Source organism: Pinus tabuliformis, chromosome 4_2 (assembly GCF_031772625.1).
Source record: "Pinus tabuliformis cultivar Carrire ecotype Pingquan chromosome 4_2, CPIR1, whole genome shotgun sequence".
Taxonomy (NCBI): Eukaryota; Viridiplantae; Streptophyta; class Pinopsida; order Pinales; family Pinaceae; genus Pinus; species Pinus tabuliformis.
Window position 1 is genome coordinate 951,444,966 of NC_142304.1, and position 72,089 is coordinate 951,517,054.

Genomic DNA, 72,089 nt, shown 5'->3' on the forward strand with positions numbered 1-72,089 from the left:
AACACCCTCGGATGCGGGCATACAGGAATGTTGTTCTAGATATCCTGAAAGTATTTTCAGATTATACATTGACATGTGTGCCTCATATTCAAAATCACATTGCAGATGCACTTGCTAAGGCAGCCAGTAATTTGAAGATTCCTATGAACTCAAGCAATAAGTTTGAAATCCATGTAAAGCACTGTCCAACTGTCTCGGACGATCAGAGACATTGGCAGGTTTTCCAAGATGATGAGGAGATTAATGATTTTCTGCAAAACAAAGGTAAGTTCAAGGATACTTCAATGGATGTAGAACATGATGATGGTAAAGATGATGTGCAGATAAATCAAATGGAAGTGTTGCAGCTCAAGGATAATGTGATTCCTAAAGGCTTGATACCTTTAGAGGAGCTCTTTGATCATGATGACGTAGCCCGCAAACCAACATTGCAGCCAACAGAAAAGGGAGTTGAAGACGTGAACCTTGGAACAGCTGAGCATCCGAAGATGGTAAAGCTCTCCAAAGCATTGCCACCGAAGGTAAAGGCCAAATATATCAGTTTGTTGTCATCTTTTGCCAATGTGTTTGCTTGGGACTATTCTGATTTGAAGACATATGATACAAATATAATTCAGCATACCATTCCTATTAAGCCTAATCAAAAACCTTTCAGACAAAAGTTAAGAAGGCTTACTCCCAAATTGTTGCCATCAATTGAGAAGGAGATAAATAGGTTGTGCAAATCAAGAATCATTGTTCCCATCTGTTTTTCTGATTAGATATCTAATGTGTTGCCTGTGCGAAAGAAGACCGGTGAGATTCGTTTGTGCATTGATTTCTGGAATCTCAACAAAGTTTCATTGAAGGATAATTATCCGCTGCCCAAAATGGATCACATACTACAGCGAGTAGTTGGAGCATCACGCATGTCACTACTTGATGGTTATTCTGGATATAACCAAATTTTAGTCCATGAAGATGACCGAGACAAAACAACGTTCACCACTCCATGGGGAACCTTTCATTATGCAAAAATGCCTTTCGGTTTGAAGAATGCGGGTGCTACTTTTCAGCGGGCAATGGACTTGGCTTTCGCAAATGAGAAGGATGTCTTCTTGGTGGTGTACCTTGATGATTTGACCGTGTTTTCCAAATTAGATGATGAACACTTGCTTCATTTGAAAATTGTCTTTGAAAAGTGCAGAAAATATGGTGTGTCGCTGAATCCTAAGAAGAGTTTGTTTTCCATGGATGAAGGCAAACTACTTGGGCACATTATCTCAAAATATGGCATCTGTATCGATCCAGCACGTGTGGAAGCAATTAAAAAAATTGACTTGCCCCAGAATAAGAAGGAGATTCAATCGTTCAATGGTAAGATGAATTTTTTGCGCCGTTTTGTTCCTAATCTTGTTGAGCATCTTAGGGAGATTACAAACATGCTTAAGAAGGACAGCCAAGTGTCATGGATGGAAGAAGCTGTAAAATCTTTCAATTTAGTTAAATTGGTTCTTTCTTCAGCTCCGGTTCTAATCAGCCCGGATTATACTCAGGATTTTATATTGTTTTCTTTTTCTTCGGAGCATACTATGGCAGCTATGTTAATGCAGAAAAAAGATGAGCATGAGAGACCCATTGCTTTCTTCAGCCGGAATATAAGAGATGCTGCTTTGAAATACAACATTATCGAGAAACAAGCCCTTGCACTTGTAAAAGCACTGAAATATTTCCGTGTGTACATTCTACATTCCCATATTTTAGCTTATGTTCCTAATGCTGTTGTCAAAGATGTTTTGGTTCAGACCGACCCGGAGGGGAGACGTGGCAAATGGATAACAGCTTTTCTGGAGTATGATGTGGAGATAAGACCCACAAAGCTTATTAAAGGTTAGGGATTGGCGAAATTGATGGCTGAATCAAATCTGCATGTCTTAGACATAAATCTGATCACTGCCTTGTCCGATGAAAATGAGGAAAGCTCTTCGCTTCGGGTATCAGAAATGTTTGTTCTTTCTCCATGGTATTCGGATATCATATATGTACTTCAAAATTTGTCTACACCGCCTGGTATGGCTAGAAACAAAGCGAGAACTCTTAAGATGAAGGCTGCTAAGTTTTGTGTTTTAAATTCTGCACTTTATTGGAAAGATCCCAGTGGCACTCTGTTAAAGTGTTTGGTGGAAGAAGAAGCGAAGCAGGTCATAGAAGATTTCCATAAAGGGGACTGTGGTGGTCACCTTTTTTGGAAAACAACGGTAAATAAAATTTTGAGGGCTGGATACTATTGGCCGACATTGTTTGCTGATGTGTTTAAGGCTGTCAAGAGCTATCATAACTGCTAGATTTTTGAAGGGAAACAAAAATTACAGCCCTTGCCGCTTAAGCCCATTAAGGTGAGTGCCCCTTTTCAGCAGTGGAGGTTGGATTTTATTGGTGAAATTCATCCTTCTTCTTCAGGTCAGCATAGATGGATCCTCATGGGAAAGGATTACTTCACAAAATGGATCGAAGCAATTCCCACCAGGCAAGCTACGAATGCGGTAATAATTTCATTCCTTGAGAATAATATTTTGTCTCGTTTTGGTTGCCCGAATAAGTTAATCACTGATAATGCAGCAGCTTTCAAGTCAAAAAGGATGGTTGAGTTTTGTAGTAAATATCATATTACTTTTGGGCACTCAACTGCCTATCATCCGAAAGGCAATGGATTGGCGGCGTCTTCCAATAAGTCTTTGGTTAATATCATTAAGAAAATGCTGGAAATGAACAAGAAAAGTTGGCATAAGACGCTGGTCCATGCACTCTGGGCAGATCGAGTGAGTCAAAAGAAATCCATTGGCATGTCCCCCTTTGAGCTAGTTTATGGAGTTGATACAATGTTCCCTACCTCTCTTTTAGCTCCGGTAGTCAAACTTCTTCAAGAGGCTGGTAGTGAAGAGGATCCAATGCAGAAAAGGCTAAATCAAATGATCCACTTGTAGCAGACACAGGAAGATGTTTTTCAGAACACATTTAAATTGCAGGAGCGAATTAAAAGGATTTTTGACAGAAAAGAAAAGGCGGATACATTTCAGTTGGATGATGTGGTATTAAAGTGGGATGCAAGAAATGAAGAAAAGGGCAAACACGACAAGTTTGAAAATCTCTGGAAAGGTCCTTTTAAGATTGCAGCATTTCGGGGTCAGAACGCTTTTCTTCTTAAGGAGATGAACGGGGAAGATTGTCCAAGAGGGCCGGTCAATGGTCGGCTGCTCAAGAGGTACATTTTCTGAGTTTTTCTGTTGTTCTATTATCATTGTAAATACCATTTCATTTTAGTTTCGCTGCAAGTGTGTGCTGTGATCTTTTCTCCAATCTAGGGCCTGAAGTGAAGGCTATAATTCTGAAGAAAGATTTCAGTTTTGAGTTCAGTTTGTCGAGTCAGTTTGTTAGTCATATTATCGAGTCGTTTTCAAGTTAATTTTTAGTCAAATAAATTGAGTCAACATCTTGAATTGTTTGTCGAAATAATGATTCCATAGCCCAATGGATGAAGGCACTGTCTCTCTCTTACAGAGATCTGTTGTTCTTGGCACCTCCGAGGAGCTACCATCCACATTGGAGCCAATGTTAGAGTCAGTCTGGTTATCCCTCCGTCAGAGATCAAAACTCTTTTTTGCATTTCATGTTTAGGTGTCCCATCATTTTCGATCAGTTGCATTTCATTAGGAGCATGCCATAAATCTGATGGAAGGGCTTGTGTCACTCATTCCCCTCATGCTTGGCATTGTTGGCTCAAGTCTGTTCATAAAAATCAAGTCTTGAAAAGTCATTTGCAGTCCTGTTTCAATTTCTAGGTCATAACAGTTTTTTCGGTCATTAGGTCTAGGGTTAGTCAATTTGGTCTTTGACAAAGTCTAATAAATCCAACAGGCCAAAGGGAGGTCCTTGATATGTTGTTATCTCAAAGATTTTTATCGTCATATGGATAGATTATGACTTCTCTTCAAAACTTTGTTTTGAAGATAAGTCGACATTTCGTTTTTGTAGTAATTTTTCAAAAATTTCAGTTCTTGAATTGTCCAGGCACAGCCCTGGTCTCCTTTTCCAGATCATATCTCCGCTATCCCTGAAAAAAAATTTCAAATAAAATCATTATTTCAACCGAATTTAAGGAGGAAACAAAAAGGTCAAAATTCCATTAATCTTGAAAAAGTGTCAATTGCAAAACATAACAAATTGGGTTATTGAAGAGGCAAAAATCAAATTGGTGTCTATATAAAGGTTTTTCAATGAATTTTCAAGTCATTGTACATGCCAAGGGTGGAGAAAGTCACTTCAAGTTGAATTTGTGCATTTTGGAGGAGATCGGCTCACATTTCACCTGCGCGGTGCATATAACAGTCTGTGTGGCGCATATAGTGTGCGCGGCGCACACAGGACTTCCAGCCAGTGCAAAATTGAACCAGCACAGCGCATATAGTGTGTGAGACGCACTGGGTAATGAGCACGGCGCTTATAGATTTGAGCCCGCAATTTGTTTGCAAACTCATCAAATCACCCAAACTTCACATCAATTCGCCAGGTAGGCTCTCATCCACTGCAATGGCTTTGTATTAGATGGTGAATGTGAATGGTTCATGGATAATGGCCATTGAAACAAGACTTTGAAAACCTCCCTTTGGAAATAAAGAAACTTTCTATAGGTTTTGAAAACTACTTTGTCACCAAGTTTTTTTTTTCTTTCCCCATTTCCCTTTGTTCCTCATTTCCAAATCCCCTCATCAATCCTACACTACAATCCCTAAACTCCTAATCCCTTAGCCCTATAAAAACTCCTTAACCCTACTCAATATCCCAAACCCTAAAACCCTATTCCCATATATACATTTCCCCTCCTTTCCCCAATTACATTTTATTTCAAAATTCCCTAATTCCCTGATATTTTCCCCTTCCTAATATTCCCTTGTACATTTGTTTTCCCCTTGGTCACAGCATTGTTTAGATCAAAAGAGCAGTCCACATTCAGTTGTATACAGCAGTTTCACATATCAACATTCATTCAAGGCAGTTTGCATATCAGCAGTGATGTCATCTGGTCACTCATCTGAATATGAGGCAGAAACCCAAAGTGATTCTCCCTTGGGTGAACAGGAACCCCGGAGGCCTCGTAAAAGTGGCAAACATGTCAGGGAAGAACCAATCAACCTCATAGAATTGCATGCTTGTCCTCTTGCTATGCAGTGTTTTGAGCATCAGTCATGCTATGAGTTTTGTCAAAAGGTGGCTGAGGTCCAATTTCATTATGAGTTGGCTCATCTTTTTGTCTTGCACTTGCACGGAGATCAAGCTATCTTGGCTGGTGTCACCTTTACACTTACACCAGAAACTGTTTCATTAGCAACAGGTATACCGAATATTGGTGAACTATGGCACAAGAAACAACAGATTGACCGACAGCATTATGAGCCATACATCAAAACCAATTTCTTGAGGCAGCTCAAAAGAGTGTTCCCGTTCCGATACCTGAAAGATGAATATGCTCCACTCATGAGATTGATCATGAAATATTTCAGCTGTGAGGGACGATTCTCTCGTCTTTATGCTTATCACATCAGGTTACTCATGCATTTCACCAGGGTGCGGATGATGAACATTCCGTATTTCATCTGCCGGAATATAGAGAGGATGACCACCTTTATACAGCATAGAACCCCTCAGCAGCAACTTAACAGTGTCTATCATTTTGCTCTTATAAAGATTTTGGTGGTTCATCAGCTTGGATTGCAGGGCATCACTTGGGATGACTTCATCTCTCGTGATTTCTTCAGAGCTTCACGAAGAGTATCAGAGGTGAAACATGAGGGTGAACCTTCTTAGCAGTATGAGCGTCATGAGACCAGGCCTATTTTCATTACATATCAGAGAGGCTATCCAAAAGGCACCAGACCTTTGTTTGCAGCAGCAAAGTGAGTGTTATCTCCACCTGGCGTGGAAGGGGCCTCGCTTCCAACATCAGCACCACAGGCACAGGTACAGGACAAGGGCAAGAAGCCCAAGCATGAGAAGAGGCCTTCAGGTGAGCCATCAAGTTTCGTTCTCGTTCATGAGGATGAGACAGATTCAGATTCAGAGAATGCCAAACATAGAAGGACTATCGAGGAGCAAGACACAGACATTCAAGCCTTGGAAATCCAGTTGGATATGGCCAAATGGAACATCAGGTATCTAGAGCAGAGGAACAAACAGCTGGAAGACCAACATGCGATCATGGAGCTGCAGCACATCCGTGAGAATCGCCAAGCTGCCCGACATAGGAGGATTGACTTCACTTTCCTAGAGCGACAGATCAATGAGGATCGAGAGTCTAATCTCGAGAAAGCCAACATTCACTTGGAGAAGCTACTGAACAAGGCCAATAGGGATAATGCATTGTTGAGACACATGGCTGTCCACTACAGGGCACGAAACCAAGTTTGCAAGGCTCGGATAAGGAATCTAAAGGCGAATTTGAAGAAGGCAATCAAGAAGCAAAAGAAGCAAAGGGAGCTCGATCGTCTTCAGATTTTGGCCGAGGCCTCTTTAGCCCAATATCATACTTGATAAGGCAGCTCCAGCCCAAATTTCATGAGATTTGGTGCATTTTTGGTCATTTTGGAATTTTTTGTGTAAAAAACAGGCTTCTTCCCTATATGCACTGCACACCTTGCGCGTCGCATAGGATTGGGAGCTCCAAATTACAAATGGCTTGCAGTTTTGGATTTTCCATGAGAAATCATGAATTTTGGTACTTGGACAAGAAATTTGGGTGAGTTATGGGTCCCCAAAAGGTCAAAAAACATGCAAAAAATGACCTCACTGCCCCTATTTTGACACATAGGAAGCAGTCTTGAGAGAATGCACTTTTGGAGGGGCAAATGGACACCAAATTGGAAAATTCCACTTAGGTTGGAAAGTAGACAGACAGGGCTTTCCAACAAGCCAACCTGAGCTCAATTTGGACTTCAGAAAGTACCTCAAAATCAGAAGCAAAGTAGCGTAGTGCATATAACAGGCAGCGCTGCGCATATAGATTTTTTGCCCAATTTTTCATCTTCCAGCTCAGGAATTTGGCCAGTTTGACTAGTTTTGCTTTGTGATGTAATTTTTGACTTCTCTTGATGTAATTGATTGAAAATGATGTAATTTTGACACTTAGTTACCTGTTCTAGAAGATTCATTCACCAAAGAGTGAAAATTTAATGAATGAATCAGTTTCCTACCTTATAGAGGCAAGTTGTTTTGACTGCCTAGATTTTAGTGCTTTTTTTAGAATTGGTTGAAACAGCTCCTAGAATGATGAGCTCGACCCCTAGAGGCAAGGGAAGAGGTTGGCTTGCCTATATTATGTAATTTCTAAGTCATTTTCAAGGTTGGACTCTTGGGAAAAGCTTGACACTCTATTGTACATTCACTTCTGCATTTTTGGCAAAGGAAAGACCAGGGTTTTGCAACACTGTTTGGGATCCATGTGGTTTTATGTGTTGATGGTGTGCTTCTCTCAGTAATTATAAGTTGTTATGTGTATCATTTTCCTTCTCTCATCTTCTGCAATTGAACAAATGAAATGTTAAGGTAGAATCCATAGATTGCTATGCTCTGCCTTTGAATTTGTTTGATTTTCCATGTTTTCATCTATTTAAGGAGAATCCTTGAAAGCTTCTTGCTCTCCTTAGCTTCTCACCAGTCAGATCTACCCATTCATTCTCTTTGAGAGCATCAAGATGATCGCCTACCTTGCCCCAAATAGACCTCTGCAAAAAACTGTGTCTCATCCCCGCACCCAAAATTGCCTTTCCCTTTGATTCAACAAAAAACCTCAAAAATCAACCTCAAACTCCTTGTACTTCATACCTAGCCTAAGATTAATTGCCAATTCAGTCATCTCGAGCCTCATCGATTACCTTTTGCCGAGATTGACCCGAAGAGAGCCCTCTCCTATCCTCGCAGGGCTAGCTATGAGGCTGAGCGTGGTTGATGTGGACCTAGAACCTTATCTCTTCAGCCTGAGACAAATCTAGGCTCTAACAGGAAGCTCATGGGAATAAAATGTGTGATAAAGGAAAGGAAGAGATTAATATGCAACGAAGAACGAAGGAATTCAACATTTGAAGTCCAAGAAGATTTGACTAGAAGATCTTCCCAAAATATGTGAAGACTTTGATGGAATTCATAAAAACATAAAGACCCTTGACAATGGATATCTGTGGGAGATGTGTCAATCTGCATGCAGGATGTTCATACTTACAAGAAGATGTCATTGTGAAATATCATCACAAATGTAATTTTGAGTTGAAGTGTTCATTAACTAACATCTGGTTGAGCTTATGTAGGACTGTCAAAGGGAATATCTATAAATGACTTCCAAGAAGATCATATAGAAGGATTTAATGTCCTTCCAAAATATGACATGAAAGAAAAATGACATAAAGAAAAACTAGATGGAAAATCTGATAGGTCACTTTCTGATGAGTTGAGGACATGACTGAATCATGGATAAAAAGTGATGGATGATGTGTACCCTATGTAGAGGTTCCTCGAAAATGAAGACTCCTTGACAAAGAAGAAATTCATGGTAATGAAATAAGGAACTCTTTAAGCAACTAGTAGTTACAATACCTCCACATGAAGAAGTTGCGATAAGTCCCTGGTTAAGAGATAGCCTGAGAAAAAGTTTCTTACTTCGAAGAAACTTGGAAATTCCTAAGCAAGAATCTTAGGTACATTCCTCTTTGATGGGAATGAGTACATTCCTTTAATGGAATAAAACCTCTTGGTTTAAAAGGAGTGACAGACATGTTGTTTGATCTTCACCTGGGAAGATATAATGGAGGATTGTGTAATCATCTGACATTCGATACTCTTTGGGGATGAGATAGGGCATCCCATGGAAGAGTAGTCATGGAGAACCAACATTTTTTGAGGACTGGGGATTCCAAGATAAGAATAGCTCTCATGTAGCATATCCTAAGATAACCCGAGTGGGATATGTTCCTAGAGAGACAATGATGAGTGTAGTTTCAAGATTTATGTGGTGTAATTTTTGAGATTGAGAGATTGGAAATTCCATAGTCTGGAATTTGTGAGCTCTTAATCTCAATGATGAGTGTGTATATAAATCATTAGTCTCGCCATCATTAGGCTCAATATCTTGTGGAGAGTGGAGATGTTAGTCAAGGCCTTGCTATATAACAATGTCAGTTGATATGATTCTATACAAATGTGTTACAAATTCGAATTCTTCTTATGAGAGATTCTTCAAATTGAGAAATTCCAAGTACCATTATGAATACCTCCCTAGTTAATAGGGAGTGTTGAAAAGTGTAACTAGGTTTGGTCTTCATAATGACATGTAAATATAATTTTATGTAATGAGATGTAAATAAGAAAAATAAAATTATTTTATTGACTTGCTTCATGGGTTTCATGAGCAAGGATTTTTTTTGTAGTCAAGATTCCCATTGAGAGTCTTTAGGATTTATTTTTCATCCAATCATAAAATGTAAGAGTCATTGTCATGTAATGGATTCATGTTACCCTTTGTAAAATGTAATCATGTCTATGTAAAAGTGTTGACTTAGTGGGGCCTAACCCAGGTTTGGAAGTGATTTAGCCAAGCAAATCCTGATACTGCTGGCCCTTTCAGCAATAGTACGCGGAGCGTAAACTGAGGTCTCACCCAAAGTAGTATGGGAGGGTGCTAGAACTAGGTTTCCACAACTTGGGGATGTCTAACATGTGGTAATTGGTACGCAATTCAACCTTCACGCTTACTGAGCTACACGTACCAGTGAGCCCTGTGCGTCCTTCGCATAGCTCTAGCCGCACCGCGACCAGTGTTAATTACCCAAATCTTCCTTACTTAGGTTTTGTTCGCTAATTAATTAGAGGATTTTCATACATAAGCATTCATATCAATGTTTACCAAGTGTGCGCATATAAATAAATAGATACAATTAACACATAACATCAAAATATAGATCCACGAAATAGATGCACAATATGCCGAATCAAACTTATCTTTATTAATAATCCTTTTCAAGTTCAGTTCAATACAAACCCGACTCCACCCTGCACACTCAGCTGCAGGGGTCTACGCACTCAGCTGCAGACTCTACTAGGCCTCTGCGCACTCAACTGCAGAGCCTCTTCCTACTACTACGACCCAATACACTTCAGATCCACTTCTATCCTCTAACCATGCCTTCGCATCTATCTATTACTTGCTTGCCAAAAACTATTTTTACACTTAGAGCCTCACTCTATTTATACAATCCCATGGTTCGCGGACCATGGGTAGGCTAACACAACTTTACATTATTTTACAATTCTTAGGGCGGACAACCCTATGACTCATCCTAGACTTTCGCGCTCCATGTCCATACTTCGCGGAGTCTTTACATTACATTGACCAAAACTCAGGCTTTAAGCCCCAAAAACATTCTATGGGGGGGATCCACTACCCAACAGGCCCCCAACACAGTCATAGTGACTCGTCCTAAGTCACTCTGTTGGTGTGTTTATCTTTGCGCGATGCCCATCCAGCAGGTCTCATGCAGCTTGGGTGTCTGCAACACACTATTCGGGTGTCTGTTGTACTTGTTGCACACGTAGCTCTAAACCTTCCTGAGTAGGGTCACATCCTTGTCCAACCACATAAAGTTCCTTCATTTGTGCCAGCTTCCCTTCAATGGTAGCTGTAATTGTGAACGCTTCATCAATCCATGGTTGGATGTGTGCTTTAAGCAGGGCTTATTTTTGGCGTGCAGCATCTAATTGGTCCTTCAGTGCCCTTACCTACTATAGTCTAGCGAGTCGTTGAGTAAGGAAAACCGTCTGCACAATGCCATGTACAATATCGTACTCCTACTACAACTCGCGCGCCTTGGTTTCTAGGTGTTGTAGATTTGGGTCTTCCTGTAGGGGCGCAAGCATGGTTAGTGCTTGCTCCAATATCCTGGTGCAATCCTGTGTTGCCTAGCCAATTCGGTCCAACCCCATCTGGATAGCATGAGTGCACTGCTCTCTGACTTCTGGTGGTGTAGAGGGTTGCACCTTCAATCACAGCTCGACGATATGCAGGTTTAGCTTCAACTGAACCTTTGTCATTTCTTCCCTGGCCTCGTGGACTCCGACCGCCAATCTATGGACCCATTCTGCTGCTAGTAGCTCTGCTGGCATGGCCAACTCTAGGATGCTCCTGCATGCATCCTCTACCACCTACTCCAGTCTGCGAGCCTGCGCAACCAACTCATCACACAAGAGGCTGAGCTGGTCCATGTTGATTTTCTACTCATTCAGGACCTAGATTGCATGACCTTCCTGGGCGCGAAGCTCTACGATGACCCCATCCTGTAGTTGGTATAGAATTTCACACGGTAGGGCAGCCAAGTTCAAGCCGATGCCTTTCATGCTGTTCATTGCAGCCCGGTCACCCTCACTTACTACTGCTAGCGCATCTTCGGGCAATACGAAAGGGTTTTCCATATGGGCGCCAATGTCTATTCGACCTCGACAGTTCCTGTTGCGACGTACTGAGCCATTGTACCTGTTTAGGGGGATTGTACCTATAAGCCTTGTAACTATGTGCTGAGTGCCCCCAACACAGTGTTCTGCTCCATCCTCAGTTCTTGGAGCGCATCCTTTGTGACCTCGCGGATCGTTTCATTGATGTCAAACAAATCACCTTCTGTGATCGGGTCGATGGATGTCTTTGTCACCTTTACCTTCTTCCTAGGAGTTGTTTACTCAAGGCCGCGCGGCCGCTTGAGTTGGGTCAATGCGCAACCGGGGTCCGCACGTTCTTCTGCCTTGTCCACTTCCCTAGTCTGCCGCCCCATGGACATCTCCTGGCCCTTGTCGAGCTCTCTAGTTGGTGTTGTTGTGGTTTCTGTCGTCTGCTCTGCTGCTGCTATATCAGTCGCCTTCTGTTGTGTGGCTACCTCTTGTCCCTGGTGCCACTTTTGAGCAAGTTGTGTGATGTGCAGCTTAGTGTCCTTCTTTCTTTGCTTGGCTACGACCTTCTCCATTTCTACCACATCCAGGGCATGCCACTCCGGGGGCCATGATTCCATTACTACGAAGATTGCATCATCTGTTGTGATGAACGGAAGCTTCACCCATTTCTGTGATGGATCCTTGCGTGCCTAGATATACAAATTATGCATATCCACCTTGAACTCTGCCACACTTTGTAAGCTGTTATGAACCATAGGAGATAGGAATGGCCATCGGTTGATCCACATTTCAATGCTCGCCTCCACGAACACCTAGAACACCTTCGTCTCACGAATCCTCTTCATGTCTTTTGTAGCCCAGAGCAAGGTGTACCTCACAGCTTTGGGAAGATCACCCTCAATAGTGGGAAACTGGCTATCTTCTGGCAGCTCCCCTGCAACCAACAGGATAGATAAGAGAAACCACGTGTAGTGGAAGGTCTTACCCTACTCCTGGGCCTCCTTGTAGTTTGTTAAAAACTCGTCGCAAAGGAACTACGCCCAGTTGAACTGGACCCCCTCTGCACACTGCTCTGCCAACGCAATCACAGAGGCATGGCATTTCCTCATTAACTTGCTGGCCAGTAGCTGGGTGGCTACACACACCCCTTTGTCCTTAATGCTTTCTAAATGCTTTCTATTTCGTACCCTCGCTTTTTATTCTCCAGTTTATACTTGGCCTTCATGGCTTCTACAAGGGCCAAGTCATTGCTTTTCCCTGCTATGGCCATGGGGTCATGTCCTTTGAATGGCAGTCGAGAAATTCGATGAATTAGGTCGGCCGTGATGGGAATAGGCTCCTCCAGCTAGAGATACCCATCATGCACCAGGCACAACAGCTGCCTGATGACGAAAATGGTGATGGGCATGCGGTGGTAGTGGGGTATCCATCGTAGATGGAGTAACCCAGCCTTCTCCACACCACACAACCATTTTTGCTTCATTAACTTCTCCGTGGCCAGGTGTGGGAACTTCTTGCTATCCACGAGGTCCCAATCCTTGAACTTCATGGTAGGTATTTGTCCCAACGGCAGACCTTCAAACCTTATACCATCGGGGAGGAGTGGGGTCTGGAGCGCACTCTTCGTGGCCTCCAGGTCCTTCGGTATCTTGGCTTTCCCCTTCCATGGGGGGATGTACGGAGGTAACTTTGTCGTAGAAGGAATTTGTGAGACATCCTCTGCCTCGTCTTGCGCCTCAATTTGAGCGATCAAAGCTTGCAAGTCTTCCTCCTCCTCATTTGTTTCAATGGTGACAGCTTTTCCCTTCTCTACCATTGACAATTTGCCAAACCATGGGTTTCTTGGGGATACACAAATTGGCCCCATAGTTTTCTTATCTTTCTGCAACCACGACGTTCGTGGTGATTTTGGAACTTCTCGCGTAACTACTGCCTCTCCAGGCTCCTCATGGGTCATATGGGGCTCTATGGTATCTTCGGTGAATCAAACTCTTATTCTAGCAACAGCCATCATGTCTATAGTCAAAGGTGGTAAGAGTATGCGACGCTCACTCCTTTGTAGCTGCTCAATTCTCACACAACCAAGTGTTGCATCGAGGCTATCCCCAGGAATTTTATAGTATCGTTTGAATTTGAATTCGACCATTCCCCCCACTTCTGAGTCATCAATTCCTTCTTTGCAGCAGATCGTCCGAAATCTAGCTCTTAATTCATGTCTTAATTGCCCGTCGCCTGCTCCTTTTTGCCTTAAATTGAACCTCTTGTCATGAATAGTGACACCAACAGTCACTTCCCAGCCTACTCGTGCAGCATCACAACCCCTATGCGTGGACGCGACCCTTATGACATACTAATCCTACACACAGCCTCCTTATCGCGCAGCTCCCATACAGACTCTTTTATAGTCCTACACTCTCTTTCAACTGCTTGGAGCGTTGAGACTATGCTTCCTATAGATAGTCAAGTGGTTGCACCACCTGTGTGAGCCTTCAATTCACTTCCCAGCCCGGTCCACAAATACCCCTCGATTACCCTTGCGACAGTCATCACTGTGCATTCCTCCTTATATGGTGTGTTCCCATGGTTTCTTTGTTTGGTAAGGTGCGGTCGCAGCCATGGTAGCAGAGCCAAAAATTCTCGGCGGAAATATTCTAATGTAGTGGTATGGCTGCCAATATCTTGTCCTATCATTCTATTGACGCGACATGATTGCGCGATTTTGGTTTCCAATTTTTTGATTTCCACATCCATTAACATGCTCTTTTGCCTCAGTCATACCTACTCTTCTTCGATTTCGTGAAGATTAAGGTTTCCTCGCTGAATGGCTTTCTAAATCTGCATATGTTCGTCCTCACGTGGCTGCATAATCCCTTCGTCTTGGTCCTCACGTACTATCCTAATTGTGGGAGTTATTGCATGGGGATTCCTTTCCTCCAAAACTATGGCCTCGACTCTGCTTATCAACTTCAGAATCATTTCCATGCTTAGGTTTTTGTACATGGCCCTTAGGCCCATCGAACTGCTCATATGTGCAGGTCCCAATTGGTTTGGCTCCCTGGTGGACCCTGTTAAGGATTCCGCATACCTTCTTGAATGCTTCTACGTGGAACCTTTGTGGGGTGTGTCGCATTTCCTACTGCTACGTCCTGTTTCGATTTTCTATTCTTAGTTTGGGGTGTGTTTGTGTGGACTGCACAGCACATGTCTGTACTGATCGACACAAGTGAGCGCAAAAGATGCTCCATCCTGGCTACTTGACTCTCATTCGAAAATGGGGGCTTCCAAACCGTAGATGCATCATCCTTCTACATCCATGCCAGTCCTCAAAATTTCCTTGATGCGTACCCCACCATTGTGCAGGGGTTGCGTGCAGTGCCCACTTCAATGCACTGAACCGCTGCTGTTCTGGTACTGTGATTTCAAATTTGCTCATAATTCATCCACCATTGTTAGTCTGTCATATGTCGATAGCTCTCGTCCCTCTGTTGTTACACAACGCAGTGATCTAACCATCATGTTGCAATTCAGCGTTGTCACTTCGTGCAACCGATTCTGCTAGCGCACTACTTCTTCGTCTAAATTCGAAGTGCAGGAGATTTCGTGCTCCCACGAGATTCTCCCATCTGCACTCGGATTCACCCGATCCTAGTCTTGTGTAGTTATCTTGTAAATACAATCTAGCTCATCATCGCTTTCAGGATCGGTGTAGCGCACTCCTTCGGCTGGGTCCAGTGAGACTACTACGCATAGCGACTTTTTCTCGAAGATCATTTTGCGCTTCTTCAGATTGATGACTCTGTTCATATCAGCGGCCCAATTGATTCTTAACAGCACGGGATAGGGATTGTTGTCATCGAAAATCTCTATCACTTCGAAGTCCATTTGTGTGCTTGTGCCTTCAATATCAACTTTTACTCCTTGCAACTTCCCCATGGGCAAAATCTTCTGTTGGTTTGCCATTCATAATTGAATAGGGGACCACTGTAATGCAAGCCTGCCCATGCATTCCCATTTTTGCTTTGGTAACACATTCGCATCCGAACCTAGATCTAGGATTACCTGATCCATTTCATACTCACCAATCTACACAGTCAATCTCATTTCCCTTCCAGTGTGCAAGGCATGATTTCCCAATTTCCGGACTACACGCGGTTCTCCTAACCCCGCGCACCTAATCAGCAACTCATGTAGTCCCTTAACTGCCTTGTTATCATGCAGCAGTTTCATGCATGTCTCTAGAAAGGTAGTAAGCATTGAAGGATCCATTCCTAGCTCTGGCTGATCTATACTACCTGAAGTGGAGGCCTCCGTGAAGCTCTTCTTAGCTTCCATGGACATCTCCTTTGCGCATTCTAAGTCAAACTTTAGTTCCTTTGCAGGAGCCTTGCAAACCCATGTATCTTCCTCGGGATGCTTCCCCTTATCCTCCCCTGTGGTCGCACCGCTTCTGAGCATCATGTTCACATTCAGGCCTTCTTCACATATTTCAAACCCCATCATTTGTATATTCTGAGTCAGAGGAGGATGGAGTACCCCTTTTTCGCACATTTGTGTGATCAACGTAGGACAACCTATTGGTTCATGATCAAACTGAGCACAGTACGAATAGGATATCCTTGTTGGGTTGGTACAATCGCAGGCATAGTGCCCTAGTCCTCCACAATTGTAACACATTAACTGTCCGCAACCCCTTCCTGGTCCCATTACTCCTCGTCCTCGACCTCACCCCTGAAATCCAACGTGCGCCATCCCTGCAGCTTGGTCAAGGGCTCACGTTTCTGTCAATATTTTATAGGCTGGGGTTCGATCCATCATTAACTCATAGCTATGACAAGTGCGCTCGTCATGTCCTACCGACGTACATAAATTACAAAACAGTTGCTGGGGTGTTGGTGTATACTTCTGCAACAAATGACAATTATATGTCGTGTGTATTCCTCCTATCTGACAGATCGCACACCATAACGCAAGTGTCGCACTTGGCCCTATCTGTGCCTCTAGTCTCAATAGCATTGGCCCCCCTCCTACCAAGTAGTTCGCAAACACTAGACAGTGATCCTTGTCATGGCCCTGGCCTTTGCGTTTTATGCACCATACTTCTTCACGCACCTCTGGCCGCAGTGCCCTATCCTGCTCAAGCTTTGCATTTCCAAACACAGATTCTGTAGTTGCGCATGGATTTGCTGAACTCCCAACCCAAGGTCCTGTTTCGGGGTCTCATGTAATCTCATCGCCATCTCCAACGCTTCAACCTGGGTAGAAAGTTTCTTCTGTGACAGTGTTTTCCTCAAGTGTGGCGTCAGAGATGCTACAAACCATGCACGATGTTGTGCATCCATTAGCGTCATATTAGCCTCATGAATCGTACTCTTTAGCCTTTGGTCAAGATCCCAAGGGGTCTCACCTGGAAGCATCGCGATCTCTTTAAACCTGATGATTGACTGCGTCTCTGATTTAGGCCTGCTAAATTCTTTGTTCAACGCATTCTAGATCTCTACTATCCCTGCATTTCTATGGTTGTTAGAGTGTTTGATGTACCACGTTAATGTGTTATCCTACAGTGCGCTCACCAATGTAGCCTTCTTAATATTGTCGTCCATGACACCTTGTGCTTCCCATACTGCTCTTACCATGAACTAGAATTGGTCTGAATCCTCATTCCCTACTCCTTTCAATATCGGTAGTTTGATCGCGCTCTCCATACCGCACTATGGAGGTGGTGGAGGAGGAGTGGGCAGGGATGGAGGTGAGGGAGGTGAAGCGGGTGGTGGGGTGGGTGGAGGTAACTGCGGAATTCGCTACCTTATCAAACTGACCGTGCTTCTCAGAGAAACTTTTGCAAGCTCATCCTCGCTCTCCCACGAGGGTGAAATTAAGGGACTATTTTCTAATTCTTTGCTACTTCCAATTCTATAGATTCTTCTACTCCATGTAGTCCCAAACATTAATTTATTCGCATAACCCACTTTTCACATAAGAGCATCTTAATCCAGGTATTCAAAGATTTAATATACTTACCTCGCGGTCCCTTGAGAAAACGTCATTCTACCTCGTTGTAACTGACGGTCGTGTCCACTATGAACTCAGTGATAAATCCTCCTATTATTCGGTTGATCCAGTGGTCCACAGCTTGCACTATCTTATACTCTAAGGCTTCTATTCTACGCACCAACTCCAGAGTCCACATTATCAGTTGGTCAAGCCTATACCTTCCCTAGCTGTCGGCTAACCTCATAATCCACTCATACAACTCAGACAGAAAGGATGCAAAGAAAATCTTGTGGATTTCTATATACACGTAGCGATCCAGCCACCTTTTCTCAGATACTTGCGGAGTTCTATTTTCCTGTGTTGCGAACTCGTGAATCTTCTTATCCAACCACTCTTCAATTTCCTTCTTCATTGGGTTCCAGTGGCATGACATCAGACATCCCTTATGTAGATCCCAGTCCCGACAATGGAACCATTTGTTGGGTTAGTGGGGCCTGAACCAGGTTTGGAATTGATTTAGCCAAGCAAATCCTGTTACGACTGCCCCTTTCGGCAACAGTCCATAGAGCGCAGACTGAGGTCTCACCCGAAGTAGTATGGGAGGGTGCTAGAACCAAGTTTCCGCACCCTAGGGATGTCTGATATGTGGTGATTGGTATGCGATTCAACCTTCGTGCTTACTGGGCTATGCGCACCAGCGAGCCCTTTGCATCCTTCACACAACTCTAGCCACAGCACGACCAGTGTTAATTACCCAAATCTTCCTTACTTAGGTTCTGTTCGCTAATTACTTAGAGGATTTTCATACATAAGCATTCATATCAATGTTTACCAAGTGTGCGCATATAAATAAATAGATACAATTAACACATAAAATCAAAATACAGATCCACAAAATAGATGCACAATATGCTGAATCAAACTTATCTTTATTAATAATCCTTTTCAAGTTTAGTTCAATACAAACTCGACTCCACCCTGTGCACTCAGCTACAGGCGTCCGCGCACTCAGTTGCAGACTCTACTATGCCTCTGCACACTTAGCTGCAGAGCCTCCTACTACTACTATGACCCAATACACTTCAAATCAACTTCTATCCTCTAACCATGCCTTCGCATCTATCTATTACTTGCTTGCCAAAAACTATCTTTACACTTAGAGCCTCACTCTATTTATACAATCCCATGGTCTGCAGACCATGGGTAGGCTGACACAACTTTACATTATTTTATAATTCTTAGGGTAGACAACCCTATGACTCATCCTAGACTTTCGCACTCCACGTCCGTACTTCGCGGAGTATTTACATTACATTGACCAAAACTCGAGCTTTAAGCCCCAAAAACATGTTGTGGGGGGGATCCACTACCCAACAAAAAGTATGCTCCAATAGCTTGTCACCTAACCTCTTCAAGTTGGCCTTCAATGATGATGGAACATACTAGAACAAGTCAGCCTAAATTCCAGCTATCAAGTTGGCCTAAAGACCTAGTGAAAAGATAGCCCAACTCGGCTAAGTCCATTCAAGATAGAAGTTTCAATCTAAATTTTGCCTATTCAATGTGTGAAGAAGGGTGCATAGAAGTGCAAAGAAGGTGTAGAAGAAAGTGTGAAGTAAGGGCAGAAAAAGGCGACTCTTCTGGAGCAGCGAAGAAAGGATATTTTGGATCAAAGAATAGGACTTTCTTCTGGGGTAGCAAAGTCTCTTCTAGGCAGTGTGAAGTTAGGGCATCAAAGTTTCTTCTGGGATAGCGAAGGAAGGAATATTCTTGGGTAGTGAAGGAAAGACTCTTCTAGGTAATCAAAGTAGAGACTGAGTTTCTCTATAGAATACCTAGAGACATAGATTCTCTAGGGAAGTTATGGAGGTGCAATGGAGAAGGATAGAGACCAAGTTTATCTAGAAGGACCCAGAAAGGAGTAGTTCTAGATCAAGAAGAAAGGCGCAGGAAGGAAGAGGCAAAACATCAAGGTTGGTGACAAGGCCCTTGAAAGGATACTAGAGTCAAATTTTTGTGACATGGTCTTGGTACTTATCGGGTTTTCCTCTCAAAAGGTGAGAGGTTTTGGCGCTCGATGGAGAAGCCTACATACTGTGTCACTTGTATTTTATGCATATTGGTAATTTTCTTGATGAAAGAACACATTAATAAGATAACGAAGAAAAGACTATAAGATTAATAATTAAAATTGCATCATGAGAAATTATCAAGAAGAGAAATTGTTAACTTTGAATGCCCTAGATTTCTCAACACTACTCAGGAACTACCTATAATTGAAGCCCCGCCTAATAATTACGAACTAGCGTATGAAGGAACCTATGAAGATTTGATAGCTTTATGCCATATTCCTCGTTAATTTTCTAGGAGCCTCATAATTACTCCCACTGTAGTTGTTCTACCCCATACACGTGTGACCCAACCTCACCATACTTGTCAAGGACTCTTAGTGAGTTTAGGTGAAGAACTCGTTAATGTGACTTTCGATAATTTTGCAAATGTTGTGGGAAGACGCGTGAGTTTAGGTGAAGAACTCGTTAATGTGATTTTCGATAATTTTGCAAATGTTGTGGGAAGATGCTCAATATAAGGCCTAGAAATTCCAGCTGGTTCGGAAGAGGAAAAACCTAGGGGAGAGAATTTAAAAGGTGGTAACTGACGACATCAATAGAACGTTGAGAACATTGATAGACCTAGGGGAGAAGAGAATCTAAGGAACCAATGGAATTTGCAGAACGATAATAAAAGATTGACCTCCAATTTGGAAAGTGATGAAGAATGTAATAATAATATGGTCGACAATCAACCACAACCCCTAGCCTAGATGGCTCAGTCTTCCAAGGTATTCTTCATGATGTTGTAGGGAAAAGTATCCGACTCGGATGACCCTATCCCACTCTAAGGGTGATAGTACCTTAGCAACAACTGTAAAACAAACTACTTAAGGTTTACTTCTTTATGAAAGCAAAAGAGAATGGAGAAATGCACTAACCGTTGCCTTGCGCTTAATGTCGAATCCAAACTCTTCTCTTTGGCCGCTTGCTCCTAGCTCCTTGTTCTTTTGCTTGCCCAGCTACAGTGAGATCCTGCAAAATAACAAAGAAGGAAACTACAAGAGGCATGCAATCATAACTGGTTCATGGATTAGTGTAAACCAAACATGCAATAATCACAATATATTATTGAAACAAGAGCACATAGAAGAACCTCAACAGCTTTTATTAATGAAGAAGTAAAGGTTCTGAGAGTATTACAACCATTGAAGGCTCCAACCCAGCAACACCTCCCAGCAGAAAGAATTTCTCCTCTTCACCTCTCTCAAACAATCACCCAATAGCTCAATAGTGAAACCAACAGCATATCATTACTTTACACAAAATTCCAGCCTCTTGAGCTCATAGGAGAGAGCTCAATATATAGATGAATTGAGAAAGGATGAGTCAGCTTGCAACTGATGTGTAGCTGCCTTGTGTCCTCTCTCTCTTCAGTTAATCTTTAGTTGATCTTCAGTTCTTGAGTCCACTTGGAGAACCTTGCTTCCACTTGGAGAAACAGAGCCTCTGACTCATCACAAGGCGAAATACCTGATCCAAGTGTCATTTTTGGAAGATTCCAGAGCAATGACTCAGTGTGCCACTTGTCCCATCTCGCTCAGCGCAGGTGGCCTTTGTTCCACTTGCTTTGCAATGCAGGTACACCATGGAGCAACTGAGTTTCAGCGCAGAAACCTAGTGGAGCACCTGCTTTGATTTCAGGATTGCTTGTTTTTGAGTGTTTTCAGGTGGAGAACTGATCTGAGAGCTGTTGGTTTGCTGACCTTGTTCCTCTAGGGGTAGGAACATCATGTTTAGGGAACTTTGGATCCCTTGGATTATTGACAATTCATGCTTGTTGCTGTAAGGCACAAAATTGTCTATAACAGATGCCCCCTAAAGTATGAGGTCGTTTATCGGGTGAAATGCTTTATTGAGAGGATCCGAAGTTCATTCAATCTGCTGAGAAGTGTCCTGTAATAAGATACAATACGATACATTATTTTTCATACATTTTCATGATCTAGCTGAGGCGAGCATTCCCATGCTCAGCTTTATAAATACATTTTGGTACATAGAACAGACGATCGTCTGATTGTAGATTGATAATTCTCTGCTGAAATTATCATCCTTTGAGAAGGATGATCATCTGCTGCAATGATGTACATATCAAATGTCTTTATATCCTGAATATATATCGCAGCCCGGATGGATGAAACTAGATCCGGGGTCTTCAATCTCTTCCGATCTTCACTCGATGTACAAGTCGATCCATGTGAGAATTTCTTGAAGTCGAACATGGAAAGACATCGCTTGATTACCGGCCAATGATGTAAACCGTTAACAAGCACGAGAGGAATCACCGATAAGGATGATGACCCTCAAGGTACAGCAGTACAATTCACATGGTGGGAATAAAGGACTTGGCGTCGACCACCATGCAAAATCTTCTGGTCGAAGGTCATTGATGTATACCTGTCACCGGAAGTGAGAAACTTGCCATTGAGGTATGCAAGCTTCAAAGTACTGAAGGGGTTGTTCCTAGATCAACTCCTTGGATAATGAGCTGATGTCGACAAGGAGTGATCCGTCAAAGGAGGGCCTTAATGAATCCCACATCAGTGACACGGAACGGAGCTAGTGATTGTGATGAGGTGAAAACAAACTGTGATGTATGATTCAGGGTGGCGGTCATGAAATGGATGAAGGACAATATATGGCAGTGGATGGGACTCGGTTGACTCTTTGCAGAACAACATCTCTTGAACATATAACGACACTGATGTGATGGATTGGTAGCATTACCCCAAATGTGGATGGTGTGGCGAGGACCATGGTGATGAGACCAGTGAATGAAACAACCCAACCCGATATGATACGCAGGACAAAGTGTCATGTTCAAGAGCGACTTGCTACCATTAAAGCTGTGAGGTTCTCCCAATTTTTCCCCAGTCATTGCTGACCAGTACCTCTTTATTTTTGTCAAGCTTGAGGAGAATAACATATGCTTGTTCTATAACCTGCCCTTCGGGCAAGCCCATCGCTATGTTTTAACGAGCCTAGCGATAGGGAAACTCGTTCTCGTCTAAAGACAAGTTTGTCGCTATTTAATGAATTTAACGAGTCTAACGACAAGGATAACTCGGTCCTTTTCATTTTTAGAGAGTCTGAAAAGGTACATAAAGTCAACTCCAAAATTCCTTTTTCGTCATCTAATCCCTTAAGTCCAAAAAAGTATAAAACAATACAGAAGGGATGAATTTTCGATTGCTTTAACGAGCCGAACAAAACAAGCACTCGATCTTTTTGTGCAATAATCCCTCAGGTCCAAAAAAGATTAAAATCTAGAGGAGGGATAGCTCTTCCGGTCCTTTTAACAAGCTGGAAGGCCAAAACTCGGCAAACTTTTCATATTTTACAAGTCAGTGAAAAGAGCTCAAAGAAGACTCATCTTTTAAGGAACGAGTGATAAACAGGGATAGCAGCAGATTCCAGGTACAGGTTGGAATTTTCCAAATCACAGCAGTGTCACAAGGATGGCTAAGTGAAATCACTCTTCGCAGCTGTTCCTCAAAATGGGTAAACAAACATATGGAGATGAACGATTGGCCAAATGAACGGATGGAGGTGATGGCATATAAACACGACCAAGGGCTTTTAATATGGCTATCAAAGGTTACATTTCTCAAGGTTATTTACCGGTTCATTTTTTCTGGATGAGCTTGAACTGTAGGGAAAGATTGCTCACAATTTATGTTTATTTTTTAACGAGCATGAACTCTGTACAAAAACTGCTCGAATTCTTGCGTTTATTTTTTAAACGAGCATGAACATTGCTAAAACTGCTCGATGATGCCCCCAGCATAATAATGCAGACGAGGCACATGTCCCTTAATCCCTAAGGGAACATTTCATTTTTTAATGAGGTTGACCTTGTAAAGAACTGTCCTCTTGACTCCTTATTTCATTTTTTAACGAGGTTGACATAAGACCTATCCTCGTAACTTTTAGATCCATCAAAAATAGAAGGCTTCATATTCTGTTGCACCCATCTCCGTAAGATTACTTGGTGGTGGTGGGGCAAAAGTGCCCATTAAAGAAGGGCCTTTTAGGAAAATTACTCTGATATATTGGAGAGGATAATTGCCCCCATGGATCGTTGGAATGCTTCTTGTATTAGATGGCGGCACAGCTTCTGTCGAAGTTGTTGTCGAACTGCCTGATCGACCTTTTCTCTTGCCATCCAACAACTGTGAATTCCCATGGTTTTTGTTTAATGTTGAAATTAAAGCATCATCTTGGCGCTTAAAACTTGACAACATCATAACTTGTGTTGGGGAAGCATTTCCACTATCAACCAGATTTTGACTTGGGTCGAGAAAAGGATCAGTCAACACAGCTGGAGTATGCGGATTCTTTACGAATCTTTTAAACTCAGCTTTGTACGGGCAATCTGTCGTCCAATGATCATCGTCACATATGTGACATCTCCTAGGTGTTTTCTCCTTTCTACGAGGAGTTTTTCGAGGAGGTGACTTTCCTTGATCTTTCTTCCCTTCGTTTTGATTCTTCTTGCTTCCTGGTTGATTGGTTTCTTTGCCCTTATCCGTCGATACGGCATTTACTTCCGAAGCAAGAACTTCTTCATGTGCATTTTGATTCGAATCCTTACGGGCCTTCTTTTGATTGGTCCTTTTCGGATTCGTGTTTGCCATGCCAATCATGCCATCGCCGGCATGAGAGTCACTATTTGATTTAGGAGGAGGAGGGATTGAAAAATCTGGTCTAGGGGCGTCTGGTATTTTGTCATAGAGCGTACCGGACTGAGTATATACTAAGTCCAAGTATTGTGCACGAGCGATAACCTGCTCTTCTGTTACGACTCCTCCCTTTGCCACATCTTCCGTTATGGCCGGAAGTAACGACTTTATAAACCACTCAGCTAAACGCTGATCAGGAACGTATGTTTTAACCATTCTTCGTCGACGTCGCCACTCATGTATATGATCTGATATATGAGTTGCGGTTGTCTGTTTGAAGTTAGTCAATATCTCTGTTCCCGTTTCATACCTTATTGGTAATTGAAAGTGGGTTAAGAATGTCGTGGCAAGGGAGCTAAAATTGTCGAATGAAGCTCTAGGCAATTCTATATAGCATTTTGCCACTGGACCTGTCAATGTCCTCTGAAAGAGGCGAAGCCTTATCGAATCGTCATTTAAAGTGTTCGACGAACACCATAGATGAAATGTCATCACATGATTCGACGGTTCTTCACCCGGATTTCCATTGAATTTAGGGATGTCAGATGGAAGTTTGTGCGGAATCACTGGCCACCATGGGGCGTAAGCAATTGGATCATTGGTTAACCGATGTAAATCAGGCAACTCTAAAGTCGCCACGAATGGTAACTGTTGATTCAAGTTAGGTGAAGCATAACCAGGATACGATGGAATCGCCTGAACAGTCGGTCTTTGCATACCAGCATAATGGAGTTGATGTTGGTATGATTGATACGGTTGATGGACTTGACCACTATAAAGTGGTTGATTTTGACCATTTTGAATATATGGTTGTCCAGTATTCGCAAATATTTGCTATTCAGAACCTTGGTACACTTGTTGGAATTGCACTATCCACAGTTGCGACACCATGGGTTGTTGCGCTACACTAACCATTGGACCAAGATGTGGGGTAGTTGTACCCGACTGTACTTGTGTTGCCCCACCAGTAGGCGATTGTGGTTGGGTCGCATGGTCAAGGGGCTGTTGCATGAGAACCTGAGAAATCTGAGGTTGACATACAACAGGCATTGTTTGAACTTGCGACACGGTCACAATAGCCGGTGTAGTTGGGATGTTTGTCACAGGTACACACTGTTGCATAGAATATACAACTCTCGGTGGCTGGGATAGCATAGGTACCCAACTACTCATTGCAATTCCGCCATAACTTGAATAAGGTTGAGAACTCCCATATGGGTTCCCTCCCGGAGGGAGTAATGAAAGGGCATACTGCCCCCCATACGGTAGCAATCCAGAACTCAAGGCAATTGATTGTCCTGGAGGACTGGATGGCCTAATTAGATTCCCAAAAGGGTCAATTTGATGAGTCTCACCATGAGAGTTACCAGACATTACTCCGGAACAAACAGGAACAGACCATACTGTCGAGATAGTCTCTTGGTGGACTCCTTCTAGCGACTAAGAGCTAGTTGGGACAGATGGTATGCCGGCGAACATTGTTGGATTTGCAGCAGGTAATTCTGTCATCGCCGTGTCATTTGACACAGTCCTAGATATCGACGGTTGTTCAGTCATTTTTAGTCTATCCAATTGATCGCCTAGCGATTCTACAGGAACTTCCACTGGTGATGGACAAACTTCTGTTGTAGCAGGAAATAGAGTGACGCCTACTCCAAATTGAATTGGAGTGGATACTTGCGGTTCCTCTATGATTTCCTCTACCGCAATCAGACCGGGTGGAAGAGGAAGACCGTCAGGTCCGTAAAAGATTTCCGGTGCTGAAGAAGGGGTTGTATCGACAGCGACAGATGTTTGAGGAACAAAACTCTCTGGACTGGTTACAGATGTAACTGGTTCAGTCATACAAGTATTTGCCCCCAGACTAGGGTCAGTATTACTGTCCCTCTGTGGCGGTTGAACTTCTTCTATGGAGGCAGGGTTTCCAGAAATGTTTGGAGTAACCAGAATCTCAGATGTTGTTGGAACACTTGTTCTAACTTTTAAAGGAGATTTTGAACTGGTTCGACGAGTTCGTTTTGCCCAGATTGTTTTCGATTCCGGAGACAAAGACGGTTGACTCGCAAGCCTCTGAGAACGACGGATATTCAATTGACTTTCTTCCACGATTGCGGATTACTCGATCAATTAAAATATAAAGGGAAAGGTTTGTGTTTCCGATTTGAATGAATTTTATTAGACGCTTTTAAACATAACTTTGCTTTTTCATGTTTTAAGAGTCGAGAAAAAGCTAAAGATGACTCTAGTCTCCTTCGATGTATTAACGAGCCCGAAGTGACAAATGCTCGGTTGGACCTTTTCAGTTATAGAGTTTGAAAAGGGCCAAAAGAAACTGCTCTAGAGATCTAGGCAGAGGGTGTGCCAAACCTTTCGCGAAACCACAGAATACGTTTTACGGTACGGGTGGTCGATCTTCGTGAATGTTGTGTTCACTACATCGCGATCAGTAGGGCGGCCGACACGGCTTCCTATGGATAAAGGATAATTGCCTATAGGGGTCTCCCAATATATACGCGACGGTACGTGGGAGCACAAGTCCATATTAGTGCCACCGACTCTCAGGAGGAATAACCCACCTTCGTAGAGATCGACAGTCACTATGTTTAACGACGCCGGAACACGTCTCTACCTAGACCTCTAGATGTTTGCGTTATGTTACAATGCATTGTTAGGTTCATTCAGTATATTTTAAGTTGATCTTTTTAAAGTTTGCCTTTCAAGGTTCACCACGAGATGTATATGACAAATTCCTAAATGCAGCCTAAGATGAGAAGCAAGCTTTTTCAAATCTTTTTGACTGATGAAAATCTTAACTACTGAGAGAGAAGAAAGGCAAATTCTTTTCACATAGTTCATACAGCACAAACTAATGCACTTTCTCCTAAATCATCATGCAAACTTTTTCAAATGCAAAATGCACAATGCATGTATTTTCTTTTCCCTTTCTTAATGTTGATGGATTACAAAAAGAAAGTGGTTATATAACTTTGATTTCGATTTAGAGCAAAAACAAACAAGTTTGTCCAAAATCAAAAGACACCTTAAGATTCACTTGCTTAATCACTGAAAATATATGAAATCAAACCATACTGACGAAAGTAGAATGACTAATCAGCTATGGACAGGAAACAAGCTAACTCTTTAGACCAGCAAAATGCCTAACACAGGTTCAGATCTAAGAGGCCAAAAGCAAGACTAGTTTACTCTTCGTTATGGGAAATTGTAAATGAGTAAGAAATACAAAGAACAAGTACAATTTCGTTATATAACAGAGGCAGAATGATGGCAAGTAATATTGGTTTCAGAACAGGTGCAAGACTGGTAACTGGCAGCCAAATCAATGGTGAAAACAGGCAAGAGAAAAGGAGGAAACCCCAACAGCACTAGGCAAAATTGGGCCAACGCAGGTGCTGCACAGCCAGTCTGGCTCTTAGCACAGGTAGCCCCTTCGGGACCTGCGTTGCAAAGCAGGTAGCTTGTGTACTACCTGCTTTGGAAAACGAAAGTTGCGTTTTCTCAGTTTCCGGGTCACAATTTTCTCAAAAATGCACAGTTTTTGCTCAAATCAGAAGTAATCAGTCAAGCACACTCAAAGGGATGATTAGGAAGGTGAAAAGCTATCACTAAGAGCTTACAAGGATCCTTGTAGATCAGCTCTTCAAATCATGAACTTGCTCAGAAATGAGCTAGAGTAGCTGCCCTCTACTTCGCTTTTGATATAGTCAAAAGCTTTTCGATTTGGTACTCTTGTGTTCAGGAAATGAATAGCAAAATACTACAAACACAATCAAACGGATACGCTCCCCAACGGAGTCGCCAGTTTGTTGTAGGGAAAAGTATCCGACTCGGATGACCCTATCCCACTCTAAGGGTGATAGTACCTTAGCAACAACTGTAAAACAAACTACTTAAGGTTTACTTTTTTATGAAAGCAAAAGAGAATGGAGAAATGCACTAACCGTTGCCTTGCGCTTAATGTCGAATCCAAACTCTTCTCTTTGGCCGCTTGCTCCTAGCTCCTTGTTCTTTTGCTTGCCCAGCTACAGTGAGATCCTGCAAAATAACAAAGAAGGAAACTACAAGAGGCATGCAATCATAACTGGTTCATGGATTAGTGTAAACCAAACATGCAATCATCACAATATATTATTGAAACAAGAGCACATAGAAGAACCTCAACAGCTTTTATTAATGAAGAAGTAAAGGTTCTGAGAGTATTACAACCATTGAAGGCTCCAACCCAGCAACACCTCCCAGCAGAAAGAATTTCTCCTCTTCACCTCTCTCAAACAATCACCCAATAGCTCAATAGTGAAACCAACAGCATATCATTACTTTACACAAAATTCCAGCCTCCTGAGCTCATAGGAGAGAGCTCAATATATAGATGAATTGAGAAAGGATGAGTCAGCTTGCAACTGATGTGTAGCTGCCTTGTGTCCTCTCTCTCTTCAGTTAATCTTTAGTTGATCTTCAGTTCTTGAGTCCACTTGGAGAAACAGAGCCTCTGACTCATCACAAGGCGAAATACCTGATCCAAGTGTCATTTTTGGAAGATTCCAGAGCAATGACTCAGTGTGCCACTTGTCCCATCTCGCTCAGCGCAGGTGGCCTTTGTTCCACTTGCTTTGCAACGCAGGTACACCATGGAGCAACTGAGTTTCAGCGCAGAAACCTAGTGGAGCACCTGCTTTGATTTCAGGATTGCTTGTTTTTGAGTGTTTTCAGGTGGAGAACTGATCTGAGAGCTATTGGTTTGCTGACCTTGTTCCTCTAGGGGTAGGAACATCATGTTTAGGGAACTTTGGATCCCTTGGATTATTGACAATTCATGCTTGTTTCTGTAAGGCACAAAATTGTCTATAACACATGACCTTCCCCATCATCCAGAAAAGTACCTTCCTAAGTATGATCCATAGAAAGGAACTATTACTAAAGACCACATTGGAAATTTGTATCTCTCATTAGAATGAAGAGGGTGCAGCATGTTGGTGTTGCATCTAGATTTTTTCTATACACCCTAGAGAATAAGGTTGCTATGTGGTATCATATATTTCCCATAACATTTATCCAGAATTGGGATGAGTTTCAAATGGACTTTCATGGAAAAAAATCTGAGATTCTTTTGCTTGGAATTATGAAGACCTGAAGATGCATGTCACACGTATTATCTAGCATGTAATTCTAATAAAGGATGGGTCAAACATTTTCATCAAATTCTGAGGAAAGTGCATCCAACATTGGATCCTCTCTTACAGAAAGAGTCGAAGAAGCTATTTGATGCATGAATTATTTTCATCGTCAAGAATTTCGTCTCCAACCTTGTACTTGTGAGGAATAAGTCTAGTGATATCCATTTGTGTGTTGATTTCTGAAACCTTAACCAAGATTCTAATAAAGACAACTATCCAGTCCCCTCCATGGAGAAAATATTTCAAATGGTTTATGGATTTGAGATGTTCTTTCTGCTCGATGGATTTTTTGGCTACAACTAGGTACTAGTTATTAAACCAAATAGGTTGAAGACTACTTTTAGAATGAAATGGGGGATTTTCACATTTGGACACATTCCCTTTGGTCTCATAAACACTAGAGCTACTTTCCAAATGGAAATGGATACTGCTTTTAGAGGGCTAATTGGCTAGAGTGAGGTGGTATATCTAGATGACATAATGGTATTCTCAAAGAAAATATTGGATGATCTATGTCATCTGAAGCGGATCTTTGACCATTGTATAAAATAAAATATATCACTCACCCCCAAGAAAAGAATATTTGTTATGTGATCCAGGTGGCTTCAGACACATGCATAAGTACCAGAGGACTCAGAAAGGGTCAAAATTCAAAGTGGTCAGATTTCTCCCAAACCAACACCAGATTGAATTGCTCGTTGCCCTGATTCCAATTGTGTGAACAACACTCAAATTCGAGCTCGTATGAGGGAGAAAGAGCCAATCAAAGTTTCAGTCAAAGTTTGGCAATGGGCCAGGTTTAATGGTCCTACAAATTGACCGAGTCCCAGACATGGAATTTAGCTCTCGAGGAGCGGGAAAATTTGTTGGATACTTAATTTGTCTAATATCCCTTATATTAGACAAAATAAAAAAAAAATTAAAATAAAAAATAAAAAAAAAAGTTTATTATTAAATAAAAATCAAAAAATATATTTAATTAGGTGGCGAGCCATGACCCCCGCCACCTCCTTCGGACCCAAACATAACACTAAAAACAAATTTTTAATTAAAAAAAGGCTAACGGGCCGTGAACCCCGCCGGCCCAACCGCATATCACATTAATATAGCAAAAACATTAAATATAAGCACCATATCTCACATATATTATAATCGCAATATGGGAGGCCGGTGGATATCGAACCTGCGTTGGCCACATGGACCGACCCACCACCATGTGGCGGCCCCATTTAACACAACACATAACTGTTTCAAACACACATCAAACCACATGTAAAAAACAAAACCGTTTTCCATTTGAAATGTTGACCACCCAAAAAGTTTACGTGGAGGTTTCTGATGTGCCAAGATTTGGAGTCAGTGGGATTTGAACCCCAAACTCCCTGCCTCTAACCATCCGCCCAAACCGTTACACCACGGATGGCAACTTTGTAAATTCCGCCACCCAGCCACCATATACGCATGAAATCTCATTTGCACGGAGGGAGAATGGAGGCGGATTTGAATAGAATGGCGGAACCGCGAGCTAGGCCATAGACAAAACCATGACGTAGTTCCAGGAGGAAAATGATGGAATGCTTTTCGATACAAAATTTTGCAAAGAATCTCAAGATGCCAAAAGGATTCCTTGGGAGGTAAAATTCATTTTGTCAAAATGTAATCAAGTTTACAGTCATTTTTCTCATATTTTTGCAGGGAACACTATGGCGAGGTTGGATTCGCCTTTTGAGCAGCAAATTTGCATATTCCCAACGGAGGAGAATCTTCCAGATTCCTTGGAGGATGAAATTCACCGGATTCAGAAAGCAACCAACTTCATACTCATTCTTCTCAGAACTTCACAAGAATCTCAATGGTGAGATTAGTTTTATGATCTGAGCATTAGATTTTCAGATGACCCGAAGGAGGGAACCTTTGAGGAATCTAGGGGGAATCTAAAAGATTCATGTAGCCCTAGATTTTCACTTTATCAGAATTCAGAAATTTGACAATCGATTTTACGCTATTCGACGCCACAAATCTGATGGTGTAATCATCTTTTCCATTTGATCATTCCATTTTTTGGCCACTTTTCAAAGTGGAGTGTAGGTGTCGGCATTCTATGTGTGAGCAGTCATTTCCGTGATATTCGATTCCACGAGATTAATAGTAAAGCCAGATCCAGCAAGTTATCATCCTCTTCTTCAGATAACTCCTTGATGTGAGGTATATGCAGTGTGATCATGTACTTCTTTTTCTCTTCGCTTGAGATGCATTTTGTTTTATATATCCCTGTTTGATGTTTGATGTGGGATTTTATTTTGTTCTTGATGTGAGATGTACTTATTGTCATGTTTTGATTGAGATCCCTTTGTCCCCATGTTGACGGGATACTCATGTGTCACCATGTATGTTTGAATTGAGATCCCTTTGATACAATGTTGGCGAGATGCTCATTATTACCATATGTGAAATTGTGTCATGTTGATAGGAGTCCTTTTGTGAATGAGAGTTCCTGCAGCGAAACATCTTGTGGAGCCACTCCTACGTGAGGGCATATTCCTTGTATGGTAGAGAAAACACATGCATGTACATCATCACTCTTTCCAGCACTTAATGCAGCGGCCTACACCATCTTGACACTGAGGCTCGGAGACATAGTCCCTCCTAGATGAACTCTATTATCAATGTCTTTTGTTTTATGTTGTTGATTCTTGTCATGTTCCTTCTTATTTACATCATGCATATATGTTCCTTTATGGTCTTTCAAATTCAATTCTAATCACATCACGAAAGCACAAGGTCTTGGTTAAATCTGGGAGTTGAGTCAACTCAGATCAAGTTTGGTATCAGAGTGGTCTTTGCATGGATGTAGATTGCGAGCGTGAACAATGGAACATGCAATAATGGAGGATGAAAAAGCAATGTACGAGACCATGCTCAGAATTTTCTAAAAGGTGGAAATAATGTATGAAGATCTACAAAAAGAGACAGAGGAAAAGCAGTGAGTGTAGCTTCAGTTGTGAGCCACGGAAGAGGCCCTAGAAGAACTGAAGCACAACAACCAAAGTCTTCAAGTAGATAACGTTGAATTGAAGATGCTTCTACAAGAAGAGAAAGAGGAGAAACATAGTTTGCTATGACATTTGCAAGCTAAGGACGAGGCCTTGGAGAAGCTGCAACGTGACCCATGTGAGGTAAAAAGTAGTTCTCCATCTTCATGTATGTTTCCTGATGATGATTTTGCTATTTTTGAAAATCATACCACGGGAATTGGCTCCAAACTGTTGAAGAAAATGGGGTATGAAGGGAAAGGCTTGGGCATTAATGGCCAAGGCATTGTCAACCCCATCAAAGTAGAAGAATTACCCCGTCAGGTAGGACTTGGGTATGTTGGAAAAGAAGTTGAGTAATGTGCCACAACAGCCAGTGAACCACCAACAATAGATGATGAGAAGCCCTCATCAGTTCTTTCCAACTCGATAGTGGAGAGACCTCGATTTGGAGGCTTGGGACACACCGAAGGAGAATGCTCAAGGGTGTCATATGCTTCTGAGACATCATCGAAATCATCGAGGGAAGAGAATGATGGGAAAACATCACCATCATCTGATGGAAGTTCCCATTGTATGGAGCGAGTTGAGGCAAGCTCTCATCGCCATAATGACACCAGAAACAAAAATGAAAGGTATAACCAATCTCTATATTCGAATTTTAGTTTTGATTATAATCATGTTGTTAATGATGGACATAAAACATGGCATCGAAAAACATGTAATTTTTGTGGATTACATAACCATACATTTGTTGAGTGCTGGAAAAGAATAGTAGCACACAAAAGGATGAGGCGTGAAAGACCCTCTCAACAGCAGGCAAAGAAGAAGGTAAAGCAGATCTAGAGGAAGAAGACCTATTGCAGTCATTGCAACAGAAGTTCTCATCAAAAGGCCACATGTTGGAGGCTCCATCCAGAGCAACGCCTTAAAGACAAAGCGTCCTTGCATGAACTAGTTGAGAAAATAGTTCGACATTAAGCAAAACCACCATAGGGGGGTGACCCAGTCACATGGATAAGTGTAAAATGGTTTCCAAGTATTTTAGAGTCATGGTCGTGCTTTTGTAAATCATTTATTGCATTTTAAGATGTAAAAGTGATGATGTGTTTTCCGTCACCTGTTAAGCAACAATGATGTCTGGTCTTATTTTGTGTTGCATTTTAAGTTGTGAAAGGGATGTGTTTCCATCACTTTTCAAAGCAACAATAGTGTTTGGCCTTATTTTTGTAAATCATGTGTTGCAGTGATGATGTGTTTTCCATCACTTGTTGAAGCAACAAGGATATGTTGGCCTTGTTTTCATAGCTGGGATATTATTTCCATTTTGATGTAAAATTGACCACCGAGTATGTGTTATAAACCCATGGCAAGTATGGGACGCTTGGGTCATTAGTTGGTCTTATAAATCAAGCATGTAATTTGAAAAATGTTGTATTACAGGTTTGCAAAGGTTGTAGGTGTCGTCTCATTGCTTAGGGCTCCGAAAGACAAAGGTGAAGGAGAAGGAAGGGTGACATATCAGATACTTGTAAGTGCAGACATGGTACAGAGAAGTTGTAGATTACTTTTCATGCTTTGGAGGACCAAAAGATCCTCAGTGGGGAGGATTGATCCAGGTGGCTCTAGACACATGCAGAATTCCCAGAGGACTCAAAAAGGGTCAAAATTCAAAGTGGTCAGGTCACTCCCAAACCAACACCGAATCGAAGTTCTCATCACCCTGATTCCAATGGTGCAAACGTCACTCAAATCCGAGCTCGTATGAGGTAGAAAGAGCCAGTCAAAGTTGGGCAATGGGCCAGGTTTAATGGTCCTTCAAATTGATCAAGTCTTGGACATGGAATCTAGCTCCCGAGGAGTAAGCGAATTTGTTGGATACTTAATTTGTCTAATATCCCTTATATTAGACAAAAAAAAAAAAAAAAAATTATTATTAAACAAAAATCAAAAAATATATTTAATTAGATGGCAGGCCATGACCCCCGCCGCCTCCATCAGACCCAAACATAACATTAAAAACAATTTTTTAATTAAAAAAAGGCCGACAGGTTATGACCCCCACCGGCCCAACTGCATATCACATTAATATAACAAAAACATTAAATATAGGCACCATATCTGACATATATTGTCACAACAATATGGGAGGCCGGCGGGTATCGAACCCGCGTCAGCCCACCACCATGCGGAGGCCCCATTTAACACAACACATAACCATTTCAAACACACATCAAACCACACGTAAAAAACAAAACTGTTTTCCATTTGAAACATTGTTCGCCCAAAAGGTTTGCGTGGGGGTTTCTAATGTGCCAAGTTTGGGGGTCGGTAGGATTTGAACCCCAAACTCCCTGCCTCTAACCATCTGCCCAAACTGTTACACCACAGTTGGTGGCTTTGTAAAGTCAGCCACCATATAAGCATGAACTCTCATTTGCAAGGAGGGAGAATGGAGGCAGATTCGAATAGAACGGGGAATTGTAGAACGGAACAACAAAACTACGAGCTGAGCCATAGAAGGAACCATGATGTAGTTCCAAGAGGAAAAATTATGGCATTCTTTTCGAGACAGAGTTTTGCAGAGAATCTTAAGATGCCAAAAAGATTCCTTGGGAGTTAAAAATTCATTTTGTCAGAATGTAATCAAGTTTACAATCATTTTTCTCAAATTTTCGTAGGGAACGCTATGGAAAGGTTGGATTCTCCTTTTGAGCAGTAGATTTGTAGATTCCCAGTAGAGGAGAATCTTTGAGAATCTTGAGGGAATCTTCCAGATTCCTTGGAGGCTGAAATTCACCAGAGTCAGAATGCAACCAACTTCATACTCATTCTTCTCAGAATTTCACAAGGATCTCAATGGTGAGATCAGTTTTCTAATCTGAGCAGAAGATCTTCAGATGACCCAGAGGAGGGAATCTTTGAGGAATCTAAGGGGAATCTAAAAGATTCTTGTAGCCCCAGATTTTCACTTTATCAGAATTCAGAAATTTGACAGTCGATTTTACACTATTCAATGCCATGAATATGATGGTGTAATCAGATTTTCCATTTGATCATTCCATTTTTCAGCCACTTTTCAAAGTGGAGTGCAGGTGTCAGCATTCAATGTGTGAGCAGTCATTTCCATGATATTCGATGCCATGAGATTGATGGTACAGCTAGATCCAGCAGTTTACCATTCTCTTCTTCATATAATTCCTTGATGTGAGGTATACGCAGTGTGATCATGTACTTCTTTGTCTCTTCGCTTGAGATGCATTGTGTTGTATATATCCTTTTTTGATGTTTGATGTGGGATCTTGTTTTGTTCTTGATGTGAGATGTACTTATTGTCATGCTTTTATTGAGATACCTTTTTCGCCATTTTGATGGGATACTCATGTGTCACCATGTGTGTTTGAATTGAGATCCCTTTGATGCCATGTTGGCAGGATGCTCATTATTACCATACGTGAAATTATGTCATGCTGATAGGAGTCCTTTTGTGAATGAGAGTTCCTGCAGCAGAACATCTTGTGGAGCCACTCTTCCGTGAGGGAATATTCCTTATATGATAGAGAAAACACATGCATATACATCATCACTCTTTCTAGCACTTAATTTTGCAGCCTACACCATCTTGACACTAGGGCCCAGAGACGTAGTCCCTCCTGGACGAACTCTGTTATCAACATCTTTTGTTTTATGTGGTTCTTGTCATGTTCATTCTTCTTTACATCATGCATATATGTTCCTTTATGCTCTTTTAAATGCAATTCTAATCACATCACAAAAGCAAAAGGTCTTGGTTAAATCTAGGAGTTGAGTCAACTCAGATCATTATGTCTAATGGTAATCTCTTAGGGCGTATAATAGAAAATAGTGGCATCTCCATCGACCCTATGCGTGTTAATACTATCATGTAGATCCTGCATCCAAATGGTAAGAAGGCGATGCATTCATTTTTGGAAAGATTGTTTTTTTTCACAAGTTCATTTCTAATTACTCCAAAACGACATCAAGCCATTGCAAAATATTATAAAGAAGAATGCGGTATTTAAATGGAACCAAGAAGAGATGGAGGCTTTCACAAATATCAAGAAAGATATAGTAGAGGCTCCTTCTTTTTACAGCCCTGATTTTAATAAATATTTTATATTATACACATTTTCTTCATATTCATCATTGGTATTCATATTGATGCAAAGCATGGCCAAGGTAGAGAATGGCTTATATATTTTATGAGTACTAGCTTGTAGGAATTAGAGATAAATTATCTTGATATGGACAAGTGAGTGTATGTTGTGTATAAGTATGTCAAATATTTCAGGAATTATATTTTGAAAAATCACGCCGTAGTGTTTGTGCCTCACCTTGCAGTGATATCACTATTTGTGCAATAGGAATTGGGTGAACGTAGGGCCAATTGGATGACATGCTTGCAATAATATGATCTTGAATTAAAACCATCTCACACATTCAAGGGGCATGGCTTATGCAAGATTTTTGTTGAAGCTTTTTATCAACCCGAAGAAGAAATGTTGGGATGGGATTAGGAGATTGAGATTTATCAAAACAATGCAGTACTCACACCCAGCTCATCAACATCATGGTATTCATATCTAAGGCAATATATGGAGCAATGTACTCTACCTTCTACCTTTTCCATGAAACAGAAAAGGAACATCATATTTAAAGCCTCTTCCTATCAATTGTTCCATGGAAATATATTTCGTAAACATCATAATGGCATGTTGTTGAAGTGCTTGGAATCTACTGGGAACTACACAATAGATCAACGGTGGACACTATGATGGTAACACAATAACACACAATATCATGAGAATAGGATATTATTGGCCTACATTTTTTAAATGTGCCCATGCATATGTCCATAAATTCTATATCTGTTATAGGTGTGTTGGAAGAGAGTCATGATCAATTGTGCCACTCCAACCTATTGTAGTGGAGGAACCTTTTTGGAAATGGGGTATGGATGTTATTAGGGAGTTCACTCCACACTCCTCAAAGTAACACAAGTATATCCTCACAGCTACAGATTATTTCACGAGGTGGGTTGAAGATGTGTCACTTAGATAAGCCAATGAGCAAGAGCTAATATGTTTTTTCAATCAGAACATCATAACCATGTTTTGTGCTCCTACCTCCCTTGTCTTTAATAATGAAACTTGTTTTTCATCATTAAAGTTATATGATTTTTCTTTGGAGAATGGAATTGTATTGAATCATGCTACTAAATATTATCCCCAAGGTCGAGTTCACCATCAAGAACTTAGCCCGTATTATCAAGAAAATGTTGTTGTCACAACAAAGAAACTAGCATAACGTTTTAACCAATGTTATTTGGGTCGATTGCATCACCCCTAAATCGTCTCTTGGAACTTCCCCTTACTTCCTTATAATATGGAAAAGAGGCCATTTTACCACCCAACATGTACCTTCCATCCTCTAGTTATCTCAAGAATCTCACAGTTCAAGCCCCATCATGCAAAGTAGGATTGACACCTTCCTTAAAGTTGAGGAATAAATATAGAAGGCCCGGGAGAATTTTTCTTCCCACCAAATTCAAATTAAAATATGGTTCAATAAGAAGTTTTCAGGAAATAATGAGTTTAATGTAGGTGATCTTGTCCTAAAATGGGATAAAGAACCTGAGGACAAGGGAAAACACACTAAATTTCCAGCCTTTTGGATTGGTTCTTTTCAAATAAAGGATAAAACTAGCCATCATACTTAACACCTCCAAACCCTATACAAGAAGTGTTATAGACATATTTGGGCACATCAACCCCAAACTTATATGTCAATAAACTAGGGCTCTTCAACCCCTAAAAGAGTTGTTTCATACCCTAAAAGAACATAGTCATCTGATTACATCATTCCCCAAAATTTCCACCTGAGAAACCATCCAGAAATGGCCTAAACTGAACCATACTAACTGCTCCATTGCTAGGGTACGATGCATACTAGGTGGTACACTGCCAGGGTGCGATACATACTAATTAGGCCTTCTATAGGGTGCGATGGGCAAGGATGGATAAATGTCCGAGACAGTTTGCTAGGTGGTTGCTCATGGAATCTTCTAGAAACTTCTCCTATGCCACTTGCCTCTCTGAATTCGCCTAGGGATGAGTAAGAGATCCAAGAAATCTCCAAGTGGAACCAATTGTAACAAGTGGAATGACACTAATCAAACCCCATGGATGACTCACACCCTTGTACACATCTATAAATGGATCCCTCCTCTAAGAGATCCAGAGACTGGAATATTGTGAATTGCAAGGAAGTGCTGATAGTTTGTAATTGAGGAAAGACCATTGTATTGTTGGTGTGATCTTGCTATTTCATGAGGTGAAGAGGGATTGAAGCTGGGAGGATGATGCTGGATCAAACAACTGGGTTGTAATTCTCCCTTCTATTAATAAAGTTCTTCAAGTTTTCTTCCATATGATTGTGCAATTGTGAATGTTATCATTTTTGAATGCTATCATTTGTTCATTATATATCTAATTCTGTAATGTTTATGTTGTAATAGATCACGATGCTTTGATGGTTCTTTGTTGCTGTACTTGTGCAGGCACTCTCCAAGTGGGTTATGTAGGGGAGGAGTTGCAAGCTCTGTCAAGGGAGAGAGAGATCAAGCAAGGGATTAAGCGGAAGTTCTAGGTTGGTTCCATTATCTTTCTCTTATCTGTTACACATAGAAGAAATCGTTGAATTGCTTTAAATTGTTGTTTCTAGGGTAGCTGCCAAACCTAGAGGGCTAGTCGTTCGACAAGACACTAGTTTTCCCAGAAACAAATTGGCCACTCTGCTAGGGAAGAAAAAATGTTTGTTTTTTTTTTATTGTTTGTTTTATAAACTATAGACAGAGCCTGAAGTCAACCAGGTAGCCTTCGAACTGCTCTTGCTCTGCAATTGCATAGTAGATGAATGTTGCTTCAGTCAATCTCTAGTTTAGTTTATGAATTAAAAATTTGACTTACAAGCATTCTAGATGCCCTTTTGGTAGCTCAGTAACCTCTCAAGACATTCCTCTATACTTTTCTCTTTACTTTCCATCAAAGCTAAGCTTATCTCATTGAAAACAACTGCACATCTGAGAGAAAACCCACCTCAGTTGTGCTCCCTGGACCATCGCACTGTCTTCCACTGTAACCCAGTATGCATCACACCTGAGTGTTGTATGTGTGATGCATCTCTATTTCTGTGAAGCCCAAGTGTGATGACTGACTGAACCCTTTTTCCATTCTAGAAATTGGGGGTTTTTGACCTTGTTTTCAGTTTTGTTTAGTTGTTTTGCTGCTTATGAACAGTACCTCCTTACTGAAGCCTACTTGCATCACATAGATCAGCCTCCATTAGATTAGGATTAGTGAATTTTTTTGTGTATTTTTTCATCATTTACAATCCCTTGTCGAAAATTTGTTTAAATCGATTTGTCGCTTTGGTACAAAAAGTGTCGTAATCGTCATTTTGTGTTGAAAAGAGAAGTGTCGTGAATTCTTCCTTCCTTTCATAGTCGATTGAACTTTTCTTCATGTATTTGGTTTGATTTGTTTCTATTTGAAATGTCTTAAGAATTTTTTTTATTCAAAATTGAAAAGTGTCATGGAGTCTTCCTTTCTCTTTTGAAGAAGAAATTGTCGAAAATGTCATTTTGAAAGAAATATTTCAGATCTTTGCTGCATTTAGTTTTCCTTTTTGGCATTTTTCACATTAAGGAGAATGAAAACAAATACATGCATTTGCATTTAGAATTTTTTATTTTGTGTGCGAAAAATGATTTAGGAAAATGCACTAATGTGTGCTCTTTTCTCTTTGTTTGAAAGAATTGTAATCTTCTTCCCCTAGTAGCTAGGATTTTCATTGCTCAAAATAAACAAAGACTGTTTGTCATTGTAGATTGCATCTTAGGAATTTCAAATCATCATCACATGGTGAACCATTGAAAGGAAAACTCTAAATAAGATCGACTTTAAAATAAATTTTAGTGAACTTAACAATGCTTTGGAACTTAACACAACATATCTAGAGGTTTAGGCTAGAGACGTGTTCCGACGTCATTAAAACTAGTGGCTACATTTTCATTAAAGGTTGGGTGATTCCTCCTCCTTGATACGACAAGTGCTAGCATGGACTTGTGCTCCTCGTACCATCACGTATATATTGGGAGACCACAATAGGCTTAAATCATTTATCCATAGGAGGCTGAGTCTGCCGCCTTATTGATCGCAATGCACTGAACACAGCATTCGGGAAGACTAATTGTCGTACATAAGTCCTTGGTAGTTTCTTTTTAATTTATCACCAAGGTGTATATTGCAGTTTTGCGATTGGTTTGGTAATCCCTCTGTCTATATTTCCAGAGTAGTCACTTTCATTCCTTTTCGACTCTTTAAAATAAAAGGTCCATCTGAGCACTTGTCACTTCAGGCTCATTAAAAATCGAAGGAGACTAGATTCATCTTTAGCTTTTTTCTGACTCTTAAAAACTGAAAAAGAAAATTTGTGTCAAAGTGTCATTAAAATTAATTGAAGTCGGAATAACATCCCTGGTCCTTAGTTGATCTTAGGTTGAGACATATGGTGACGAATCCAGACTCCACTGATCAAGGAATCCCCTTTGAGGGGAATCCTAGTCCTTTTCCTTCTTGGGGATATATTGGTGCTCCTTATATGGCTACATTATCCCTTCTGGAAATTACCTTTGGCCCGCTAGTATGGCTATTTTCAACCTCTGTGGTTCAAAATGACATGATTTCTCTGCAATCAAATCGATTTCTAGTTGATCCTCAAGTTGACCCTTCGCCTTCTTCCTCGTTTGTTTCTCCCTCCCCTTCTTCCTCTTCACTTGGTGAAAATAGCGATACTAGTAACCAGGTGGCTAAGAAGAAGAAGCAAATTCAATAAGGGGGCAGCCAAGCAACCATTACTTTGAATGCATCATCTGGTGAAAATTTTCACATTAAACTTCCCAAAGCCAAATTTCCATGCATAATTTGTGTGGGTGACTATTTTCATCGAGACTATCCTTGCTTTCCTCGGATCTTGAAAGAATGGTCTCCCCATTCACACCATCCCATGTCATCAACTTCTAGAGATCATGTTGGTAACACACCTTCAACTAGTGATAGTAAAGTTCATGGACAAAGGAGAAAGGTTAGGTTTCCATGTAGGTTATGTGAAGGCAACCATGCCCTTCACCTTTGTCTCTTTTTGGATGAAGCCAAAAGAGTGTTGGATAACCGTCCTGCTTCACTGCAGCGACTTCCATCTGGTTACAAGAAAATCTCCTTAAGTCCCTTATTCGTTGAAAAGCCGACTGACTTAAATCAACCATTGGTCGAAACCACTCTCTCTGAAAGTGAATCTTATGAGTCTTTGCCTGACCAAATTCAACAGGTCGAGGAAGCAATTGACCCAATTTCACCTTCAGCTAATCGTACCTTTCCTGAAGAGAGTGGAAATGATACCATTCAAATTCTCTTTGTTACTTCAGATTCTAACGAACTTGGGGGCAATCCGCCTGTTCCATCTAGATAGGAGGAAAACCTTCCAATTCTTGTAACACAAGGGGTTAATTCACCCATTTATTCAGTACCCCCTCCAAGTAGTCTGGTCACTTCCTTTGATTGGAATCGACTGGCAAAGTCCCACCTTCCTTCTTATGTACCTTTCTGGATCATAGTACAAGTTTATAAAATGATCATGTCTGGCACTATTATAGATGAAGGTGCATCAGTGAGTATCCTTTCCTCAACTTCTTGGAAAGCGCTTGGTTTGCCATCGCTTATGCCTGTTACACAGAATCTGTTAGGCTTTAACAAAGGAACCAGTCGACTGTTAGGGATCCTTCCTAAGTTACCGATCACTTTGGGAGGGAAAATCATTCATCTGAACGTGATGATAGTCCCAGGACTGTTAGATTACAATTTACTCCTTGGACATGACTATGTTTATAACATGGAAGCTATTGTTTCAACACTCTTCTGAGTGATGTGTTTCCCACATGAAGGCAAGATAGTCACCATTGACCAGCTTTCATTTCCCGGTACAAACATAGCTCCAAGTCAATCATCATCCCTAAATGGTCCATTTACATCAACGGTATCACTTGAATCTTCATTCCATCCACCTGATAACCACGAGTAGTCTAGTGAATGTAATGAAGCTTGGGGGGCATGCACCTAGTTGTAAAGATAAGTTTCCCTATAGGTGATGTGATTGGTCTAACACACCATTCACCTTTGTCTATTCTGGACGAAGCCAAAGAGGTGTTTTTTCTATTCTAGATGAAACTACCCTACCTCACCACAGTGATTTCCATCTGGTTACAAGAGACTTTCTTTTCTTGCTGGGGGCATGCAAACCCATCTCAAGCATAGTTCCCCCATGGTTCAAGCTTGTCAAAAAATGAACCCATTTTTAAATTTCATTTTCAATTTTTAGTTTTGTCATTTCAAACTTATGTAAAATAAAACTGAATCCAAGTATAGTTCCCCCATGGTTCAAGCTTGTTAGAAAATGAACCCACCTTTAGGAAATTAACCTCTGTGATTTCCATTCTATCAGCCTTTCGAACCTTGGTTGTGTACCTCCCATCACCTCCATCCCTTTGGCCGATCATACGCTTCCACTTGGTTGTTTTACCCCTTTTGAGGAACAGTTGCGATGAGTGGTCTTATTAGCCAGCCTCTTCACAAAATTCACCATGTTTTGAGAAGTTCTAAATTCATCGGAACCAGTTGCTACCCTAGACACCACTCGTTCCTCAAAATCGAGTCTCCTTTAAACCCTTTTCAGACTTGTTAAATATGAAAATATTGTCAAGCGTCGGCCTTTCTAGCTCGTTAAAGTGATTGGAAATGTCATCCCTCCTGTATGATTTTATACTTTTTCGGACCCAAGGGATTATCTTACGAAAAATTCGAGCGCTTGTCTTTTTCGGCTCGTTAAAGTGATCAGAAAAGTCATCCCTTTTGTATTATTTTATCCTTTTTCGGACTTGAGGGATTATTTTACGAAAAAGAACTTATGGAGTTTTCTTTTCGTCCCTTTTCAAACTCTCTAAACATGAAAAGGACTGAGTTATCCTTGTCATTAAACTCATTAAAACAATAGTGATAGGTTTGCTCGAAGAGAAAATTATAGAACAAGCATATGTTATCCTACTCAAGCTTGACAAAAATAAATAGGTATTGGTCAGTAATGACTAGGGAAAAAGGGAAAAAACTTGAAGAACTTATGGTAGCAGGTTGCTCTTGAGCATGAAACTTTCACTTCATCACCATTATTGAGTTGGGTTGGGTTATTCCGTTCACCTATCATCTCACCATTGGTCTTTCATACCATCCATCTTTTGGGGTTAACGCTACCAATTCATCTCAGTGTCACCAACATGTTCAAGAGAAGTCATCCAGTTGAGAAACCACCATCCAGTTAATGTCTCATCCACTGCAATACCTCCTACCTTCATTTTTTCATGACCGCCATTCCTGAACCTTGTGCCGTTAGTTTGTTTTCACCTCCAGAAATAATTTGCTTCGTTTTGTGTCGTAGATGTGGGATACATCAAGGCCCTCCTACGACGAGTCACTTCTTGTCGACATCAGCTCATTATCCAAGAAGTTGACTTAGAAACAACCCTTTCAGTGCTTTGAAGCTTTCATACATCAATGGCAAGTTTCTCACTTCTGGCAATAGGTTGACATCAATGGCCTTTGACCGAGAGATTTTGCATGGTGTTCGACATCGGATCATATATTCACACCACGTGAATTGTACTGTATTACCTTAAGGGTAATTATCATTATCAATGATTCCTCTCACATCTGTTAACAGCTTACATCATTGGCTGGTAATCAGGCGATGTCTTTCCATGTTCGACTTCAGAACATCTCTTCACGTGGATTGACTTGTACATCGAGCGAAGATTGAACGAGTTTGAAGACCCCGGATCTAGTTTCATCCATCCGGGCTGAAATATATTTAGGGCTATGAAAACATCAAATGGACAAAGGCATTGCACAGATGGTCATCCAAACCGTGGATGATGACTCTGCATCTGAAGAATCACCAGTCTGCATCTATAGACGACTATCTGATCTATGTACATGAAATGAATTTATAAATATGACCATGGGAATGCCTCCCTCAGCTAGATCATGAAAATTATATTATGATGATTTATTGTATTGTAACTTATGCAAATCACCTTCCAGTTCAAAACCTCGGATCCTCATGATAAAGCATTTCACCCGACATCAATATTTATGACTTCGTGCTTTAGGGGGCAACTGTTATAGACATATTTGGGCACATCAACCCAAAACTTATATGTCGATAAACTAGGGCTCTTCAACCCCTAAAAGAGTTGTTTCATATCCTAAAAGAACATAGCCATATGATTACATCATTCCCCAAAAGTTCCACCTGAGAAACCATCCAGAAATGGCCTAAACTGAACCATACTGACTACTCCACTCGTAGGGTGCAATGCATACTGAGTGGTACACTACTAAGGTGTGATGTATACTGATTAGGCCTTCTATAGGGTGTGATGGGTGAGGATGGACAAATGTCTGAGGCAGTTTGCTAGGTGGTTGCTCATGGAATCTTCTAGAAACTTCTCCTATGCCACTTGCCTCTTTGAATTCACCTAGGGATGAGTAAGAGATCCAAGAAATCTCCAAGTGGAACCAATTGTAACAAGTGGAATGACACTAATCAAACCCCATGGATGAATCACACCCTTGTACACATCTATAAATGGATCCCTCATCTAAGAGATCCAGAGGCTGGAATATTGTGAATTGCAAGGACGTGCTGATAGTTTTTAATTGAGGAAAGAGCATTGTATTGTTGGTGTGATCTTGCTATTTCATGAGGTGAAGAGGGATTGAAGCTGGGAGGATGATGCTGGATCAGACAACTGGGTTGTAATTCTCCCTTCTATTAATAAAGTTCTTCAAGTTTTCTTCCATATGATTGTGCAATTGTGAATGTTATCATTTGTGAATGCTATCATTTGTTCATTATATATCTAATTTTGTAATGTTTATGTTGTAATAGATCATGATGCTTTGATAGTTCTTTGTTGCTGTACTTGTGCAGGTACTCTCCAAGCGGGTTAAGTATGGGGAGGAGTTGCAAGCTCTATCAAGGGAGAGAGAGATCAAGCAAGGGATTAAGCGGAAGTTCCAGGTTGGTTCCATTATCTTTCTCTTATTTGTTACACATAGAAGAAATCGTTGAATTTCTTTAAACTGTTGTTTCTAGGGTAGCTGCCAAACCTAGAGGGCTAGTCGTTCGACAAGACACTAGTTTTCCCAGAAACAGGAAGATTGAATCTCTTCCCTTAAATTACCAATACATTAAATTTGACTTCACTTAATAGCTCTTGCAGATACTCAAACATCTTTGTACGTATTGTTTTCATATCATTTCTATTTGCATGCCTTTAATTTCCTATCTTGTTTTCAATTTCCTATCTTGTCTTTATGCATTTACTTTCCAATTCCTCTTGTATGCCTCTTATACATAAATAAAACCTTTCATATGAATAATAAGCTCTGGAACATTATTAATAAGTCTAACATTTTACAGGAATTATTGTTACTATTCAATCATTGGCTAGTTTTTTATATCTTTATCCTATTTGACCTTGAGAACCTTTACAAGTCAAAATATCCACATGGAAAATATGGACTAGAATTTGTGAGGAACCCTAACTAGCTAGAATGGCCTCTATCCTAAATAGCATCTTTACTGCTTGAGTTGGTTTTCAAATTTAGGTTGTGTTTTCTGTGACTTGAACTAGTGTTGAGAAAGGGGTAAAGGATAAAAACTTATAGTGATTTAAACTCTTTTAAGAAGAATCATTAAGGTCTTTGACGAAAAGGAACAACCTCACTTACTTAGAAAATAAGTTGGGATCCCTCAGCCACCCTGGCGAAGTGAATGCCTAATAAATATTGTGAACGTGCACAATAGACTGAAATCAATTAAACAAAGTGTAAAGGATTGATAAATGATTCATGTGCATATAGGTGATGCAAGAGACTTTTCCAGGGTTCTGAATAGGCACAATGGAAATAGAGAAACACTAAAGACTCACTTTAATTTTGAACATCTCTAGCTCATACTCCCATTATCATGAAACCTGCTCTAGTGATCCAAATTTATGCAGGAATGAAATTAAATATATATTCAAACATAAATATAGAGCTATAGTGAAAATTGAACTTCGATTCATTAATAAAAAATATTGAAAACTTGTGTATATGTAGTATGGAAATAAACTAGCTTGGGCAATGATAGCTTGTCTCTGGGAAGATGTGATGGCTACATGCCTCTGAACTCAGTTACAATGAGGCTTCAATGCATTTTCATTTTTTAGAAATAAGGGAAAAACCTAAACATCCAAAAACCTAACCCTAGGAGATGAAGTGCCAAAATTTTGTGGGCCCGTTGGGGTTAGTTGGTACATCAACTTCTCAGTGTTGTAACTTTGGCATATGATCTTCATTTAACACCTATGATACCTTGTTATAAATACATATTTGAGGAATACAAATTTTGACTACAAACCCATACCTCAAGCTATTGATTTTCCCACTTTCCAAAAAAAATTGTTTAGGGCCTCAAAACGACTCCTAAAGTTCAGAACCCAAAAAGCTACCGAAAACAGTAAATTGTGCTACAATTAAGGAAATTGAAAGAAACAGTGTTGGGGGTCCAAGTGGAATAGGTAGGTGGCCACCGATATCCACCTGTATTAGTCCTCCCCACTTAGGAAGCAATGCTCCCCTTTGCATTAAGTACCTCCATGAGATGGGGAAACTTGTGATGAACTTGGTCCCTAGTGAGCCACTTCCCTTGGTGTAGAAGTTAGCAAGATTTTACAACCTGATAAAATCAGATCCTCTATTGGTGAGTGTTCTTGATCTGTGTGTCCATGATCTAATCAGTTGTGTTCTGATTCATGAAGTATGGGTGGAGATATGTTAGTGTTAGTTGTTTGGCAATGTCTGATGTGTCCAACAATGGTGGAAAGTATGGTTGAAGGCAATCCACATTGAAGACTGGGTGTAGGCCAAGGAAGTAGGGAATGGTGAGCTTGAAATGTTAATTTTTAGTAGCTCAGTGACTAATTCCAATCATAATACTATATTCTTCTTTTCAAGAGGACAAGTTTTTACTATTGAATCGCTCAATTTGGACAAGGGAAAGTGTATTTTTCAAGAAAATCCCACATGTGCACAAAACGTGAAGTCAACCCTAAAGAGAAATTGGACACCTATGGATATCTATAAATACAAGTCAAGTGACCCTCATTTGGACATCATCATGATAATTCTTCTTTCTTTGGGTGTGGCTCGCACAAGTCTGAGGTTGGGTCGCAGAGATTAGTTTGTACAGGTCTGAGACTACAGGGTCCAAAGCTCACACATGTGTTTAGGGTTTTGGTTTCCAATAATAGGCATGCTTTAGGAGGGTTTCAGTCGCACACACACCACTCTCTTCATGCATTTTGGAACTATGGTTTGAGTTTTACAGTTGACCGCAGATTTTGTCAATTAACAGCAAAATCCAGTAGTTTACCATAGACAATTACAGTTTTCCACAGGGTTCTGAATCATGGTTTTGATTATTAGCATTGTTGGGTTCATCTCATGGATGTTTTTAGTTTATTTTTTGGATAGCATTATGGTTGAAGATATGGATCATTGTACTCTATTTTGTTTAATTATTCAATGACAATCTAATAAGATGAAGAATTTGAAAGGATTTTCCCCCTAGTGGGTTTTTCCATGGTCTCCAACCAATTCTGATGTCTCAATGTGTGAATGACTTTCTTCTATTGTTCCTTTATGTTCCGCTGCATTGATGATGATATTGTTCTTTCTATATAGTTTCATATGTTAAGTTGTAGATATGGATAGTGTTATGTGAGGTGAATTTAATATGTAAATAATGAAATGAAATTATCATAGCAAAGAATAATATAGGCCTCAGAAAAATTAACATGGTATCAGGGTTGGGCTACATAAAAGTAATTGAGGTCACCTTTCATGGATGCAAGAAAAGATGGTTACCTAAAAGAATACTAGGGTTTGAAGGAAACCCTAGGCACTTTTTTTATTAGGGTTTGATGAATGACATGAGGTTAGGGTTTGGAAAAAACCATCAGATAAAATGATGGCCTTGGTTGTTGATGAAGTCTATGGAAATATGGAAGGAAACATTGTTATGGATGGTACTAACCCTTGAAGTCTAGTTTAAGAAAGAGATGATCACCTCTCATTGAAGATAAGTACTTTTTTTATTTATTTTACTTCTTTAGGTATTTAAATTTTTTTAGATTTATTGATCCTATCATTGATTATACTTCCTGCATGTATATTTGAGTATTTGGATACTTGTAACCTCTTGCTGGGATGTGAAAAGAAGATCATTCTTGAGGAGCATCTAATGTGTAGGAAAAGAAAGCTAATGCATGAAAAGAAGATATAGCGGAAAGTTTACAAAGTACTATCACTACGAATGAAAATAAGTGTTACAAATTGCAAAGGTATATAAATACTACAGGGTATGTAAGTTGCAATATCATATGGTAAGGTAAGACCTGAGGTATGACAAGAATATGAAAGTATTTTTTAATAGTACATGTGATATATATTGGTGCTCTTGATATTTGGAAAGCATCTTTCATTTGAGACATGATGGATTTCATAAAGAAGGCTAGAAAATTGATTTTGATATATGGTAACCTAATACTATTGTTAATGCGTGTTATAAGCATGATGAATATGTGACAATAAGATTGATTCTCTTGTTGATCTTCAGAAGGTCTAGTAAAATTGACATGCGGTAGAATTAGAAGCCTTGACTTGATCATTATGATCCTTGAAGTATGAAGATACTCTTATATGACACTAACCGTTGATGAATGTTTGATAACATGATGGTGACTTATTGTGATATATGTTTAAGAACCTAATATATTTTGTGATCTAATAGTTTTGCTATAACATGAAAATATTATGGTAGATAGGTTGATAGTGATGATTGAAGTGACTTCCCATTCATAGGGAGAAACTCTCCATAAGATCCCTACAACTATTATCATTTTCATTAAATGTATAGAAGATTCTTTATTTTTGAAGTAAAATATTTGGACATGAATAGTCAAATATCTAACGTTGTTCATTTGTAGCAAGTTTTGGTTTGAGAACAGAAGGCTTCTCCTACTCCAACCCCAAACCGCTAGGAGAAAGTCTTAAGAGTATGATTATAAGCCTCCGAACTACAGGGAAGAAGACCTGTGGGTGCGGTTGTGCCTGTAGGTCACAAAAACTGAAGTTTTATGCACGAGATCAAGAGCACACCAAGAGTGTGATAGAACTACAATCATGGAGAGGATGATGGAAGAGTTTTATGAGAAGGGAATTTTCTAAAAAAGAATTGCATCATTTGTAAAAATCTCCCCTAACGTGGATAAACAGTTACTAAAGCCTGAAAGCAGTTTTGATCCATACCTCTAAGTTGGTCCAAGGTATGTCTTTAATGTTGGTTTTATATGTTGACGACCTATTCTTGATAGGTAGTGAGGCTATGATGATCAAGCGTGAGAGGGAGCTAGCCACTAAGTTCAAGATGAAATATCTTTCAGAAATATGAGTCTCCATGGATACACTAATAACTAGAAGAGAACATTGAGTACGTTGTTTCTATCATGGTTAGTTATAGGGAAGTTTGGTTAAGAAAGCTCTATGGAGGGTTGTTTGAGCAGGGTCTGGATATGCCCATGATATATTGCGATAACAAGAGTGGGATACAATTGTCAAAGAATCCCATATGTAGTTGGGACAAAAATATTTTCATACATTGGGACAATGTTGTTGTATAAGACAAGCTTAGGCTTGTGGTTGTTGCCTCTCTAAGATGGAGGATGAATAAGGCATCATTTTTGTGACATATATTTTATCTAACATATTATTTGATTTTGATGTCCCATGTGAACAGGAAAATATAGGATTTTTTCTCTTGGTGATGTTTGAGGCAACTCTTCAGTGAGTTGGTTAAGTTGATAACAGATGTGAGCATGTTGATATGTTTTTTATCTGCATAGAGTAGCATGGATTGATGGATGTGACCCTCTTGAAGTAATGGTTTGGGTTGATCGAGGACACTAATTCATCTCTTCCCCCCTATCTGAGCTCTCAGGGTGAGGAATAGAGATGTAGGGACCCTCAAGTTGAGCGATCTTTAGACAATAGGGTATCTCCCCTATTTTTTACCCACAGGGTTGTAGCTGTTTCTCTCCTATCATAGTCTATTCATAATATATCCCAGTTGGCATCCATATTTCCCACCCATTTGTCCAATGGTTGATGGATACTTAAGTTAGGCGTGATCCTTACTCTTTATGGTAAGTGGCATCCTACTCAAGCTAGAGTTGCACGTGTCCTACCACTGACTCTTAAAGGTCATGTTGGGAAGATCAACAGATTTTCCCAAGTTGTAGCATTGGGTTCCCTGCTGGAAACATTACCCAAGTTGTAGCATTGGGCTCCCTGCTAGAAACATTACCCAAGTTGTAGCATTGGGCTTCCCATTGGCATAGCTTCCTTGGTCATAGCATTTCCTTCCTGATGAAATAGTTTCCTGGGTCATAACATTAGATCCCCACTGGAAGATATTCCCAAGTAGCAAAATTGGCTTCCTGTTGGCAGTGATTCTTGGTGGTGGAAGTGGCTCCACAATGGATAGAGGGTCGTAGATTGAGCTCCCCTCCAATGTTAAATTCTTCTTCTTTTAGATTTGAGAATGTCCAACATATGAGCAGAGACAATCAAGAGATAAGCAAGGATAAGAAGAGATGAACTGAGAGGAGTAGCGATGACATTTAATGACGAGATACTCTTGAATTTATAAAAAGTAATGAACCATTTTGCTAAATAAATTTTTTTATATATAAATGAATTTTATAAATAATAATGAGGAACTTATCATGGAGGAACTTATTAGAATTGGAATAATCTCAAATCCCTAGGAAATTGGTGAGTGGGGAGCCACATGGCACAAATCTATTTTTTGAAATTTATTAAAAGTCAATGCAAACTAACAAACTCTTTAATACACTATAGCTGTTGATAAGCATTAAGACTAAGCATATGCTGAGCATATTCCCTTTGAGAATCACTATAGGCCCTTAATTAAAAAGTAAAAATAAAAAGTCAACTGATCCTCATCCACCTTAAGTTGAAATAAGAAGCCTCCTGCAAGGAGGAAACGAATGGTCAAGACAAATGTTTTCTGGAGGGAGGGGTTTCGATGGCGGGTCTAGGGTTTTTCACTGGTAACAATTTTTGTTTTGGACGGCATTCATGGTGGTGAAGTGGGCTCCGTGACTTGTTTTTGCATCGGGGTTTGCACAGAAGGGGTTTCTTTTAACTTTCATTTTTTTCCACTTTCACCATTCTGGATTTTTGAAGGGTAGCGATTAGGACCTGGGTCAAGTGGGTTTATCTATGGTTGTTATCAATTGGGTTTCCAAAGTTTTTAAGTCTCTACAAGGCATCGACTTTTTTTGTTTTTTCGTGGCCACCAACCAGAGTCAGTGCCTGTCGAGGGGGGGGGCACTTGAATTTTGCCTGCTGGGAACAATTTAACCGGGCAACTCAAATGAAGTTTTTCATGTATGGATGAAGAACTCCTAGATTACTCTTCTGACACCATGGACCCATCACAAATCTGGGTCGAAGAAAAACACTTGTCGAGAGGAAGGATTTCACTGGAACAAAAATCGCCACGAGACACACAGGTTGATGTTTTCTCCTCGGTAATGGAGGACATGGAGGTTACCCTACAAGGGTTAGGGTTTACACAACTGAAAGCTGCGGTGACTTAAGGCTTGCTCAACCTGCGTGAGGTATCGGAAGTGCCATTTCTGAATATCCCGTCACCATCTGAGTTGATGTCTTGGGTGCATGAACGACAGGGTACTTAGAATGTTTTGGAATGCACGGGGGTGGCAGTGGGAGGTTTGGGTGGAACAGGAGTAGAAAAACAGGGTGTATTTAACCAGGCTCATAGTGTACCAGGGGTTTCCTTAGAAGTTTTCCCACCTTTGGTTTATACATCCACTGCTCGCACATCGTGGTGTTTCAATGGTATCACTCGGCAGGAAATAGGGCCTGAGGAAAACAAAGCCTCTGACTCGGATGACAATCTCCAAGCAGAAGGTGAACAACAGGCCTTAAGCTCACATATCAAACCTGGTGGGGGGGAAAAATAAAAGTCCTCAAAGGTTCGGGAGTGGGGGCAGCATCTGTTTTTCGGAGAAGGTATCAGTATGGTCCAAGTGGCTTATCGAGAGCACTATTCTAGTGGGCAGGGTTCAGGGCTGAAATTATACACGGCCCACTTAAAGAGGTGGACAACAGAGGTCTATGAACATCTGATGGAGCAACTCCCTATGGTGCTAACCATGTCCAGGGGTTGGTTTGCTCTCATTTTCACCTAGCCGGAACAAGTCAACTAAGTCTTGACTCATTATTGGCATATAGAGATGACGTCGGTTCTACTAAAGAGATGGTCACCCCTCTTTTATCCAGAGAAGGAAAACATGGGGACAGGGCCGCTTTGGCTGCTTCTTCCTAGACTCTCGCTGCAATTCTGGGCTGAGGAAATTTTTAGGTGCATTGGAGATGACCTGGGAGTGTATCTGGACTATGACAAATCATAGCATGAAATGGGATTCTTGGAAATTTCTAGAATACTGGTGCATCTAGACACCCGTAAGGGTTTTGTGGAGAGTTATCGACTTCAGTTGGGTGAGATTATAAGGTGGCAGATACTGGACTATGAAGGCATTCCTTTCCACTCTAGGCAATGCCATGGGGTCAGTCACCTATACAAAGACTATCTTTTGATTATAGGGAAGCAGTCAGAACCTCTGCGAACGTATGTATCTGCAAGCACCCAAAAAAGCGTGGAGGTGGACTCTTCACCAGTGGTACACTTAGAGGATCCCTTGCCGAGTCAGAGTAGGGATGGGACGGTGACACAACAGACAGACTCCTAGACCTCCGAGGCACCGATCACCAGATCACAATCAAGGGGCACTAAACCTATTTCAAGTACTCTTCCTCCCTCTTCTCTTGTTTCTCAAGATTGTCTGTTATCTGGCATTGGTTTATCATTTGTGATTGTTTTGGGTTTGGGCATTAGGGCTAGCAATTTGTGTTTCATAAATTGTCCTGTGGCTACCACTCCTCCTGCTCCTGTTCGCTCCTCCCCGACCTTACATCTGGACCTTCTCCCTTTAGCCTCTATGGAGGGCACGACTTCTAGTGGTTCTCACCGTTATAACTTGAGATCCTTACCCCTTCCTAGAACCCTTTCTTTTCTCCTGGATGAGGACCCTCTCCCTTCCATACCTTTGAAGCTTCCGCGGGGTAGACAATCTCATCTGTCCAAAGCTATCAGATGAGCGGGTATTGAGGTGGCATTGGGTATACAGACTCCTATTGACCGAGTTCTTAGATAAAAAGGAAACCCTGCTAGGGTTACCCCATAAAGTGCCTCTCTTTCAACTGTAGGGGTTTGGCCAACCCAGATAAAAAATTGGCGCTAAAAAGGTTGTGTAGATTGGAGCGGTTGGATGTATTATTTCTTCAGGAGACACTAGGTGATGGGGCCTCCGTCAATAGTGTCCTACTGGAAATACTCCCAGATTGGGAGTTTCATTATCTGGATGTCAGAGGGAGATCAAGAGGTTGCGTTTTGGGTTTCAACAAAAAATCTATAAGGGTGGTCAACATCTGGGGGGTGAGGGTTTTCTAGGTTTTGATCTCATCTCCCCCGATATCATTATGCCCCTCAGACTCAATAACATCTATGGACCTTGTCATAGCAGAGAGGTTTTTTGGGAAAGATTGTTCAAAGCATATTTCATGCAAGCTGATAATCTGATTATTGGAGGCGACCTAAATTTCTCTTTAGGGATCTCTAAATCCTGGGGAAACAGAGCTCAGACTGACCCCTTAACGACCTTCTTTGAAATAATGATGGATTCTCATGATCTCCTGAACATCGATTCGGCAAATATTGTGCCAACTTGGAGGAATAGAAGAACTGGGGAGGATGCTTTGGCTAGAAGATTGGATCATTTTTTATTAAAGCTACTCTGTTAGCTAGGTTGGATCATATTCATCAATGGGTGGGAACCGGGGGCTTATCCAACCACTCCCCTATTTTCATGGAGATTATGGATTCCAACCATAAACCAAACTCTCCTTTCAAATTTAATGCTACTTGGCTCGTTGAAGCTGATTTTCATAAATTAGTACTGGAGACCTAGACACACTGTGGTTTAGATAATCATTCCTCCCCGTCTGAAGTAATTGCAAGTAACTTGGCCCATTTAAAATTGAAAACCATCATATGGGCAAGAAAAAATATGCAAAAGGATGAGGTTGACTTACTAAGGATTGAAGGGGTCCTTAAGCAAATGGAAAACTCAGGGATTACAAGCTACACAAATTCTAAATCAAAGGATATGCTAATCAAATTAGAAACCGAAAATATTAATCTTTTAAGACAGAAAGAGGAGACTTGGCACTTAAAGAGTATAGCGATTTGGCTAAAGGCGGGAGATGAGAACTCAAAGTTCTTCCAACAATATGCCAGGGGAAGGAAAAATACAAATATTATCTGGGCATTGTGGGATCAGACTGGCAGGGAGGCCAGCACTTTCAACCAGCTAGCAGATATGGGAATCAGAAATTTCTCTCATATTTTAAAGGTCCCTAAGGAAGCCTCCATAGCTAAGATCTTCTGAATTGTTGATGTTTTTCTTAGATTTGTAGAGGTTGAAGAGGCAGCGATCCTAAATAAGCTAGTATCGTTAGGGGAAAAGGAAGCTACTTTGAAATGCTTCAAAAGAGACAAGAGTCCGGGTCCAAATGGGTGGCCCATATAATTCTACATTATTTTTCTTGATCTCATTGGGCCTGACCTATTTTTTGCCACTGAATATTGCAGAATTTCTGGCAGAATGTATGAGGGGTTCAACTCAACTTTTCTGGCCCTTATCCCAAAAGTTGATAATCCTCTATCTTTTGATGACTATCGGCCTATCTCCCTCTGCAACTGTATTTACAAACTTATCTCCAAAATAATTGCTATGTGCCTTAAACCTTTCTTGTCCAAGATGATATCCAAGGAACAGTTTTCTTTCCTCAGCCACCGACAAATCCATGAAGCCATAGGGACTGCTCAGCAAGGACTCCACTCGATAAAAAAAAATAAAAAATAAAAAAAAAATCTATCATCCTCAAAATAGACCTTTCAAAATCATTTGATTAGGAAAGTTGGCCATACCTTCAGCTCATCCTTACTCATATCATCTTCCCTCATATTTTCATTAATTGGATCATGTGTTGCTTCACTTCTGCATCCTTTAGCATCCTTATCAATGGGGTTGCATCGGATTTTTTCCATGTTGAATGGGGTATGAGACAAGGATGTCGTTTATCCCTATTGTTTTTTCTTTTAATCATGGAAGGTTTGAGTAGATTGTTAATACATGCTTGTGAAAAAGGATCTCTAGGGGGGATATTGATATCTAAAGTGTCTTATCTCTCACATCTATTGTTTGTAGATAATGTGCTTATTTTTTTAAATGGTTCATTCCGTGATACCACTTGTTTCAAGAAAATTCTATCATTGTTTTGTAAAGTTACAGGTATGAAGCCAAATTTCAATAAATCCACCATCATATTAGTGTGTTGCCTCCAAAATGAGGAAATATATGCTTTACAACAATTTGATTTCGTTCGAAAAGATCTGGAGACCAGACTAAAATACCTGGGGTTCAATCTCAAGCCAAATAGACACTCTATTGTTGATTGGTCATGGCTCATTGCAAAAATTAAAGGTCAAATAAACATTTGGCAGCAGAGATGGCTCTCCAGGGCTAGCAAACTCACCTTGATAAAATCTATACTGGAGTCCATTCTGGTTTACTAGATGACTCTTGCATGGATTCCAAAAGGTATTATCAACAGGATTCAACAAATTTGATGTAGGTTCCTATGGCAGGGGGAAAATGTGGGTCGGTATTTTGCTTGGGTTCGCTGGGACAGGATTGGGAAACACAAGAAATGGGGTGGTTGGGGTATAAAGGACCTCCATTTTTTTGCAAAAGCATTGGCAGCTAAGATGGGATGGAAAATTATCAAGTCAGAGAGCTTATGGAAAGAAGTGGTCTATTATAAATATATTCATCCCCTATCTATAATTGACTGGAGTCGAAGGCCCGCCCAATGCTTACTCGGTGCATCGATTATATGGAAGGCCATCTCTCAGTCAATAAGAATCATCAAGGATGGCTTGGCATGGCGTATTGGGAACGGTGAGCAGGTCAGATTGGGTACAGATGCCTGGTCTGGATGCGGGAATGCACACATTCTCCCACTGGCTTTACGACAATTTCTATCAGTGGCTGGCATCACCCAGATTTCCCACATCACTGATGACAAACATTCACTCCGGACAACACAGATTTGGCTAGACTCTAGGGATCTTGGCATCCCAGACAGATGGAGAAGGACATGGCAACAATTTATAGGAGCTCTGGAGGAAGAAAATATTAGAATAACTACGCGGGATGATGAAATCATCTGAGCCACAGCTTCTCATGGTAGTTATTCCCCAAAGGAGGGGTATGCTTCTCTTATGTATGCTCATGAACTGGGGAATATTTGTTGGTGGTGGCACCCTCTATGGAAACTAAAATCACCACATAAAACGCGGTTGTTCATGTGGTGTATCCTGTTGAATAAAGTACCCATGAAGGTAAACCTCATGCAACGTGCCTTTCATGGCCCATCCAGATGTTGTCTATGCCATGAAAATGTTGAGGATATTGATCATTTATTCCTCCACTGCTCGGTTGTTGTTCAAGTGTGGACTCATATTACAACCACTCTGAAAATTACCCACAAATGGGAAGGCTCGTACATCGCTGATGCCTGGCATCATTGGTGGAACGAGGTTGCCACACAAAAAGACATAAACCCCCCTTTGATTGTTTGTTGGGGCATTTGGTTGAACAGAAATTATTGTATCTTCCAAGATGCCCTGAACCATGGGCCAACCACTTGTAACTATATTGCTGCCATATACAACCTGATTCCTGATGATCCTGAACAACAACATGCTCAGGTCATCACTCTGGAAGTTATAAATAAGAGCTTTCCTTGGGCTTATTTTGATGGGTCTGCCCAGGCCGTGGGCTATGTAGTGGGGGGGCTATGCTCCATATAAATGAACACCTTTTTTTCAAAATCAAAGTGGGTTTAGGGAGAGGCAAAAATAACTATGCAGAACTCAGTAGCCTAATACACCTTCTCATCTTTGCTCTGGAACAAAACTGCCACAGGTTCCAGCTTTTTGGGGACTCATAACTTGTTATAAATTAGATAAACTCTACATATCATTGCCACTTGCACACACTCAAGGGTTTACTGGATGAAGTCATCACTCTAAAATCACAATTTGATTTTATTGTATGCTCTCATATATACAGGGAAAGGAATGTGGTCATTGATTGTCTATCCAAAGAGGTAGCGCAACAAAACAGGGGGCAATGGCTGATTCAGGAATTCAGAGATAGAGCTTTTTCCATTTCTTTCATCATCCATTCATCGAATTGGATGGAAAAATTTCGGATTGATCTTCAAAAAGATCATCCGACATATTTTTTCTTTTTGTTTATTTATTGCTCTTGGTAACTGAAATGGACTATGGTTTATTGTTTCCTTTATGTAAATATTATGTTGATATTGTAAATATTGAATTATGATCGTATTGATTCGGAATGGGTTTCCCATTCTTGGTGACTGCATCTCATACATGTTAATGATACAACATGTAATTTTCTTATTATTAATGAAGATTGTTCTTTTTTCTTGAAAAAAAAAGAAGCCTCCAGCAAAAAAAAATTATTTTTTCCATAATTAATAATAGATAATTTGATTTTTCCACAGCTAATTATGCATACAAAAATAATGAAAAAAAAATCAATTGATCCTCATCCATAGACGGAGTGCAATAAACCACCATTTTACTCATTCTGATATGAAGGATGTGGAAAATCAAGTCCATATGTCCAAGCTTGAGGCAGAATGCTTAAGTAATTGTGGTCTTTAGACTGATTTCCTAAAAGTCCCATCACCCTTGCACACCTAATTCCTATGCCAACTCACCCAAAATCACCATGTGGCCTCCTCCAAGGGTTCAAACCCCATATGGTGTAGTTTGTCAAAATCTTATAATGCATCCAAATGACCTATAATAGGATTGAACCAAACCAAATGTCCTTATGATAGATAATCAATGGAGTTGACAACTTCCTCTCATACCTCATTCTGCCTTCCACATGGTTTATGTTTGACATCCTTCATGATTAGTTTCCCTAGCATATACCGTGGTTTCTCCAATAAAAACCCTATTAGATATCTAAACCCATATTTATTGTATTACAACCTTCACTCCTTTCATCATCGCTTTCTACACTACATAAATTGTAACATGATCATTTCTTCTTTCTCCGCTTTACCTTACCAATTGTTGGATCAAACTTTTGAGACCCAAAACTTAGAGATCCATCACAAATCATAAGAATTTTTACCTTTGATTTTGCTATTCCATAATCACCGTCCTCATAAATTGTGTTTTCGAATCTCTGTGCTTAAGAAATACTCATTTACCATTTATATAAGATCTTAATTAATTACTTATTTAGTTCGATCCAAAACTTAGAGATCCATCACAAATCATAAGAAGCTGCACCTTTGATTTTGCTATTCATAATCACCATCCTCATAAATTGTGTCTTCTAATCGCTATGCTTAAGAAATACTCATTTACAACTTATATAAGATCTTAATTAATTACTTATTTAAGATTTCATTATCGAATTCATAGATAACATCCAAAAACTTTAAATGCCACTAACTTAGATACTCGATTACTTACAAAAGTACATAATTAATTACTTATTTAGAATTTCATCATTCATAGATAAAATCAGTATATTTATGTGTGCCTATCATTTCGAAAGTATATATTATATGTATTTACGCATTTTTATTTATTCTTGTCGTAAACAGAAGAACAAATTTAGTTAGCATATAACATGTCTACTAGCTAGCGTAATACATTTCTACTATTTTTTGGTTTATAATTGGTATTTTATAATTGAAGAATTACGACAAATACATTTTTTATATTTAGGAATTTTATAAATTAATATGTATTTTGGAAAATTTAAAATAAATATAATTACTTAAAATGATGGGAACATTTTAGGAATTTTATAAATTAATATGTATTTTGGAAAATTTAAAATAAATATAATTAATTAAAATGATGGGAATTGTTATTATGAACTGTATTTCGAAATTATATAATACTTATTATTTTAATTTGGTTCTATCAATTACATAAAAGATTACAGTGGTAAATATAAAAGTGTGGAAAAGAGTGAGCTAATAGGCATGTAAGCAAAAGTGAAGACTAGGTGTTTTTATGAGGAAAAGTGTTTCGGTACATTACAACTTTCCCATCCATAACTTATATAATATTTACTATTTTAATTTGGTTCTGTTAATGACATAAAAAATTACAATGGTAAATATAAAAGTGTGGAAAAGTGTGAGCTAATAGGCATGTGAGTAAAAATGAAGACTAGGTATTTATATGAGGAAAAGTGTTTCACTACACTATAACTTTCCTATCCCTAACTCCTTAATCAAGAACAACTAAAAAGAGAATCTAAATTAGCTAAAAATATTAAAACTTACATATTTAGCATCAAGTTGGTGTGTTGTGCTTGACTAGATTGATGTATAGAAATGGATTACAGTGAATTGAAAAGTTATATGAGATTTATAGTTTTCCATAAAGTTTGGATGCATAATTAACTATGAAAAAAACAAATTCTCTGTTATTAATTATGGAAAAAACTACTTTTTATTTTTGCCAAGGCTTCTTATTTCAACTTAAGGTGTATGAGGATCAGTGGAATTTCTTATATTTTTTTAATTAAGGGCCTAGATTGATTCTCAAGGGAACATGCTCAGCATATGCTTAGTCCTCCTTAATCACGAACAACTAAAAAGAGAATCTAAATTAGCTAAAAATATTAAAACTTACATATTTAACATCAAGTTGGTGTGTTGTGCTTCACTAGATTGATGTATAGAAATGAATTACACTTAATTGAAAAGTTATATGAGATTTATAGCTTTCCATAATGTTTGGATGCATAATTGACTATGAAAAAAACAAATTCTCTATTATTAATTATGGAAAAAGCTACTTTTTATTTTTGCCAAGGCTTCTTATTTCAACTTAAGGTGTATGAGGATCAATGGATTTTTTTATATTTTTTTAATTAAGGGCCTAGATTGATTCTCAAGGGAACATGCTCAGCATATGCTTAGTCTTAATGCTTATCAACGATTATAGTGTATTAAAGAGTTTGTTAGGTTGCATTGGCTTTTAATAAATTTAAAAAATTAGATCTGTGTCATGTGGCTCCCAGCTCACCAATTTCTTAGGGATTTGAGATTATTCCAATTCTAATAAGTTCCTCCATGATAAGTTCCTCATTGTTATTTATAACATTCATTTATATATAAGAACATTTTATTTAGCAAAATGGTCCATTACTTTAAATAAATTCAAAAAATTAGATTAGTGTCAAGTGGCGGCTATATCAACCTCATTAATATTTTTAATTTGGTTGTACTAGTTGTCGTAGGCTTCTTATTCAACTTAAGTGGATGAGGATCAGTGGACAATTTTTGTTTTTGTAATTTTTTAATTAAGAACCTGGATTGATTCTCAAGGGAATATGCTTAACATATGCTTAATCTTAATGCTTATCAATGATTATAGTATATTAAAAAAAAATTTAAGTTATATTGATTTTTAATGAATTTTAAAAATTATATTTGTGCCAGTGACTCCCCAACAAACAAACTACAAAACTACTTATAATCTATTAGATCTTCAAATCTTAACAAACCCTAAAATACCAAACACAAACACATGCATAATCTTACCTTTTCGTTGAATCTCCTCAAAAGCTTCCAATGTGCCTCAAAACCCCTCCAACGTTCGCCCAAGAACCAACACTCCCAACCATTTTCATGTAGAAACGCAGCGTTAGAGTTTGCCAAATTCATCATATGCAACCCATACCCAAAAATTTTAGTGTCGCCACAAGTAAACTGATGTAATTCTGATACCATTTATTACCTCCAATATTACCCACTTTCTACAAAATAGTATTCAAGATTGTAACTTTGAATAGCATATAATGCATAAAGCTATTATCTAAAAATTAAGAATATTTAATTAAGAAATCATTTAAACGACTTACTATTATCCATGGGGCTTAGGGTATAAGGGTATAATGTATTCTAGAATGGGTTGATTTTTAATTTAATTTTAAATTTATTACAAATTAAACAAGATTATTTAACGTTTATATGTGAGGAAATTTAATTTTTTTTTAAATCTAATTTTTTTAATTAATTAAATAATTTGGGAATCTTATTTTGTAATAATAATATGGTCTTCTCTAATACGTTGAGGGATACATTGCACCAATACGGAACCCAATCAGTTCGAACAGATACTTACCCTACCTTACATTGGTTACCAACCCTTTACCCACCATAATAACTATATATGTTGTATCCACGCTTAATTAATCACTAAATGGAATGGTTAGTAAGTAAATATTGTCTTAATTATAATATTTGCATGGAAATCTTGTCCTCGATGGAATCTACCTACAGATTATCTTGGCAATGGGTATTATTTGGAGTCTCCCACCCAGAAAAAGTTGGTCGTAAGTTAATTGCATATTAATGAGATTTTATGGCATCCCTAGTACATTGAACCTAGTACACTGAACTACTCTGACTCCAGAGCTCTACCGAAACTACCCTGGAAGTTTTATACTCTACATATCAAAGGTGAAGGATTGATTAGATATCTTAATCAAAAGGACCCTCGGCCTGTTGTCATGAGAGCTCTTTCATGCATTTAAGCCCTGGATATGAATAATCGCCATTGAGTCGCCAGCAGCAGCCACAAAGAGTGCAAGGTTGGTCGTTATAATCGCCATTGAGTCGCCAGCAGCCGCCACAAAGAGTGCAAGGTTAGTCGTTATATGGAGTTGTTTTTTGTGTGACTTTTTGGAGATTTGGGTAACGGAATTCGGCAGAAAAAATTAGGTTAAATCTTGATTTGTATTATTTAAAATGGTTTTTTAACTGCATATTTGGATTCAGCACCCTAAAAAAACCGTGGGATGCTTTGATTGTGCAGAAATTAGCTATCAAACTTGCGATTTCAATAAATTACTGCGGGATTTTGACCGGAAAAACCCACCCGAAAAAGCTTCCAAAAAATCTCTTTAAAAACAACTCTGTTATATATTGGGACATATGTTGACTCTCTAGGACTTGAAGGCTTAGAGAATGAAAAATGGTTTCCAAAGAATACTATGAAGGCTTAGAGAATGAAAAATGGTTTCCAAAGAATACTAAGGTTTCTATCTCTCTTTGTCATTTAAATTTTTTTAAATTTTTATTCAGTTTTGAAATTATAGATGATTTATTCCCAGGAAATCACGTCACTTGTTATATGATTAGCCAAATCTACACTTCATCCAGATTGATTGCTTGTCCGAAGCCAAAAAGCCAAAATGAGGACCTCTCCTTGATTTTCTTCAATTAACGTTTTAGTTACTTGTTAAATGAATTATATGAATGTGGATTCTTGAAAAATCTTGATAGGCAAAGGCGTAAAGATACTTCCTAACAATTTATTGCAGAAATTGAAAGATTTACTTTGTGGATTTTCCTAATTACTTTAAACCCCTTAACCAAGATCTATTCCTTTGTAAGAAATCAAAATCAATGCACAGCGGAACTTACTTTCCATCTTCAAAAGGCTCCTGGGCTTTACTTGAGTTGTTGGCTCTTGAATCCTTCCAAGAACTTGCAATCCTTTTCTCTGGCTATCCTAAATGACAGAGTATCTAGTCTTCAATGGAGCAGACAATTTTTTCTGAGTGATTGCAAGCCTTGGAGACTCAGCCCTTTTATAGCAGTGCAAAACCCCAATCCTAGGGCAGCCTAAAATTTAGCTGAAACAAGTCTGTCAAGAAATCTGAAATTTCAGATTTTGAAATCAATCAATCAATCAATCAATCAGAATAGATTCTGATTTCCTTATTCAGCTCAAATTTATTACTGCTATTATTTTTAATCAATTATAATCGGTCCATTAACAATTGTAATTGATTAACATTATTCTATATGTATTTGTATCCAAATCCTTATTTAAATACGTATAATGCCATGATTTAATTAATCACATTATTTGGCATATTTTAATCATTACATAAATGTAATCTCGCTGACAGTATTTGACATTATAATCACAATGCACGTATGTCCAACTTAATATTTGTAATTAGACGTCTCTAAATCCAACAATCTCCCACATGGACAAGTGCAACCTTTTGATTATATATCCTTAACTTTATTGCATGCAACTTTTCTGTCTTTACTTATCGTATTTCTTAAACAATTCCGTCCATCAATTATGCTAACAAAGGACTTAAGCGGCATTTGTCACATTTATTCGCAACTAAACTGACATAAATCACGCTGCCAACATAACTGAATGACATGAATCTGATTTGGACATATAGTTTAGAAATTTCACGCAAGTGTGATTAGACGTGCCTATTTCTAATTGAGTCACCTTTACTTTACTTTATCAGGCCAAAAAATTTAAACTTTAAAGAAAGAAATAATGAAACTGAAACTGAATGCAACTTGTATATATCATCAAAATTGTTTACAATTGCATTACATAGAACATCAAAAAAACAGAACTTAAAACATATTCAGACTCCCACATTTTTCTAATTATCCTAAACAGATATTACACCCATACAAGCAACATGTTGGTGAAACTTCTTGGGTGGTAATCTTTTAGTAAGAGGATCCGCAATCATGGAGTCTGTACCTATGTGTTTTATACATAATTCATTATTCTGCACTCTCTCTTTTACAACCAAAAACTTAATGTCAATGTACTTCGACTTTGACGAACTTCGGTTGTTGGTTGCATATAACACTGCTGAATTGTTGTCACATAATAATTTGAGTGGTTTCTGAATAGAATCCACAATTTTCAGACTTGTGACGAAGTTCTTCAGCCATACGCCATGATTAGATGCTTCAAAACATGCAACAAATTCAGCTGCCATAGTGGAGGAGGCTACCAATGACTGTTTAGCGCTCTTCCATGACACAGCACCACCTGCCATCATAAAGATGTATCCTGATGTTGACTTCATGTTGTCGACACATCCTCCAAAATCAGAATCGGTGTATCCAATGACCTCGAGTTGTTCCGATCTCCGATACGTGAGCATATAGTCCCTTGTTCTCTTTAGGTATCTCAACACTCGCTTGGCTGCCTTCCAGTGTTCCATACCTGGGTTACTCAAATATCTCCCTAGCATTCCGGTAATGAACGCAATATCCGGACGCATGCATACTTGTGCATGCATGATGCTACCCACGGCTGAGGCATAGGGAATATCTTTCATGAGGTTTTTATCTAAGTCAGTTTGGGGACATTGTTTCAGACTAAACTTATCTCCTTTTGATATAGGGGTATCTCCTGGTTTGCTGTTTTGCATGCCAAATCTTGTTAGAATCTTATCGATATAGTTCCTCTGGGATAACCTCAGAATACCTTGAGATCTATCTCTAAGTATTTCAATCCCTAGAACAAATGATGCATCACCAAAATCTTTCATTTCAAAGTTCTTAAATAAAAAATTCTAAGTTTGATGCAACATGTCCTTATCGTTACTGGCAAGCAATATGTCATCTACATATAAAACCAAGAAAATAAATTTACTCCCACAGAACTTAAGGTATATACATTCATCTACTATGTTAGACTCAAAACCAAATGAGCTAATAACTTGGTGAAACTTATAATACCATTGTCGAGATGCTTGTTTTAGCCCATAGATAGATTTCTTAAGTCTGCAAACCATAGACCCTGCATCACCTGATACAAAGTTTTCTAGCTGCTTCATATAGATCGTTTCATCAATGTCACCATTGAGAAACGCCGTCTTTACATCCATCTGATGAATTTCTAAATCATAATGTGCTACAAGCGCCAATATAATCCTTAAAGAGTCTTTCGATGAAACTGGAGAGAAAGTCTCTTTATAATCAATGCCTTCTTTCTGTGTGAAACCTTTCGCAACAAGACGTGCCTTGTATTTTTCAACATTGCCTTTAGAATCCCGCTTAGTCTTAAAAATCCATTTGCAACCAATGGGTTTCTTGTCTTTAGGCAACGGAACGATATCCCAAACGTCATTGTCATACATAGATTTCATCTCTTCATTCATGGCATTAATCCACATTTGAGAGTTAGAGCTTTCCACAGCTTGTTTGATATTAACAGGATCATTTTCAAACATGCCAATGTCAAACTCATGTTCTTGAAGATATGCATAATCCTTTGATTGTGTAGATCTTTTCTCTCTAGTAGATCTCCTAATTGGCACAGGCTCTAGATTTTCTTGAGGTTCATTTACAACTTGATCTTCAACAGGAGGAAGAACATCATTACCAACTTCTGACTCTCCCACAGGCCCTAGGCCATCAACATTTGTCATGTCAATGTGAGGGTTTGGGTTGGGTTCAGGTCCATTTGTGTTCTCTATTCCATGTTGAGTTTCTAACTGAGTTGTTTGGGATGATGAAGTTTGCACATTGTCAAAAGATGTATTTCTAAACGCAATCGGAATTTGAACAAAACTAGGACTTTGGTCCATAGTCTCATTCGCATTCGTCTCTTCTTCTTCAAAAATACTATCTTTGGTCATATATCCCCCCACAAACTCATTATCCTCAAAAAAATTTGCACTTCCTGACTCGAAAACTGTATGTTCTGTTGGATTATAGAATTTGAACCCCCTAGATCGTTCAGAATAGCCTATAAAGTAACAACTAACGGTTCTTTCGTCCAGTTTCTTTTTGCTTGGCTTATAAGGCCTAGCTTCACATGGACATCCCCAAACTCTCAAATGATTCAAGCTAGGCTTGCGCCCAACCCATAACTCGTAAGGGGTCTTGTTAGCTGCTTTAGTAGGCACTCTATTAAGTATGTATGCTGCAGTCTTTAAGGCTTCTCCCCACAAATTCTCAAGTAGAGTTGTACGAGCAATCATACTTCTCACCATGTCTTTAACGGTGCGATTTCGTTGCTCAGCAACACCATTCATTGCAGGCGAACCTGGCAACGTATACTGAGGCACAATTCGGCATTCCTCTAAGTATTTTGCAAAGGGACCTTGACGCTGTTCTCCTGATCCATCATAACGACCGTAGTATTCACCAACACGATCAGAACGAATGGACTTTATACGTTTGTTAAGTTGTAACTCAACTTCCGTTTTGAACTTTATGAACATGTCTAATGCTTCCGCCTTTTCTTTTATTAAGTAAATATGACCATATCTTGAATAATCATCTATGAATGTGATAAAGTAACGATCACCATTTCTTGTAGCCTTTGGAAAAGGACCACAGATATCCGTATGAATCAATTCTAAGACATCATTACACCTTTTTGCATCATACTTACGTTTATTAGTTTGTTTTCCCTTTATATAATTTACACAATCACTTAAGTTTGTAAAATCTAAAGGTTGGAGAATTTCATTAGACACAAGACGTTCTATCCTTTTCATAGAGATATGTCCTAATCGCTTGTGCCATAATGTTGCAGATTTCTCGCAAGTTAATTTACGTTTTCTATTATCTATATGCAGTGCCTCTGAATGTGAAGTGTCTATATCTAGAAAATAAAGATTATCATAAGAAGACAGGATACCAGAAGCAAGAAGCTTAGAATCTTGACATAAACTGAAATTTCCATTACCAAATGAACATACATAACCATTTTTGTCCAAATAAGATATAGAAATTAGATTCCTTCTGAAAGATGGAACCACTAAAGCATCAAAACTTAAATAAAATCCTGTCTTACATAATAATCTAAATTTTCCTATGCTTTCCACTTCTACTTTATTGCCATTTCCTACGTAAACGTAGCGCTCTGCCTCACTTGGCTTGCGATGGCTTAGGCAACCTTGCATTGACATACTGATGTTAGTCGTTGCACCTGAATCTATCCACCAAGTATATCTAGATACAGAACTTAAATTAACTTCAGAACAAACCAAAGCAAGAGACATACCTTTCTTTGCCAACCATGCATGATAGTTGGTGCAGAATTTCTTTGTATGTCCTGGCGCTTTGCAGAAAAAACAGTTCCTTTCTCCTGCTTTCGCAGAAGTATCTTCCTTCTTGCTTTTCTGCGCGGCATTGTTTGCAGCTACCTTGGTAGGTCCCTTTTCCTTGGCAGTAAACTTGCGCTTCTTGCCTTTACCCTTAGGATTAGATGTTACTACATGAGCACTTTCTCCCTTAGTCATTTTCTGTCTCTCTTCCTCCTGCACCAACCGAGCCTCAAACTCAGGTAATGTCCACGTCTTTTTTTGACAATTATAAGTCATCTTGAATTGACTAAAGTTAGACGGGAGAGACAGAAAAATGAACTCAATGAGAACCTCATCAGAGATGTCATAATTATGCCCTTTCAAGGCACGTTGAAGTCTTGTCATCTCAATAACATGCTCTCTAACCCCTTCTTTTCCCTTGTATTTTATTGTTGCCAACTTCACAAAGAGTGTACTCAGATCAGTCTTTTTACTCTTTGTGAATTTTTCTTCAAGGGCCTTAAGGTATTCAATAGCGCCTGTCTCTGTATCAGGTATGATGCCTCGAAAAGTCTCATGGATCGTTTGCTTCATCACCATTATGCACATGCGATCTGAATGCTCCCATCTAGCAATATCAGCCTTCTCTTGAGGAGTTACCTCACTCTCTTTATTAGGCTTGGGGCGATCAAATCTCAGTGCTGTGTCCAATTGCATGATCCCTAAGACTAATTTCAGCTTTTCCTCCCACTGTTTGAAATTGTTCCCCATGAGGGGCTTAATCTGACTTAGACTTAACATTATGTTTGGATCTGAAAAATTCAAGAACAAGGAAATAATTTAGATACGATGCGTCACGATTTAATTATAATTCTAAAATCTATCTAAAGGCATGTGTAAAACTATTTGCTCAATTAAAACTTTAGCCAAAACACCATTCAGTAATGAAACACCTTTGGGTGCAATCATTACCTTCAGGCAACCCTTATGCACCAAACAACTTAGCAGGCGCCAACCCTCCTTTGGGAAAGCTAACACCCACGTCCATTGCCAGCACGTTACTTCAACTTGTCATGAGTCATCCTTGCAATCGTCTTACAGAGAGCGGTTCGTTTGCGAACATCAATGCTTGACTCATGCGAAAACAACACATGTATACCAAACACCGTCTTTAGTTAGATTCAAAAATTATGTCTAAAACCTAATCTAAGACGTACCTATAGAATCTATTCGTCCTATATAGAATACAGTATCTTATAACACTTTTAAATTTAATATGTCAACTATATTCATCAAAATAATTATTAGGTTTTAGTAAAACTTTAGCAGTTTCTACAATGATTACCTTTTAGAAATGCTTCAATAATTTATTTAGAGAATACTAAATAATTTTATGGTTGCCATGATTAGCATCATTGTGATAAAATCCGAATTTAGTATTATATCAATAATTAACGTTAATACAAATTTTATGCCATAATTAGCATTATTGTGATCAATTTAGAATTCAGTATTATACCCTTTAATTGGTGTTAATACCAATTTTAAATAATATCTAAATTCTAATAATTAGCCTAAATACAGCATAATATATATAGTAATTATAGTAATTATAATTATTATAACCTAAATTACAATCACTTACAATTACTTATAATTACTCTACCATATTTTCGCCCTTATAGCCAAAAGTTTTTTTTTTTTTAAACATTTATGGAATCTCCATCAATTAAATAACTCCGAATTAGTGCACTCCATCCGGAGAAATCCCCTTTGTTCACTATAAAGCTCAAAAGCTTCAGACTTCAAAATCAATGTATGCCTTATTGAAACAAAGTTCAAGAGCTCAAATTAGGAAAAAATAACCATATATAAAAATTTCAAATCATTCAGAAAGGTTTGAAAGTTCTTGTTAAACCGTATCAAAAATCTTCAAAGTTGATTAATCAGAAGGGAATCACAAAATGTTTAAAATAAACCTCGAACTCAACATCGCCGAAACAATCTCAAACTACAAATCAACCACAAATGCCACCAAAGAATTTCAAATTTATTCTCAGCCGTTGAATAAAAAACATTAGCCGTATTCTGACCAGAAAATAAGAAATCAAATATTTTGAAAAATAAAACCAGAAAACACTTCAATCTTAAAATGCTAAATGCAATTTCAAAAGAAGTTCAAAATCCTCGAATGTACCCAGATAAGAGCTAAAAGTTTAACTTATCGACAGAAACAACGTAAATATTTCTTGCTAAGTGGAATAAAATGTCTAAATCAGTTCAATCGGCCACAGCTGCTTCAGAACAAAAGTAAAGCTCAAACTTCGCAGTTAAAGTTGTAAAAATTTAATTCTGACCTTTAAATTCATGGAAAATCATTTTTCGCCAATTTTTAGCGTTAAACTCCTTAACAAACTCAATTTCACTGTGATCATTTTATTCTCAAACTGGAAAAAAGACGTCTAAACCAATTCAATCGGCCACAGCTGATTCGGAACAAAAGTAAAGCTCAAACTTTGCAGTTTAAAGTTATAAGAACTAAATTTTCACCTTTAAATTTATGGAAAAGCAATTTTTAAGATACAAATTCATGAAATCGAAATCCGATCTCCGATCTGCCTTTGTAAACAGATCAATCATGGTTCAGTGAACGGATAAAGATGGCCCTCATAAAGGGAAGCTGCAGGTTCTCTGTGGTGGCGAAATCCAAGACGTGGCAGAATTTTTCCATGGAGTTACAGTCAAAAGGAGCAAGAATTGGAATAAAATAGACTCATCGTGTCAGTCAGAAAATAAAATACCAAATCCTTTTCAAAACATTAGACTGTTATACAAAACCGAAAAAAAAAATCAGTTTGGCTTCATTCGCAACGATTATATCAGGATTTGATAAAAATCAAGATTAACTCAGAAAACATGACGGGAGATGACAGTTCTTACATAAGGGTGGCTCTGATACCAATTGAAAGATTTACTTTGTGGGTTTTCCTAATTACTTTAAACCCCTTAACCAAGATCTATTCCTTTGTAAGAAATCAAAATCAATGCACAGCGGAACTTACTTTCCATCTTCAAAAGGCTCCTGGGCTTTACTTGAGTTGTTGGCTCTTGAATCCTTCCAAGAACTTGCAATCCTTTTCTCTGGCTATCCTAAATGACAGAGTATCTAGTCTTCAATGGAGCAGACAATTTTTTCTGAGTGATTGCAAGCCTTGGAGACTCAGCCCTTTTATAGCAGTGCAAAACCCCAATCCTAGGGCAGCCTAAAATTTAGCTTAAACAAGTCTGTCAAGAAATCTGAAATTTCAGATTTTGAAATCAATCAATCAATTAGAATAGATTCTGATTTCCTTATTCAGCTCAAATTTATTACTGCTATTATTTTTAATCAATTATAATCGGTCCATTAACAATTGTAATTGATTAACATTATTCTATATGTATTTGTATCCAAATCCTTATTTAAATACGTATAATTCCATGATTTAATTAATCACATTATTTGGCATATTTTAATCATTACATAAATGTAATCTCGCTGACAGTATTTGACATTATAATCACAATGCACGTATGTCCAACTTAATATTTGTAATTAGACGTCTCTAAATCCAACAGAAATGATTTCGTAGGGCTTCCAAAGGCTGAATGCAACAATGCTTCTTTATAGAACAATTTTTTTTACGGTGAAACTTGGCTGCTAGTAAATGTTTTATTGTTTAGAATACAAATCATCAAGATCTGTAAAACATCACTAACTCGTATATATCTTCATGGATTTGATAAAAAAAAAGAAATGAATAGTTAAACGAAGCATATTCATCTAAAAGTTATCCTCTTGGATTAGTCCCGCTTACAACTTTCTGAAGTCACTTGAGAAACGCTTTTAGAAAAATATGGCTAGAGCTAGTAACTGAGTACCCTGTTTAAACACTATTGAAAGAAATGTTTAAACACTAAAACCTTACACAAAGTTTATATTAAAATCTATGAAGTGTAATCATTATCAGAATCTGATCTAAACCTGAAAATGTTAGCGTTCAGTGTAACACTGAGAATTTCTTTTAGTCTTCTTTGATGGGCAGCCTCCTCTTGGAAGCTTTAGGCCCCGGGACCCTATTCAGAGTTTTCCCTTTGTTTAGGTATTTTGGGAATAAGGACTAACGACCTAGTCAAGGTAATTGTAAGGGTTT